We start from the raw sequence: 72,089 nt of genomic DNA, 5'->3' as shown, positions 1-72,089 counted from the left end.
ACATTACAGCATATATTTATGGAGTCCAAGAAATTCAAAAGAGCCTATTTTGAGTATAGAGCATTCCCTGATTGGTGGAGGAAGGTCATGGGAGTCAACAAGGCTAACCATTGGTTGGCATTTTTCCCATTGGCACCTGGCAGGTTTCCAGCCAGTGCCAAATGCTGAGGCTGGTTTCCACTGGTGCCTAATGCTAAGGCAGGAAGTGAAGCACAGCAAGCGCAGTCTTTGGGGCCTGAACGACTCCTAACAGGGACTAAGAGAAGGGGGTCACACCTGCTATTTCCATAGTCTCAAGCTTTGCCCAGTAAAGTGTCCTGGTTGCCTGGCCAGGACTTTCAAGAGCTCTGCTGAGGTGAGAACCAAGCCCAGAGAGTGAACTTGCCAAAGGGAAGGGATGGATGAGAAGCCATGGTCAGATATCAGGGGCAAGTCCTCTAGAAACACTTGGGTGCCCGGAAGGGAGGAGAGAGCCACTTGGTCACCTGGCCTGGAGGGGCAGAAGGCATAGGAGGAAGAAGCCAGGAAAAACTCCCAATAATATCCCATGGTGAATGGAGCAAGGTATGTAATGATTATCCTGGGCCCTCAGGACAGGGTCCCAAAGCAACTCAAATCCCCAGAGGGGAGAGCAAGTCCAAGGGGAGGGCTTGGGCCTGGATATCAATGAAGGACAGATGGCAAAGAACTAATCACTCATATACTTGGGCTAAGCAGAAGTCTGAGGGGCTGCTCTATGCAGAGGAAGGGAAAGCAAGGGGAATGAGTAGGTCTAAGGAATACCTTTTGCAAGAGGGCTTCAATGATAGGCTGTCAGGGTAGGAGTGTTTGTCAGGAGAGTGGGTCTTGTGATTGGGCCAGAAAATAGAAGGGGTTTTTAAGATTGATGTGAATGAGCTCATGGGGTCAGGCAATAGAAGGACTTGAAACATTCCAGACAGTAGAGTCCACCTTGGCAGGGGGTAATGGGGGAAGGCTCTGGCAGATGGAACACAGGGGTTTGTTCCAAGGTAAGGGTAAGGATCAAGGATGTATCTAGATGGAAGCATATATGAGGGGAGAAGGAAAGTGTGGCTCCCAACTTTGTGAGGATGTCCCTTCCCATAATGGGGACAGGGCACTGTGGAATGACCAAAATGGAGTGAGTAAAAACTAGAGAACCAAAGGCAACAACAAGGCTAGATATTTGCACAGCTGGTAAGGTTTCATGGAACAAGTCGTAGGTCCCCAGAACTCCTTGAGGACTGAATATGTAGCCCTGGTATCTAGGAGGAAGGAGACAGGCCTACCTGAAAGATGCTGAGTTACCCTGGGTTCCCGCAAAGTGATGGTAGTGGTCCCGTGGTGGAGACTTGGGCCTCATCAGTGCTCTTCTTGTTTAAGTCGACCAAAGACAGGAGTCTCACCTGAAATGTCAAGTGGTGGGTGTAGAGAGGGCATTGGGAAGAATGGAGGGCCTGGTTTCACAATGGAGTTTGGATCAGGGCCTGGGGATGCTCTGTGAACCTCAAAGAGGGGAGCAAGCACACCAGGGAACATGTTTCCAAGTTTTGGCAACAATGAAAGGAAAATGAGGAAACAGGAGACAGGGGAGTGAGAAAGGAAAAACAGAGACCAGGCGGAGATACACAGGAGAGTTTATTTGTCAGAGCTGACAAATAAAGGCCATCTCTCCATAAACTGAGAGAGGCAACACAGACTTGAGGTTCAAGAATTCTCTGGGGGAGGCTCAGGGATTACAGTCAGTGTGTTTTAATGTGAACAGTTAAGGGTGGGGTTGGTATGAAGGAGTGGTGAGCTTTTTCTGGAAAGGTCCTTAGGTGGGAAAATGGTGGCTGTCACTTAAGATGGCTGCCCAGATGCTAAGCAATGACCTTACAAAGGGTATAACAGAAAGGTGGTTTCTCAGGGAGGGAAGCTGAGATTTGTGTTGGTGAGGTGGGAGCAGTCAGATGGCAAAGTGATATTGTGGGGGAGGGGAGTTCATGTCTGGGTCTGAGGAAAGCTGTGTGGGGAAGAAGAAAATCAGGAGATGTGGTGGTGTGCAGGGGAGCAACAGTGAGGCATTTTAGGAAGAACATAAGCATGCTTATTCTCTAGCCAAAGATGATTCAAGAAGAGGAATCATGAGGAAAGGGCTTTTGACAAAGGGAAGAATCCTGGATACCCCTGAGATAGGTGCAAATCTCACCTGTTGAGTTCTATTTGGCATATTTCTTAATCACCTGGATTTTCCTCATGTTTTCCTGTGACCAGGGAGCACACCACTCTCAGTGATCTGTATAACATCTCCTCTGTCAAAGGTGTTCTCTTATTTTCTGATCCTTGTCACTTCCCACCTATTTTGTCTCTTGACTTTCTCTTACAGTGTTGTAGGGACAAATGAGGCAGGGCACCGAAGACAGCAGAAAACAGTTTTGTTTGGCTATAGCTAGGTTCGGGGGACACAGCTTTTGCTGTAATCAATTAATCCCCTGAACTCCGAGTTCAGGCAGTTTCAGAGTTTTATACCCAGCGTGTAAGTGGAAGGGCTCATAAGTTCCCAGTCTGCAGAATGTCACATAAAAGCAGCTTTTTCTTTCACTGTTCTGGGCAAGTTAACTCTTCAAGGACAACACCTGAGAAGGGGATAGCTTTTTCTCCCCTTTCTTTCCTCCCTCTGCCAGCTGTTACCATGGATTCCAAATGTAACTTGTCTTAAAAATGGAGACATCTGTGTGAAGCCCAGATCAAAGCCAAAGGCCTTCTTTGCACATTTCTACAAAGTACTATACTGGATATGTTTGCGAAAAACTAGTAAGGGGGTGTGCAGCACCTAGAGTGCTGGTATCTTCCTGGCCAGTGGCCAAGTAAAACAGGACAACAGGAAAATAGGAAGTTTGTCTACATTGGACTCTTTCACAGAGACTCTTTTGCTGACAGTCTTAAAATCAGCCATGGTGAAGAGGGATTTTCTCTGGAGAAAAGAGGGTGCCACTTCAACAGTGTTGCTCTTTCTCAGCTCCCCCAGCTCTCAGCATCCCTCAGGAAGCTCCCAATGGTCTCCATCCTTTCCTCTGTCCTCCTCAGACCTTATCTTCCACCCTCCACAGCTGAGAGCTCACTCAGGGGTGCAGTGGACTGGGGAACTACAGATCCTCAGTGGGACTCTGACCCAAGCACCAGCTGCTACCTGCATCCTCACCAGGAGCCTCTCTGCCAGGGGAAAGTTGAGGGGAGAATAAACTTTGAATTCCTCTTCCACTCCCTTTATGCTTCCCTTGTTACGGTTTAGGTATGAGGTGTCCCCCAAATGCTCATGTGTGAGGCAGTGCAAGAAGGTTTGGAGGTGAAATGACTGGGTCATGAAAGCCTTAACCCTATCAGTACATAAATCCCCAGACAGGGACTATCTGAGTGTAACTGTGGGCTGGTAGGTGTGGCTGGGGAGGTGGGTTCCTGGGGTATGCCTTTGGGGCATATATTTTGTCCCTGATGAGTGGAGCACTCTTTCTCTCTCTTTGGGGCATATATTTTGTCCTTGATGAGTGGAACTCTCTCTCTCTCTCTCTCTCTCTCTCTCTCTCTCTCTCTGCTTTCCTATGCCACATTCTTCTGCCACCATGTCCTGCCTCACCTTGGGATCTGAGGAGTGAAGGTGGCCATCTATGGACTAAGAGCTCTAAAACTGTGAGACCAAAATAAACCTTTTCCCCTTCAAATTGTTCTTGTCAGGTCCTTTGGTCACAGAAGAAATAACGCTCACTAAAACACACCTCTTCCTCCTTCTCCTGCATCTGATATGTCCTCTGTTTCCATTATTGGTTCACAACATTTTGGTCCTAAAACCTCATTTATTATTTAGTTAATTTTCTTCCCTCTCTTTCCTACTCCAAATCAACTATCTTCTCTTTGCTTTCCCCACCCCACACTCAAGAGCAGCAGTCATATATTTTTTGTGATCCAGGGAAAAATTAAAATGTGGAGCTTTGTCTTAGTCATTCTAGCTGCTATTAGAACATGCCATAGACTGGGTGTAAGGATGGTCTGAGGCCTGAGCCTAAGCAACTTCATTTTAAAAACTCTAGTTTGAAACCTGAAGTCTCCCCAGGCACACCCACAGAGCCCTCCAGTATGACCCCTCACCCTGATAAAGAGAGTGAAGCCCCTGGCAGGCTGTCCTCAACTGATAAGAGGGAAAGGCAAGAAGATCAGAGTGGAGCTCACCAGACCAGATGTTTCTGACCCCAGGGAAAATGATGTCACTGAGAAATCTGGTGGTAGCTGATACGAATTGAAAAGGGGCGTCTAAAGTTCCAAAATTTAGTATAAATGATAGAGCAAATGAACAGAGATTCAGCCAGCTGGGCTGGAGGGCTTGATGAGGACCTGACATCCCATCACTTGTCATTATTTCCTAATCCATTGTGTGATCCTCACCACTCTTAAACTCTGCCACCTCATCTGGACCTTGGTGAGCACCCCAACTCCTCCCTACAGCCCTCTCCTCAATCAGTCATCCACTCCATGCCAAGAAAAGCCTGCCTTGGTTCTGGACTTGGTCACTGCGGTCTAAGTGAGTGTACATCTTCTGGACATAAAGCCTAAGTCTTGAAACTTTTGAACTTAGCACATAGAAGAAATGTCTGCCATTAGCCTGTCATAATAAAGTGTTTGCAGTGCTAAGAATTAATCTAGAATCATTTGCTGGGAATTAATTAATGTAGAATTGTTTGCTGTAAATTGATTATGTCTATTGCAGTGACTAGCATTAAGAATTGTCATTTTCTAGATTAAGAACCAATAGAGTGAAATTGTATTCAGTAATTTTGAGTGAATAAAGTATTGAAAGGGGCAGAAGCATGTTTATTTCTCCCCTCGACTACATATATCACAATTTTGCTCCTTCATGACACTGGGCAATTTATAACCACTAGAAAATTATTTTTCACATTATTTTAAAAATTATTTTTTGGCATGGGGATTTGGCTCAAGTGGTAACGAGCTCGTCTGGCATGCTTGTGGCCTGGGTTTGATCCTCAGCACCACATAAAAACAAAGATGTTGTGTCTGCTGAAAACTAAAAAATAAATATTAAAAAAATTCTCTCTCTCTCTCTCTCTTACTCTCTCTTTAAAAAATATTTATAAAAATTATTTTTAAAAATATTTTTGGACAGTTCAAGACCAAGGTAGATTTGGTTTGTAGTTGAACCTATATTTTGATTCATCAAAGGCACTTTCAGAATGTCTACACATGGTGGAAGGATTATTCGATCTCTCTGGGGTCCCTTTTATAAATAAGGCACTGATCTCATTTCTGAGGGTTGAAAGAACATGACCTAATCACTCATCAAAGGTCCCGCATCCTAATATTATCACATGGGTGATTAGGATTCCAGTATATGAATTTATGGAAGACATACAAATTCAGATCATAGCAGGTTTGTGTTCAAGATAGTCTTTCAGGGAGTGCTGTTAAAGGTACTAATGTACAAAACTGTTTCATTTCTATGGAAGGTTATGTCTCTGAGCCTTTATTTCGCTTCCTAATGTTGCAACCCTTGGGCACAGGAATACTCATAGGATGATCGCAGGAACTCTTAGGCACTTGGGGGCCCCACTTCCTGACTTCATGCAACCCACCCACTGGTTGCCTGGTTCCTCCTTCCCTAGTTGTTCTAATGATCTTTGCGTTTGCTGGACTGAAGGGGAAGTTAATCTCCCTTTCCTCAATGGTTACTCCAACACTTGGCACATGGGTAACCACTGAGAAACTGGAACTAAGTTATGTGGAGATGCATGTGGTACTTGGAGCAAGAGTGGGCAAGAGGCTCACCCTGACTAGTTACAAAACTACTTGGTGCAGACTCTGGATGGGGTAGCTGCACCTATATTTGGCCCACACACTGTTGGGTGTATGTCCCATTCTCTGTTTGTGCCTGCAAGGCATGAGATAGTGACAGGGCTAATAACAGAAGGGGCCTTCAGTGAGACATGGTCAGTGCTGTGGTGGTGGGATGGAGGGGGAGAGGCAGAGTATAGAGTTGCCAAGGCCCCAGACAGTGGGGAGCAGGTGGAGGAGTGTTGAGGATGCAGGTGAGGTTGTGGGAGGAAGAACCCTTCATAAGCTGGGGAGGCTCCTATGATCTCTCATGCAATGTTCCTTGAACTTCACTATGAAACACTAATTAAATAAAATTACTATGAAATTCAAGGTGCTAATCATGGAACTTTAGTGTATTACTCAAGTGGCTGCATGCTCCAGAGAGCCATCCCTGGATACAGGATCCACAGACTCAGTAGACGACACTGTTTCAGAGGACAATCACAGGGGTTTCTGAAAAAGGAAATAAAGTAACCAGTGATGTCAGAGATATGAATGAGGTGGAGTGGGGGATGGGGCAGGAAAGAGGACACATGGGGGGATAATCCAAAGTTATTATAATAAGACAAAATGCTTAAGATCCTGGGTTCCATACCCAGCCATAGAAGAAGTACCCCTTGTAGTAAGGAAATTTTCAGAGTCACATGTGACTTGTTCCTTAGCAGTTGAACTAGGGGAAGATGACCAGGATGGAAATTGTGACAGTGAGAGAAGTTAGAACACTGGGCAGAGAGTCAGAATAGCAGGGGAAATGGGAAACAGAGTAGGTGATCAGGGTTTGGGGAGGGAGCAGATTGTGTTTGTTTCAGGCAGAAAAGTTTTGCCTTTTGGTTGAATAAGAAAGTCAGAAGAGAGGTCCCCGTGGTAGATTTATTTAGAACAGAAATCAAAGGACGACTTCTATGAGAGAAAGAAGTAGCATCTGCAAGGGCCATGCTGTTCCTGCTACTCCCCTTGATCGCTGCTCTCTTCCTAGGAGGTGACAGTGGTAAGAACTGGGGCAACTGACCAGTTTGTGTGTGTGTGTGTGTGTGTGTGTGTTGATGGCAGTTTCCCCTGCACACACCTGGAGAGAACGAGGGCCAAGCTGGCCCCATTCTGTGTGTCCTTACTCAAGCCCTCTGTGCTCTCATGGAGGCTGTTGGTAGAGCATGGGACCCTGGTGGCCTGCAGACGTCAGCTAAGGTAACGGTGGCTCTCCACTTTTCCAGATTCTGAGTCTTCCCATGGGGGCACCTACTTTCTCAAGTCTCTGTCTCCCAATGTCACATTTCTCCCCATTCTATCTATTCTTTTGCCACAGGGTTTGAGGAGTCTATCTCCTACCATCTCATGCAGACATCGTCCTTTCACAACCATTCCTGGGTACATGTGGGCTCAGGCTGGTTGGGGGAGCTGCAGACTCACAGATGGAACAGCAGCTCTGATGCCATCATTTACCTGTATCCCTGGTCCAGGGGCAACTTCAGTAACAAGGAGTTGATGGATGTGGAAAGGTTGTTCCAGTTATACTTCAATGAACATCAGGACTTTTATGTTTCTCAATTAATGTTTAAAGGTGAGTTCCCTTTCATTGTTGGGGAGAATAAAGGGATGAGGGTGGGGCATCTCATGGAACTTTTATTCCTCAGGGAAACAGCCTTCTGTGCTCTGAAACTTATTCTACTTTTTTCAGCATAAAACTGCAATCACACTCTGGGCACGTACAATAAACAACCAGGTAAAAACTTCTGTTTTTACCACTTAATAACTGTTCTCTTATTGGCTGCAGGACTGTGTTTTACTGACTCACCTCAGAGGCAGCCTGTGGCCACCCTTTCCCCAATCTTCAATCAGGTACCTTCAGCTTCCTCACTTGTTGGGTGACTCCTTAAAGGGTGATTTTCTCTCCCATTTAATCTCTTCAGTCATCCTGGTGTAAACTGTCAGAGTGACCATGGACACATTCTCCCAGGTTTGTTAGGGTCTCAGCTCTCTCACATTAAGGCTTTTCTCCCCCACACCATCGCTGTCACTTTCAAACAATTCCCTCCCCTCCTGATATCGCCATCTTTTCCTCCACCTCCAGCTCCTACCAGTGGCCTTTCTGTGAACCTCTGATCAGACCACATTTGGGTTCTTTCTCTTAAACTCCCTAAACTCCCTTCTGCTTGTGTTTTCTTTTGCCTCCACTCATTCCATTTGCTCCATTTTCTTTCTTTTCTCCTCTAATTCATGACTCTTCTTCCCCTGATCCCTTTGATCTGCAGGTGACAGCAGGCTGTGAACTGCACTCTGGGAAGTCCTGCCTAGGCTTCAAGCAGGTAGCTATCCAAGGACATGACTTCATGAGCTTCCAGAATGAAACATTATTACCATCTCCAAAAGTTGGAGAAAAGGCCCAGGAAGCCTGCAAACTGCTCAAGTTCAATGAAGCCTACACACAGAGGTTATATAGGCTCCTCAGTGACACCTGCCCGCGTTTCACTTTGGGTCTTCTAGAAGCAGGGAAGGCTCATCTCCAGCGACAAGGTCAGTCTTGTACCCAATCTTCAAAAATCATTCAATTTTAAAGTCAAATTCAGGATAAAAAGAGAAAAGGATAATGTGTGACCTTTCCAGAGTGGAATACATGTGTCTCTGTAGATTTATGGGGAGTCCTAAACTTCTAAATCTTTGTTACAGTCTGTGTCTGGATGTCCTTTCTGTTGTTTGCAGTGAAGCCTGAGGCCTGGCTGTCCAGTGGTCCCAGCCCTGGGCCTGGCCGTCTGCTGCTGGTGTGCCATGTGTCTGGCTTCTACCCAAAGCCCGTGTGGGTGATGTGGATGCGAGGTGAGCAGGAGCAGCTGGGCACTCAGAGAGGTGACATCCTGCCCAATGCTGATGGCACGTGGTATCTCAGAGCAACCCTGGATGTGGCAGCTGGGGAGGCGGCTGGCCTGGCCTGCAGGGTGAAGCACAGCAGCCTAGGAGGGCAGGACCTTGTCCTCTCCTCTACTGGGGAGGTAAGGGTGGGACCCAGGCTGGAGATGGGGGATATCTTCTAGCAGAGCATGAGGACCAGGTAAAAAATTGGGATTCACAAATTCCAGACTCAAAACAAGAAAAATATGTGATTCAAAGAATGGTTTAATTTAAAATAAGGGCTCTATAGATGCAGATTGAAACATCATCTGGTGTCCACTTGAATCTGCAGCACCTCAGAGTGCCCTGGGCTTGATCCTCTTTGCCGTGATAGTGGCCCTGGCTCTTCTGACAGGTCTTGGATTTTGGTTTATAAAACGCTGGTGAGTTCTTTGTATCCATCTATTCTGTTCATCCCTCCTCCCCAATGGTCTTCCCTTCTTTTTTGACTTTTTACTCACTTTTCCTTCTCCTCCTGGCCACATTTCTATTTTCTCCTCAGTTCTCACCTCCACCTTATGAAGTTCTGTTATGTTTTGTTCACTTAGGACCCACTGTGAAGCTCCCTGAAGTTCTGGACCTCTGAAGTGAGGACCCAGTCTACACCTGAACACCACAGGGTGATGACATCACTTCTACTCTCCTTGTTAAAACTTTGCAATTCATTTCTGCTCCGTGATCATTTACCAATATATGATCAATGTAATCTTGCAGGATTTGTTGTTCTGACCCGGCTTCTGTGAATGGAACAGGATGTTAGCAGTGTCAGCCTGGTTAGATAAAATGGATCATCAGATGCATTTCAGCTGTCACATCCTCCAGGGGTCCTTCCTTGATCCACAGTGGGAAGCCATCTCCCCTCCATCTGAGCTTCCCCAGATTTCAACTGTGCCCCTCACTGCCTAGCATCTGTGGCAGGTGTGTAGGTTTGTTTCTTCTTTTAAAAGTTTGAGAGCAAAGCACATACTTTTTGAGTATCTGTATCCCTGGTAAAATTTTTGGCCTGAATATAACATGTTATCAATAAAACCTGTGTTGATTATGTAAGATTTGTAGGTGTTTTTTTTGTTGTTGTTGTTTGTTTTACATTTTTAATTCTCTGCCTTCTTTATACCTTTGTTGTAGTTGAAATATTTGATGCTCTTCTTGTTTAAAGTCTTGCTTTGCCAGGAGATTTCATGCATTCCTAGTTCTGCTTTTTTTTTCTGAGTCTCTGAGGAGAAACATAGTTTTGCCTCTTACCTTTTCTGTTATTTGATTTTAGGAAAATATTAGCATAAAACTATTGTTCCAAGTGCTCTAAACCAAAAGAGCAGGGAAGGATGAAGGTCCTCCATATTCAGGGTCACTTATGGTCAAGCAGCAGATTCATTACTTTGGAGTGTTGGTAGAAATGTAGGCCCTGTGGCCTGGTCTCAGACTTACTGAATTCCAGTTTTCATTTCAACAAAATCATAAGGTGATTCGCAGATATATTAAAGGTTGAGAGGAGAGGCACCTCAGTATAGTGATACCTGAAATATGGCCCATATGCATCACTGAAGAGGGAATCAAGAATGAACAAAGTGCTGCCCTTAGGATTGAAGTAGGTCCAGGTGAGTAAGGTGCATTCTCAGCAGTTAGTTCTCTACAGCTCCTGCTGCAAACACTGTTAGTGAGCACTGAGCCATGCTCCTCGGGTAAATAGAGGGGTAGGTACCTTTGAGTTTCTTTCCACAATATTTTTGTTAACTAATGAATACATAACCTTGTTTTTTGTATTTTGTTTAAGAATTTTATTAAATATATACTTATAAGTAATTCATTGCTTGCAGTATTTCTTTGAACAAAAGCATTATTAGAAAAGTGTTTAACAATTTACTGTCCCTGATTAATGTGATCCCATATTTTCTAGGCTTTCAACCTTCCAACAATGCTGTCTACCATATCAAAAAAAAATTTGTTGTTACCTCAAGAAACCCCAAAGTTAGTGGTTTGTCTAGTGTTATCACAGAATTATAGTTGTCACTTTAAAAAGTAACTTCACCCACTGATCACCAATTTTATCTTTCTTTTTCCATGGTATTGCATTGTTCATTAGCATTGAACTCTCAGACAACAGCATTATAACCATAACAAAAGCTGATCTAAAATACTTTATTCCTCTGTTATTCACATCACAGCCTTCTTCAGTTTATGAACACTAGACAGCATGTTAGAGATGTGTTTGGGGCCATTTAAATTGACAATAACAGTAACAAAGAGCACAAACTATGAAAAATGTGGCACTCACTAGACCACATAGGATGCTCATCCTATAGTAAGAAGTAAAACCTGAAGACTTTTTTTTAACTTTCATAGGAAAGTTCTTCATTTAACTCCCATTTTGCACCACTCTGTACATATCTATGAATGACTGCAAAAGCACTGTGAATACTTAATTTGAAGTGATAAAAGTTTTCATGGGTAGACAAGTGAGAAATTCAGAAATTGACCCCAACTGACAATGAGAGTTAAGACATTCATGACAGACTTCAGTTACTTTAAAATCCATAAAGTGATGCAATAAACAGTTCTTAGGCACCTACTATACACTTATTATGCAGCAGGTGCATATTGAGTATAAAGTATTGGATGGAAAAAAGATCATCACTGTGTTCTGATCTTGAAAATTTTATTTACCCAATTTGATTCTGCAGTTTATTATTTTCATTGTTTCTTTTGTTCTTATCTTCCTGGAAGGACTTACTTGAAATTAATTCAGGGAAAGGGACTTAGCCTAAATTTGCTTAGGCAACTGAGAAGAGGGAACCCAGCAAAAGGGGAACATTTAGACAGACAAGGTGCAGGTGATATAACACCTGTAAAAAATTGTCTCATGGATTTCCTCCTGAAAAATTTATTCTTGCATTCACTTGTCCTTCCTTCAGTCATCACACATCTAGCTTTTACTATTTGTATGGCAAATATATTCACTTAGAATAGTTCCAAATGAAATTAGGTTTGATTAGATTACAAATGCAGTGTGTAGATCTTATTTAAAGCTGACCATAACTGGGGGAATTTAGGGGGGAATAGCCCAGATGCAGACAAACTCCTCCATTTACAGCCAAGCTTCATCTACAAAGCTCCCTACACGAATACATTTTACTTAAAAGTATCAAACTGAGTTTGCCTGTTATCTTAAAGTAGTGGGCAAAATATTATTTCCAACAGACAAACAGCTGTCACTGCAGGTGAGCATTCTACATCAGGCACCAGAATCTCAATTTAAAACAGAGTGAAACAGCAAATTTTCTCTTTAAACACCTGCTGACACTAGTCAACTAGGTCATGTGGAGAGCTAAACAGTTAACCAAGGCTAAGGCTGTAGATATTGAGACTTTCTTAGGAATAAACAAAAAAGATTGATTTTTGAATTTTGTGTACATGTGTGACAACATAACATGACAGTAGCAGACACCTCTGTACAATTCTACTGAAGCAATTGTGGCAGAGGCTCACTTGAGTTTCATGTCACATCCTCTGTGCCTTTGTCCCTAGACTTTTCCTGCAGTTTGACTGAGACTCCTGAGAGAAGCTGCTTAGCATTTGTCAATGCTCAGATCTACAAGTGTCAGTGTGTAACACCCCGTGGACAATCCTTGACAATTAATGGATGGGAGGTCATGAGTATGTACTTTTCTCATTTCTCCGGTAGATATTCAGAGACAAAATCAATGTGGAGAATCAGAAGCCCCCAACAAGATCAGATCTCAGTTTTTTTTGTAGCAGTGACAAGTTTGATAACATCATGTATTGGACTTCCCTCCTTTCCTGTTTTACCCTTCCTAGTGTCCCACTCATGGTTCTTGTTATCATGTCCCCGAATAAAGTTTTATGTTTAAAGCTCCCAATGCCAATATAGACTACTTTGGTTTTCTCCTTTTTTGTTTTAGGATCTCCACTGTGAAAAAAACCCAAGCTTGATCCACTATTCTTATAAAGAATATTTTCAGGGCTGGGGATGTGGCTCAAGCGGTAGCGCGCTCGCCTGGCATGTGTGCGGCCCGGGTTCAATCCTCAGCACCACATACCAACAAAGATGTTGTGTCTGCCGAGAACTAAAAAATAAATACTAAAAATTCTCTCTCTCTCTCTCCTCTCTCACTCTCTCTTAAAAAAAAAAGAATATTTTCAGCACTTAGAAGTTTCCCTCATTGCTTATTTTTTTTTTAGTTAGTAACCTCTTAAAGGCAACCAATTTTCTGATCTCTAACAACCTAGACTAGTTTTCAATTCAGTTTTTTGAACCTCACATTCTGGAATCTTAATGATAAGTACTATGATATGTCTTGCCCACTTTCAAGTGGAATACATGTTTTGCTGAATATTATTTCTGTGGCATTTTTTAATGTTGTCTCATAGCAGTACTTCAAACTTTTTTTGTATGTAGTATTATTTCACATTATTGTACAATATTCTGCTATAAATGGATATTTCAATTGTTGCCAGATTTTAGCTATTTTGAACAATACTGCTTTTCAATTTTTTGTTCATTTCTCTTTCCCCCTTTGTGATGGTACTGCAGATTTAACCTAGTTATACAATATTTCTGAGCCACATCCCCTTTTATTTTTAAATTTTATTTTGAGATAGGGTCTTTCTAAGTTGCTCAGCGTGGCCAGAAACTTGTGATCCTCCTGCCTCAGCCATCCAAATAGCTGGGATCACCTCTTTGTGCATATCTGTATGAACATAAGCATTTGTTTCTCTTGGGAATATACATGGAAATGAGATTTCTGGGCCAGAGATGATTTTTTTTTAAATTTCTCTCTTTCACATTTTATTTTTACTTATTAACACATACTAACTGCACATATTAATGGTGTTTGGTGTGGAATTTCTACATATGCATTTAGCATTCAAGGATCCAATCTCCTTTTCCTTTATTCAAGTCCTCCTTCCTTCATAACTACTGTTAACTACTATTCTATATTCAGGTTGAATCTTTTTAACTTTTATGTATGAGAGGAAATATGCACTATTTGTCTTTCAGTGAATGGACTTTTTTCGTCTCATAGAAGGTCCTCCAGAACCATCCATTTTGCTGCAAATAGAAGTACTTTCTTTATGGTCTAATAATAGTCCATTGTGTATCTATAGATTATAATTCCATCCATCTGTTGATGGTACCTAGGCCAATTTTATATCTTAGCTCTTGTGAAAATTTTTGCATTAACATGACTGTCTAGCTTTCTTTTTTGCAAGATGATTTGCTTTCCTTTTGATGAACACCCAGAAGTGAAATGGCTGAATCATGTGGTAGATCTATTTTCAGTTTGTTTGTGGAAACTCCATACTACACTGTTCTCCATGGTGACTGCACTAATTTACACTCTCACCAGCAGTGTGTGGGAGTTCCTTATTCTCACCAGCTCTGGTAGGTTATTTATTTATTTATTTATTTGATTCTGGGGATTGAACCCAGGGGAATTTCACCACTAATTTATATCTCCAGTTATTTTTTTAAATTTTATTTTGAGACAAGTCCTGATAAATTGCCCAGATTGGTGTTCAACTTGAACTTCTCCTTTCTGAGTCAGGGATTAAGGGAGTGTGCCACTGCACTCACACAGTCATTATAAGTGGGGTGAGAAAATTTCTCATTATAGTTTTGATTTACATTTCCCTCATGGCTCATTATTAGTGAGTAGTTCTTAATTTATTTATTGGCCATTTTTTTTAATTTGAGAAGTGCCTTTTTAGATCACTGACCATTTTAAAGTGGAATACTTTTTTCTCTTAGTTTTATATGTACTCTTTTTTCAAATTTTTCGTTTGTTTTATTTAGTTATACATGACAGTAGAATACATTTATGCACTTGGATATATCATACATAGATGGTATGTAACTTCTCATTTTTCTGAGTGTACATGTTGTAGAATCATATTGGTCATGTAGTCACACATATACATACAGTAATAATATCTGTTTTATACTACTATCTTTCCTATCCCCACATCCCTTTTCTTCTCCTCCCTTCACTTCTTTCTACCTAATCTAAGGTAACAGTACTCTTCTCCAGTGCCCCCTGCCTTATTGTGAATTAGCATCTGATTATTAGAGAAAACATTCTGCCTTTATTTCTTTGAGGTTGCCTAATTTAACTTTCCATGATATTCTCCAACTCCCTCCATTTACTGGCAAATACCATAATTTCATTCTTATTTATGGATGAGTAATATTCCATGTTTATAGACACCATTTTTTCTTTATCCATTTATCTATTGAAGGGCACCTAGATTGGTTCCATAGTTTAGGTATTGTGAATTGAGCTCCTATAAACATTGACATGGCTGTATCAATATAGTATGCTGATTTTAAGTCCTTTGGGTATAAACTGAGGAGTGGGATAGCTGGATCCAATGGTGGTTCCATTCCAAGTTTTCTGACAAATCTCCATACTGCTTTCCATAGGGGTTTCACTAATTTGCAGTCTCACCAGCAATATATGAGTGTACCTATTTCCCCACATCCTCTTCAACATTTATTGTTGCCTGTATTCTTTGACAATTAGCATTCTGACATGAGTGAGATGGAATCTTAGTGTAGTTTCGATTCGCTTTTCTCTAATTGCTAGAAATGCTGAACATTTTTTCATATGTTTGTTGATCAATTATATTTCTTCTTTTGTGAAGTGTCTGTTCAGTTTCTTAGCCCATTTATTGTTTGGGTTATTTGTTGTTGTTGTTTTTTTTGGTATTAAGTTTTTGACTGATTTATATATATCCTAGAAATTAATGCTTTATCAGGGGTGCATGTGGTGAAGATTTTCTCCCAATCTGTAGGCTCTCTCCTCATGTTATTGATTGTTTCTTTTGCTGAGAAAAAGCTTTTTAATTTGAATCCATCCCATTTATTGATTCTTGATTTTACTTCTTGTTCTTTAGGAATCTTGTTAAGGAAGTCTGATTCTAGGTTGACATGGTGAAGATTTAAGTCTATTTTTTTCTTCTATTACTTGCAGGTCTCTGTTCTAGTGCCTAAGTCTTTGATCCACTTCTAGTTGAGGTTTGTGCAGGGTGAAAGAGAGAAGTTTAATTTCATTTTGTTACATATAGATTTTCAGTTTTGCCAATGCCATTTGTTGAATAGGCTATCTTTTCTCCAGTGAATGTTTTTGGCACCTTTGTCTAGTATGACCTAACCATATTTATGTGGGTTTGTCTCTGTGTCTTCTATTCTGTACCATTGGTCTACAAGTCTATTTTGTTGCCATTTTTGACATTTTTTTTTTACCATTTTTTTACTATAGCTCTTAATATTAACCCTCCATGAGATACATAAGTGACAAGCATTTTCTCCCATTCTGTACATTGTCTCTTCACTTTGTTGATTGCTTTATTTGCTGTTAAAAAAGCTTTTCAATGTGATGTTATTTTATTTGTCAATTTTTGCTGTTGTTTTGTATAATTTGAGGAGTTTTAATCAGAATATCATTGTCTCTGTCAATGTCCTGGGATATTTCTCTTGTTTTTTTTTTATTCTCTTTAGTCCTTTTACATCTAAGGACACTGAACAGAGTAACCACAAGGTCTTTGCAATTCAAAGCTGGTGTCCCATCAGGAGGTCACCCTGACTGTCAGCCTGAAGCTCCTTTCACACTACTTTTTAGTTCCACAACCACACAGGCCACATGCAGGGAGGCAGCAAGGGGAGACAAACCAGAGGAAGTGTGGGAGGGGAAAGGAGGAGCCAGTGCAGGCAGGAAGTCATAACTGGCATGTGGGTTTCTCTGGGAGGGAAATTGAGGTTGCTGTTGGTGAGGTGGGAAGTCAGAGGGCACAGTGGTGTGGGCACCTCACATCTGAGTTCTGGGGACAGCTGGGTGTGGAAGGAGAAATTTAGGAGTTGTGGTGGTGTGCAGGGGAGCAACATGCTGCATGTTAGGAAGAACACAAGCATGCTGGTAGACTAAGCAGCAATGATCCAAGAAGAGAAATTGAAAAGTGGATTTAGTGATAAAGAAATTTGTCCTGGATGACCCTAGAGTTGCTGGGATGCCCTGCATGGCTGAATTTTAATTGGCATATACTTTACTCATGCTGGCTTATGAAACACAAAGTCAATAAAATTACTATAAAATTCAAGATGGTGATCATAGAGCAGTAAGTGTATTACTGGACTGGCTGCATGCCTCCCAGAGCCAGCCCTGGATACAGGATCCACAGACTAATTAGTTGATATTGGTGTGGAGGACAATCCAAAGTGATACTGAAGGAGTAAATAAAGTAACCAGTGATGTCAGCGACATGAAGATGGTGGAGTGGGGGATGGGGTAGGGAAGAGAACACATGGGGGATAATTCAAAATTATTCAATAACTAAAAATGTTGATGATCCTGAGATCAATACCTGGCACTGAAAGAAGAAGAGTGCCTAGTGGTAAGGTGACTTTTCAGTGCCACATAAAACTTGTTGTATAGAATTTGAAATAGGGGAAGATGACCAGGAAAGCATTTCATAACAATGAGAGAAGTTGGAAGACTGGGCAGAGACTCAGAAGAGCAGGGGAAACGGGATAGTGAATAGGTGGTCAGGGATTGGAGAGGAAGCAGATTTTCAGGCAGGAGAGGTCTGTCTGTTGGTTGAATACGGAAGTCAGAAGAGAGGTCTGTGGGGGTAGGTTTGTTTAGAACAGAAATCAAAGGCCAAGTTTTCTTAAGAGAATGAAATAGCATCTGCAAGGGCCATGATGTCTCTGCTACTCCCCTTGATAGCTGCTCTCTTCCCAGGAGGTGACAGTGAATATGGTAAGAATTGTGACAAGAGATGTGTGTGTGTGTGTGTGTGTGTGTGTGTGTGTGTGTGGTGATGGAAGTTTCCCCTGCACATAACTGGAGAGAACGAGGGCCAAGCTGGCCCCATTCTGTGTGTCCTTACTCAATCCCTCTGTGCTGTCATGGAGGATGTTGATAGAACCTGGGACCCTGGGGGCCAGCAGATGTCAGCTAAGGTAACGGTGGCTCACCACTTTTCCAGATTCTGAGTCTTCCCACTCTGGCAACTTTCTTTTCCTAATCTCTCCCTCCCAATGTCACATTCCCCACATTCTATCTATTCTTCATCACAGGGTTTGAGGAGCCTGTCTCCTCCCATCTTTTCCAGACGTCATCCTTTCACAACCATTCCTGGGTACATGTGGGCTCAGGCTGGTTGGGGGAGCTACAGACTCACAGCTGGAACAGCAGCTCTCCTACCTTCACTTACCTGTATCCCTGGTCCAGGGGCAACTTCAGTAACAGGAAGTTGGTAGATCTGGAAAGATCTGGTAGATCCGGGTAAACTTCATTGAAATTCAGGAATTTTACACTAATTACTTCATGTCTGAAGGTGAGTTTAGTTCCATTGCTGGGGAGAAGAAACGTAAGAGTGGGGTGGGGGGAGGGGCTCAGTAACCTTTTTGATCTGTGGTGCTGGGGATTGACCCCAGCCTTGTGCATGTGAGGCGAGCTCTCTATAAACTGAGCTATATCCTCAGTCCTCAGTGAACTTCTTATTTCTGTAGTAAATTGCCTATGCTGTTCCGAATCTTACTCCAGACTCTTCAGTACAAAACTGCAACCACACCCTGGGAAAGTGCTATACACCAGAACTCAATTCTTCAAAAACTTCAGTTTTTGCCACTTATGGACTGCTCCCTCATTGCCTGCTGGGCTGTGTGTTACTGTCTCCCCTCAGAGGCATCCTGTGGCCACCCTTTCCCCAGTCTTCAATCAGGTGTCTTCAGCTTCCTCACTTGTTGGGTGACTCCTTAAAGTGTGACTATCTCTCCCATTTCATTCTTCAGTCATCTCCATCTGAACTGCTATGGTTACCATGGATACATCCACCCTGGTTATTCAGAGTCTCAGCTCTCTCACATGAAGTCCCTCACCCCCCACACCATCGCTATCACCTTTGAACAATCCCCTCCCTTCCTCATATTATCATCTCTTCCTCCACCTCCAGCTCCTACCAGTTCCCCTTTCTGTGAAACTCGGACCAAACCACACTTGGGTACATCTCTTAAACTCCCCAAACTCCCTTCTGTCTTTTGCTTCCATCTCATTCCTTTTCTCCTCTAATTCACTACTTTTCTTCCCCAGATCCAGTTGATCTACAGATGGCAACAGGCCGTGAACTGCACTCTGGGAAGGGCTTCAAAAGCTTCCTGTGTGTAGCTATCCAAGGATCTGATTTCCTGAGCTTCCAGAATGAAACATGGTCACCATCTCCAAAGGATGGAAGAGAGGCCCAGAAAGCCTGCAGAATACTCAATTGGAACCAAGACAACACACATAGGGTACATTGGCTCCTCAGCGACAATTGTCCACATTTCACCTTGGGTCTTCTGAATGCAGGGAAGACTCATCTTCAGCGACAAGGTCAGTCTTGTATCCCCTCTCCAAGAATTTTTACATTTTAAAGTTAAATTCAGGATAAAAAAGAAGAGGATAATGAGTGACATTTCCAGAAGTTGGAATGTGTCTATGTGGTCTCATCTGGAGTTCTGAGCCTCTAAGTTCATGTCAGAATCCATGTCTGGGTGTCTTTGCTGTTCTTTGCAGTGAACCCTGAGGCCTGGCTTTCCAGGGGTCTCAATCCTGGACCTGGACATCTGCAGCTGGTGTGCCATGTGTCTGGCTTCTACCCAAAGCCCTTATTGGTGATGTGGATGCGGGGTGAACAGGAGGAGTTGGGTACTCAGCAAGGTGACTTCCTGCCCAATGCAGATGGGACGTAGTATCTCCGAGCAACTCTGGATGTGGCATCTGGGGAGGCAGCTGGCTTGGCCTGCAGGATGAAGCACAGCAGCCTAGGAGGGCAGGACCCTGTCCTCTACTGGCATGGTAAATGCTGGGATATGGGGCTAGGTAAATCTCTAGCAGAAGATTAAGGATAGCCAAAGAATCAAGAATTTTGAAATCCCAAACCCTAAATTCCAGACCCTAAATTCTTTTTAGAAAACAAATATACCAATCCAAGGAATGAAAGAATTAATAATAAGGAATTTGCAAATGCAAAAATATGTAGGATAGATGAAGGATTCATCTGTGTAAAGGGATGAGATAAAAAATAGGAAGAAAGATTGGTGAGGTAGAATCTCAAGGAAAATAGCACAGGTCAAGACAGCAAACAGGGAGTGCATGGAGTAAAACGGGAAATGGGTTGGAAACAACATCCTGGTGTCCACTTGAATCTGCAGCACCTCCTAGTGCCCTGGGCTGGATCCTCTCAGCTGTGATAGTGGCCCAGGCTCTTCTGAGAGGGCTTGGATTTTGGTTTAGGAAGCACTGGTGAGTTCTTTGTATCCATCTTTCCTGTTCGTCCCTCCTCCCCAATGGTATTCCCTTCTTTTTTGACTTTTTCCCCATTTTTTCTTTTCTTCTCAACCCCATTCCTATTTTCTCTTCAGTTGTCACTTCCACTTTATGAAGATCTGTTATTTCTCTGTTATCGTTTGGTTCACTTAGGACACACTGTGAAGCTCCATGCAGTGCTGTCCCTTTGAAGTGAGGACCCAGCTACCCAGGTGCCCAGTCTACACCTGGACACCACGTGGTGATGACATCACTTCAACTCTTCTTGTGAAACCTTTGTAATTTATCTGGTTCATGATTAGTTACCAATATATGCTCAATGTAATCTTGCAGAATTTTTTGTTCAGACCTGGCTTCTGCGAATTTATCTCTGAATGAAATAATATCCTAGCAAGCTGCATCTGGTTAGATATAATGGATCATCAGATGCATTTCAAATGTCACATCCTCCAGGGTCTTTCCTTGATTCACAGTGGGAAGCCATCTCTCTTCCATTTTTGCTTCCCTGCATTTCAACTGTAGCCCTCACACCCTAGCCTCTTTGGCCATTGTGTAACTTTTAATTTTTTAAATTTTTAGAAATTTGAGAACAAAGCACATGCTTTTAAAATATCTGTATTCATGGTGAAGTGTCTAGTCTGCATGGAACATGTTCACAATAAAAACCTGTGTTGAATTTATGTAAGGTTTGCAGGTTTTTTTTTTTAATTTTCTGCGTTCTTGACACCTATGTTGTAGTTGAGACTTTAAAAAAAATTATTTGTTTTGTTTTAAACCATTATGCATGACAGTAGAATGCATTTATATACTTTGATATATTAAACATAGATGGGATATAATTTCTCATTTTTCTGAGTGTAGATGTAGAATGTATGAAAAATGTGTCACTGGATAGGCCACAGAAAGGATGCCCATCCTGTAATAAGAAATGAAACCTGAAGACAGAGCATCATTTTTTTTTTAACTTTCATGGGGAATGCGTTCTTCATTTGACTCCCATTTTACACCACTCTGTACATATGTAGGGATGACTGCAAAAGCACTGTGAATACTTAATATGGGGTTATAAATAAATTTCTATGGGTAGACAAATTAGAAAATTCAGAAATCTTGACTAATGGGGATTGACTAATGACACCAACGGACAGTGTGAGTTAAGACATTCATAATCAAACTTCAATTACTTTACAATTAATAAATTGATTCAAGGAACAGTTCTTAGGCACCTATTGTACATTTACTTTGCAGCAGTTGCATACTGAGCATAAAGTAACAGAAGGAAAAAAGATCACTATGTTCTGAAAATTTTGCCTACCCAACTTGATTCTGCAGTTTATTATTTTGATTATTTCTCTCTCAGATTCCTGGTAGAGTAACTTACTTGAAGTGAATTTGGGGAAGGGGAGTTAGCTTTATTTTGCTTAGGCAGCTGAGAAGAGGGGGCCCAGGGCAAGGGGAACAACTAGAGGGATCAGGTACCAGTGAAGGCATGTGTAAGAAAATTTCCCATGGATTTTTCTCCTGAAAAATTTATTTATGCATTTATTTGTCCTTTCTCCATTCATCACACATCTAGCTTTTAATATTTGTTTGCCAAACATTAAACCGAAAGTGCTTCCTAAATAGAGGCAAATAATTGGAAATAAAGTTGGGATGAGAGCAGAGGACAAGTGTGACAGCTGAAATCTTTTTACTCATATTAGACATGGTTGGTTACAATCCATATAGCTTCCAATCCACTTTTCCACATTTGTATGGCAGCAATGTGATTTCAGTTGACTGACTTCACTCTCAGCCATTATGCTCAGCCCAAGGCAATCATGAGGTCCCATTCTTGACAATGTAATAGGCTAAAGAATGAACAGGTAACCTATAAGACCAATATCATATGGATCCATTTGCATTTGCTTGAAGAGGTGAGCCAGTGTGTGCACCTGTCCTAATGTGGCTGGCTCAGTGTGTATGCAGCCTGATCTTCATGTTTGATGGTAAGTGAAAGAGATGCTCTCTCTTGTTCCAGATGTGATCCTGCTGGGTATCATAAATCACTCAAGTTCCTTTTTCAGTCCCAGGGAGACAACTGTATGGATGAAATCATACTGACAAAAAGATAGAGGTAACAAACTCACAGGAGAGTTCAGATTAACTGTAACCAAACCCTGAATGACACTGTATTTCTCAGTCCTATTGGCCAATAGGTTTTCTTGAGGTTTTCAGGTCATCAAATTGGGTGTCCTCTTGTTGGAGACCGAAAGCATCCTGCTTGCTGCAAGTAGACACCAGGGAAGTTAGCCGAACTCTACTTTTGGTTGCAACATTGTTTTACTTCCATCTTCCTCCTTTATTCCTGAAATTGGCTATTCTTTAAAACTGATACCTTTTATTTTATTTCTTAAAAGTACAAGTCCTTGTCTTGTTAAACTTTTATGTTATTTTTATTTTAACTCTGGCATTTGATTCTGTCCCTCTCTGGGACACTTAATGAATTTTTGTCAAACCACTGACCAGGAACAAAAGTGGTGGTTATGCTCCTGGGGAAATGAGTGATTTTAAAAGTCTCCTTCATTCTTTTCTTCAGTTAAATGAAGGCACAATATTTTCTGTCAGTTCTTTTAGGGATGGAAGGTTCATCTTGCTGTAGCATTAATACAAAGTTTAAAAATTTACAAAATAAACAGTGTATGTGAATAATCCAGATGAAAATCCCTAAAGATAAAAGCATATGAATGATAATCAAATGCCCATGCAATTAGAGAAATGAAAACTAAAAGAAAGTATCACTTTATATTACCAACTAGGGAAACTTAAAGCCAGAGAAACACAGTGCCTGCAGGAATGGGGATTATTGGGATTCCTCATGTATTGATGGTGGTGAAGTGATTCTGAAGAGCTTGTGGTTTTGTCTTAACCAAGAATGTACATATTGACCTTGAAATCCTATTTATGAACCTAATGTCTCCACGGTTTCATGAAGGAACACATACAATGATGTTTATCACAAAAGTTAAATGGTCTTGCAGTGTTAGAAGCATAGCAGATATGTTTACCCTATGGGAACACATTAGTGAAATGTGGTATATGTATATTATGGGATGCTGTGTAGAGGGGAGATATGGCCTAGACATAAAATGACATGGGAAGGTTTTTAAGAAAATGTTGAATGAAATGCATTATGCATGAAGCATATTTTCAACTTTTTGTTACAATTCAATTTGTACACCAAAAGTAAATTATTTTATAAGAATATAGGTATAGAAGGACGATGCATTATTATATTAGAATGTGAGGGAAAGTAAAATGTTGGGATAAAGAAATAAATAGTTTGGAGCTGGAGTTGTAGCTCTGTAGTAGAGCACATGCCTCATACATGTGAGGCACTGGGTTCTATTCCTAGCACCACATATAAATAAGCAAATAAAATAAAGGTCCATCAATAACTAAAACACACACACACATACATATATATATATATATATATATATATATATATATATAATAGTTTGATCAGTTAAATAATAGAAGAAAGAGGAGAGAGATAAAAAGAAAAGATAGTGGAATGAATCTGACATAATTTTCCTATACATATATGAATAAACCACAGTGAATATCACCATCATGCACATCCACAAGACTTGGGTCCTAATCAAAATAAAATATATTCCATAATCACTTAATTATATCAAAATGGATTCTACTGTCATCTATGACCAAAAAGAACTCTAAATAATGTGAAAAGAGCATGATTAGAGTTAATGATACTCATGAGCCATAAACAATTAACTCAACAATCAGTTGATAAGATTCCAAAGACAGAGCACAATGCACCAAAAAGTTGGAAAATAATTTACTCTGTAGAAAAGATTGTGGACTGGAATAATATGAAGTAGAAGAATGTTCTGTTTTCTCAATGGTGATTTAGCATGGAAACAATGTTTTAGCATCCTTATAACTTAAAAATATGAAGATTTATTCCCACTGAAATAGATTGTTTTAGTAATGAATTTAGAAAGAACTTGTAGAGCTATCACTGATGGCTGGAGTTTGTTGAAAACCCCGCCCACAAGTCACTTCTGGAGAGTGTTAATTCTGGAGAGTGTTTCACAGAGTCTTTTCAGGTGCCATGTGAATAGGGCCAATTCACACCCTCACCTATCACATGACAGATAAAACCATGGTGATGGGTAGAACACACAGGAAGAATCTGCACTCAGAGACTCACAGTTGCAGACAGTCACCAAGTGCTTAGAGAACACCACTACAATGAAGCCCCAGCAGTGGGGAGTGGTACTCAGCAATTTGCACTATACAAATGCCAGCTGTAGGAACTCAGGTGAAGGCAGGCCAACTGTCACTTTGCCCCAGTCATGGGAGGGTGCCCTGGTGATCTGCATCAGCCAGGGTGGGGGCTACTGTACCAGAGCCCACCCAGATAGGACATTTATGACACCATTTCAGACAGTCACTGAGAGCTTAGGACATTATAATAAAATGTGTATTATATAGGGTTAGGATAGACTTTTTACATGATTTACTGCATAAAAAGTATTTGAAAATATTTAATACACATTTGTGATAAAAACAAAAACAAAATAGGAGCAAAACCAAACCATTAATGTTCTTGATTGTTGCCTTTACTGTGAAGAAGAGTTTCTGATATCATCACATTTATTCATTCTTGATTTTACTTCTTGTGCTTTAGTAGTCTTGTTGAAGAATATGGTCACTAAGCTAACATGAAGGAGAGTTGGGCCTAATTTTTCTTCTAGGACGCACAGAGTCTCTGGTCAAATGCCTAGGTCCTTGATTCACTTTGAGTTGATTTTTGTGCAGGGTGAGAGACAGGGATTAAGTTTTCTTCTACTACATAGGGATTTCCAGTTTTCCCAGAACCAGTTGTTGAAGATGATATTTTTCTCCAATGTACGTTGTTGGCACTTTTGTCTAATATGACATAACTCTATTGATATGTTTGTATCCTTGTCTTCTATTGTGTCCCATTGGTGTTCACATCTTGGTGCCAATAACATGCTGGTTTTGTTACCATAGCTCTGTAATATAATTTAAGATCTGGTAGTGATTCCTCTGGCTTTGCTTTTCTAAGAATTGCTTTGCCTATTCTGGGTCTCTTCTTTTTCCATGTGAATGTTTGCACTGCTTTTTATTTTTCTATGAAGATTGTCATTAATATTTTAATGTTAATTATATTGAATCTGTACAGTGCTTTTCAAAGTATGGCTATTTTCTCAATATTAATTGTGCCTATCCAAAAACATGTGGGTTCTTTCCATCTCCTAAGGTCTTCTTCAATTTCTTTCTTCAGTTTTCATTGTAGAGGTCTTTCACCTCTTTTTAAAGATTGATTCTTAAGTACTATTTTTGAGGCTACTGTGAGTGGATGGTTTTTCTAATTTCTGTCTCAGGTGATTCTTCATTGAAATTTCAGAACACAATTTATTCATGAGTGATAATTTTGTATCCTGATAATTTTCTAAATTCACTTGGGATTTTTATACTTTTTCTGGTAAATTTTTTGGGGGACTTCTAATTGTAGAATCATGTTATCAGCAAACCAAGATAGTTTGAGCTCTTCTTTTCCTATTCATATTCTGTTAATTTCTTTCTTTTGTTCAATTTTTCTGCCTAAGGTTTTAAGAATTATGTTGAATAGGAGTGGTAAAAGAGAGCATCCATGTCTTATTCCATATTTTAGAGGGAATTATCTTAATTTTTCTCCATTTAGAATGATGTCAGCCTTGGCTTTACCATATATAGCTTTGACAATATTGAAGTATGTTCCTACTATCCCTAGTTTTTCTAGTATTTTAAACATGCATGAATGCTGTATTTTGGCAAATGCTTTTTCTGCATCTATTGAGATAATCATGTGAGTCTTGTCTCTAAGTCCACTGATGTGGTAAATTACAGTTTTTGATTTCTGTATGCTGAACCAACCTTGCATCTCTGAGATGAACCCCACATGATCATGGTGCACTATCTTTTGAATGTGTTTTGTATGTGATTTTCCAGTATTTTATTGAGAAATTTTGCATCTATGTTCATCATGGATATTGGTCTGAAGTTTCCTTTTCTTGGTGTGTCCTTGTCCTGTTTTTTTTCTAATCAGGGTGATACTAGCTTCATAGAATGTGTTTGGATGTATTCCTTTATTTTCTAATTTGTGAGATAATTCAAAGATGATTGATATTATTTTTTCTTTAAAGGTATAGTAGAACTTGGTTGAGAATACATCTGGTCCTGGGCTTTTTTCTTTGTTGGCAAACTTTTAATAGTTTCTTCAATTACATTACTTGATATTGATCTGTTTAATTTTTTGTATCTTCATGATTCAATTTGAGTAGGTCTTACGTCTCTAGGAATTTGTCAATGCATTCAAGATGTTTTGGTGTATTAAAGTATAAATTTTCAAAACAGTTTCTGATTATCCTCTGTATTTCAGTAGTATCTGGGATGGTATTCCCATTTTTGTCATAGATTTTAATAATTTTGTGTTTTCTTTTTGTGGTTAGCTGGGCAAAATATTTATCAATTTTCTTTATTTTTCAAGAGAATTCTTTAAAAAAGAACCAACTTTTTTATTCATTGATTTTTGGGGGGCATACCAGGGATTTATCTTTGGAGCACTCAAACACTGGTCAACATTCCTCAGCATAGTTTGTATTTTATTTAGAGACAGGGTCTCACTGAGTTGCTTAGTACCTCCCAGTTGCTGAGGCTGGCTTTGAACTTGCAATTCTGCTTTCTCAGCCTCCTTATTTTCATTTTTTTTCTCTGTTTCTTCATAAGTATTTTATTGAGTATTTTTTATAGTTCTGGCTTTCAATTGTGAATTCTTTTAACTTTATTTTTGGAAAGTGTTTTTTATCTCATATGCAAATCTAAAGTTTAATTTTGCTGGATATAGTATTTTTGGTTGAAATACCTTTTCTTTAAGAGCCTTTGTATATATAATTTTTAGACCTTCTATCTTTGAGATTCAGGATTAAAACATTAGCTGAGATCCAGATTGGTTTATTTCTAAATGTTCCCAGTCATTTTTCTCTAGCTGCTTTAAAAAGTCTATCCTTATTCTTTATATTAGGTATTTTCATAATAATGTGCCTTGCAGTGAATCTGTTGTTATTTTATATATGTGGAGTTCTATATGTCTAGATTTATTTGATTTTCTATTTCATTCATAATATTTGGCAAAATTTTCTTATATTATTTCTTTGAAAACTTTTCACATTCCTTTAGTTTGTATTTCAGAGCCTTCATATGTCCTTATAAATTTTAGATTTTGCCTTTTAAAGTTATTCCATATTTCTTAAAAAAATCTGTTCATGAACTCTTAGTATGTTTTCTCTATGATCAGTTTTATTTTCAAAATTGTGTACCTTGTCTTTATTTCCTGAAAATCTGACTTACAAATGTTCTGGCATATTGATGATGTTTTCTATCAAATTTTTATTTGGTTCATTGATTCCAGATTTCTGATTGATTCTTCTTCAGAATTTCTACATCCTTATTGAAATGATCTTTCACTTTCTGTATGTTCTTTCTGATTTCAGTCCTTACATTATATTTTATCTTGTAGATCAGTTTAACTATAAACTTTCTAATTTTTCCTGACATTTCATCCACTGCCATGTTGATGACAAATGTTTGTTGGGTAATTCTTGTTTTTTTTTTTTTTGGTGGAAGATGGTTTATTTTCTTGCTTTTTCATATTGTTTCTGTGTCTACCCATATATCTGAATATATCTGAAGCAAAAATCCTCTAATATACAAACATTTAGTGAGCCTGTAGGTTTCTAGTATCTCACAGATTAGGGCGGGTCAAATAATAGCAAGAACTTATGCATGCAATTTATAGCATTAAATTAAGTATTTTGCTTCTATTATAACATCTATAATGTTAATTGATACAATAAATGGAAATTCTAGGATCAGAATTTCTATCATAAATATTCATGGATTATATCTGGCATAAAAATCAAACAATAGGTGTAATCTGTGATTTATGTATTAATTGTTGCTATAGTATTAATGGTGATGTATGATGTTTTTTAAACCAATTAATGTCAGGAGAACTTAAGAATAGAGTTAATTAAGAGTAAAGAAGTAAAAATTGAAGGGTAAGAATTGGTTTGCAATTTCAAAAGTTGAATAAATAGGTCAGAGGCAGAGGCAACATAGGATGTGTTGTTTATGAGGGGAGAGGAGAAAAAATAAAAATAAAATATTAAAGAAAGAATGAAAGAGAGAATAATAAAGTTTTATTTTTACTAAGAAAATAGAGAAAGAAAAACAAGGGAAGCATAATCATGAAACACAATATAAAGCCAAACAAAAAATACGCTAAACAACCCTTAAAAAACAGAGGAAGAGAAATTACTTTCCAAAAATGCTAGAGATGAGAAAGCAGAAATAAATATGTATTTGTTAAATGCCCATGAAGCAATCAGTACATATTTTTTAAAATAGCATAATAGTCAATGAGAGTATATGATTGCTGTCTATATGCAACTGTCTTTTCAGTTCTCAGTTTTCTTTCTCAGCAAAATGGTGTGGAGTGGGTGGCAAGCACTGTCAGCTCCACTCAAGGGTGTAGAGGATGCTGGGTTCTGTGAGATGAGTTTCTGTGGGTGAAACTCCTGCATGTGGGACTTAGGTCTAGTATGGCCCCAGGTATTTTGTTGTGTGGGGAACTGTTGAGCAACATTAAAACAATCCACCTCTAGGACCATACCACAGGAGTCTCCCCAGGGCCCTGTGGGACAGGGGAGCCAATCCTTTGCCACTATTCTTCATGGATACTGCCTTTCCTGGACTCCTGGGGTCTATCCCTGAGTGTTCTCACACCAACCCAATTGAATTCGCTACCCACTACCACTGGTTCTGCTTGTTGCCAGACTCAAAGGAGGAGAGGAAGGCTTGCTCTCCCTATCTCCCTGACCTGTATTACTTCTGGGAAAAACACTCTCCATTCTTGAAATTCTCTGGATTTACTAGCATCAGTCTATATCCCATGGCTTGAATCTGTCAGAGTCATGCATTGGACAGAGCTCTGAACTCACGGATTTGAGCTTCTTATTCTGCTGACACTGCCACTGCATGGTCATCCCAAGATGGTGCCTATCTTGGCTCCCTGTGCACAACTGGCAAACCCAGAGAGTCTTTTGTGCACCGGATTAATAAGCTAAATAGCCCTCTGGATTGACTCTAAATAGCTATCCCTCTGATACCAGTATTCTCCACACCAAGACTGTCCACAGTCATTGTCATTTAAAAATATACATATTTATTTAGTCGTTCTCATTTTTAGCATTTCTTGAAGGTAATTTTCTCTTTCTCTGTTTTTTGAGGGTTTCTTTTTTTGATGAATATATTTTTGTTTGGCTTTATATTGTATGTTTCATGACTCTGTTTTCCTTGTTTTTCTTTCTCTCTTTTTTCTTGCTAATAGTTCCAATTTTGTTCCTTTTCCTTATTTACTGTATTCAAAATTTCCATTTCTGCAAGCCTTTCTGTTCAATATTAAGTACCAGTGAAGTCCCCTTCTCACCAACCTCACAGAGAAGCAGTCTTCCCACTGCTTGATTCCCTCCCATGTCATGGATCTTTGAGAACATCACTTTCTAGTCTGCCATTTTTTCAGAATTTCTCCATTGAATCTTATATGCTGCCTCCTCCATTTTTTTGGTTTTCTGCTTCCCACAACCTAACTTGAATGTGCTGCACTCTGCCACCTGCTCCCCACACTCTGGGCCCTGGGGAAACTCTAGACTCTGCCTACCCGCCTCCACCCTGTCATTTCTGCAGTGTCTTGACATCATTAGAAGGGAAGGCTCCTTTTGCAGTAAGCCTTTGCCACTATCTCATGCCTGGCAGGCACAAAGGGAGAATCAACATGCACACAACAGTGTGTGGACAGAACATAGCTGCAGCCATCCCATCCATCTGTACCACATTGTTTTGCAACTGTACATGGTGAGCATCTTGCTCACCCTTGTTTGAGGTATCATGTACATCTCTATGTAATTTGGCTTCAATTTTCTCAGTGGTCACTCATGTAACAAGTGTTCTTTTGACCACTTCAGAAAAGAGAGATTAACTTCCCTCTTCAGCCTAGTAGAAGTAAATGTCACTTGAGTGGCTTGGATAAGTGGAGCTAGGGAACAAGTTGGCAGCTTACATGAAGTCATGGAGTGGGGCCCCCAGGTTCCTGAGAGTTCCCAAGATCATCCTGTGAGTATCCCTGTGCTCAAAGGGTGAAACATTAGCAAATTAAACAAACAATAGCAATAAAATAGCAAAAACAGAGCACAGAGAGAAATTTCAAAAGAAATAAAAATGTTTTGTATTTTAGTACCTTTAAATGTACTTTTAAAGGTTTTTTGAGCACAAATCTACTATGGTATAAATCTTTATTTCTTCCTCAAATTCACATATTGTAATCCTAGCCACCTATATGAAAGTGCTAGGAGGTTGGCCTGTGGGAGATGATTAGATTATAACGTTGCAACCCTTAGGAATGAGATTTATAAATGGCACTTCTATGATATTCTATGATAGTAGCCAAATGGGTAAGAGGAGGCTACACATTATCACTTTTCTCTGAATATTAGATAATATATTTTCTGGGCTTCTAAGCGTGAGGTGGGGAAACAAGGAAAGGACAGTTGAGTTTGGGTAGGAAAGAGAAGATAAAAGATTAACTAAATAAGTATGAGATTCTGGGGCCCAAATGTCATGGTCTGATAAGAAATACTAAGGTTGTAGGAGATGCTGGAGAAGAAAGTATAATGAAGATTGAAAGGAGTAGATTACAAAGAGAAATGAAGCAGACCTCCAAATTTATTCCCTTTATATTTCCTCTGGTAGGATTCCTGATTAGGGATGCAGGTAGCAGCTGGTGATAAAGACAGACAGAGTACCGCTGTGGATCAGCAGCTTCCCAGTTCACTCTAACCCTGAGTGTGCACTCAGCCATGGTGGGTGAAAGACAAGGTCTGGAGGAGGAGAGGAGAAAGAATGGAGACCATTTGGACCTGCTCCATTGGGGAAGCTCAGAGTTGGGAAAGCTGAGAAAAAATAAGACTGTAGAAAAAAGTCAGATAAAGTAGGTCAGGTAGTGACCAGGTTCAGTAAAAAGAGAACAAGTTTGAGAGAAGAGATGGTTATAGAGATCACTGATAGTTATGTGCTCTCTGGTCACAGAAAAACAAAAAAAAAATCCAGGTGAGTAAGATATATGCCAATTTGGACTCAGCCAGGCAGGGTCTCCCAGGTGTCTTAGAGGTATCCAGAATTCTTTTCCTTGTACCAAGACCTTCCCTCAGGGTTCCTCTCTGGGAGAACAACCTTGCACGTGACTGAGTTACTCCTTGGCTGGGTGTTTTGAGGTCTCCAAGAAGCAGAAATGCAGCAGGATTTCCCCACCCTCCTTGGGTTTGAAAATGGTGTCAATGCAGAGGCGTGTCTCTCCACTACCCCAGGGACCCAATCCCTCACCTGACCTTGCAACACTGCTTCCTTGACCTTCATTGGATTGGATTTTCCCCAGAATTTAGAGTTCCCCAATAAAAGCCCACTCCCAAGCATTCACTCTCTCTCTCTCTCTCTCTCTCTCTCTCTCTCTCTCTCTCTCTCTCTCTCCTCTCCAGGAGAACCTCGCTTCCCTCCTGGGAAGTTTGAGGCAGAGAGAAGCTATCCTGGAGCTTGGTTTAAAGGTAAAATTGTGTGTCTGTGTTTCATTTTGTAACTCCCTGAGAATTTCCCTGCATGATCAAACAATTAATCATCTGCACTGGCTGCAAAGTTCCTCTTCTTGAATTATTGTTCCTTAGCCTACAAGTATGCTTGTGCTCTTCCTAAAACTTCTAATTGCTGCTCCACTACATAATACCATAATTCCTGAATTTTTCCCTCCCCCATACAGCTTTCCCCAGAACCCAATGTCAGGTCCCCTCCTCACACAATCTCACTGTGCCATCTGACTTCCTACCTCGACAAGCAAAAACCTCAATTTCTCTGCCTAAGAAACCCACTGTCTATCATATTTTATGCCTGTACTGGGCTTCTCATTTCCCTTCCCACAATTTCTCAAGTTTTTCTCTTGCCTTTCTGAGTCTTCTGTATATGGCCTGTTTATTTTTCACCTCTCACAGCAAATTCTTGCATTGAATGGAGCCTCAGAGATATAGCCATGATCATCTTCTGCATGGGACACCAGACTTTAATTAAAAAGTTAAATTTTCAATCTGGCCCTAGTGTCCTTGTTTGTATGATGGCTGGAAAGAACTGAGTATTACCTAGTATATCTTATGGCTCTGACATTCTTTGCCAATTGCTGTGCTCCCATCTTTTCCCATTCATGTTGTGTTTCACCACGCGGCTTCTCCCTGCTTTCTCAATCTCCATGTCTTCATTATCATTCTTCACTATCTTTTATCTCAGCTCCAAGGGCCTCCTCTGCGTTCTGATATCCCTCCTTTTCATTCTATGTAGACTCAGCCCTTCCTTCCTGATCCATTTTCTAAACCTAAAACATTAATTTATTACCCAATCCTTGGAATTCTCTGCGTAAATATAGAAGACACAGTCATGGATTTTCTTTTTGCCAAGATGGCACCCTACATATCTTAAAGAGAGATACTATTAAAAAGTACCAAGAAATGTAAAATAGTATTTAAACTCTTCTTAAATACAGAACTTCATTTACAATGAATTTAAGGAAGCCCCCTTGGGAGTACAGCAATGAAGAAATGTTAAACTAGACATAGGATCTAATATCTGTGCATACAAGATATTGTTGTGCCTTGGTTCCCAGGGGTTTGAATTCTGCAGTCTCTTGATTCTAAAGATAAGAGGTCAGGACTGAGTTGACAAGGTACGAGTTAGAATGGAGCCTCCTGGGAATAGAAATGTCCAATAAATACAGAAAAATCATGCTCAGAATCTCTATCAGTCAAGGAAATGCAAATCAAAACTACACTAAGATATGTCACTTTAGTGAGAATGGCAATCATCAAGAATACAAATAATAGTAAGTGTAGGCCTGGTTGTGGGTACTGCAAATTAGCACAACCACTTTGAAATGCAGTATAAAGATTCCTCGAAAACCTAGGAGTAGAACCACCATATGATCCTGCTGTTATACACTTGGCTTATATCCAAAATGTCAATGATCAGCATACTATAGTGATGCAGCCATATCAATGTTTATGGCAGCACAATTCACAATAGCCAACCTATAGGATCAACTTTAGTGTCTGTCAACAGATTATTGGCTGAAGAAAATAAGGTATACAGACATAATAAAATATTACTCAGCCAGGAAAAAATAAAATTATGACATTTACCAGTAAATAGATGCAGACAATCATTCTACATGAAATAATCTAGCCCCAGAAAGTGAAAAGTCAAACGTTTTCTCTCATATGCTCAAGCCAGCCAAAAAATCAAAGGAAAGAAAATTTAAAAAGCAAAAAAGAAAAGAAAAGCTAAGTGGCAGGGAATTCCATCAACACACACACACACACACACACACAAACACACACACACACAATCATTGGAGTAGAGGAAGGACATTGAAAGGGAGGGATGGGGAACAAGACAAGGGAAGAAGAGTGGAAAGAATCTGACCTAACTTTCCTACATACATATGAATATACCACAGATTCACCAGAGCAGCAAATATGCTTTGTATAACTCTACAACTTAAAATTCAAATATGGTTTAAAAAGCAATAAGAGAACGTAATTGTAAAATATATTAAATTCAGATTCACTGTGGCATATTCATATGTATACATAGGAAAGTGTATATGTATATCCACAAGAAACTGATTAAAAAACAGAATCATTAACAGAAAGTTCAATAGAGTAGAGGAAAGGAAAGAGAGGAAGATAGGAATGAATAGAAAGTGGAAATACTGGGCTCTGAATTATAGAACATTATTTTTCAGGCTTTATGAGTATGCCAAAATGAATTGTAAAGTTATATATAACTAAAAAAAACTAATAATAAAGGTAAAGATGAAGATTTTTCCATACCCTTACCCCTGTGACAGAATAAAATAGAAAAATGTTCACCTAATTATATGAAGAAGGAACCTTTTCTATTGATTCATTAAATGTTGAATAATTTTGTTTTACTTTTCTCATTCTGAGTATTACAAATCAGTGGTCAAAGTTTAGCGTTTACAAATACATAATTGCATGATCCAGAGATAAAATGTGTAATAAATGAAAATAAGAAGTGACTCAAAATTTGTAATGCCTCTATGACAGCAGATGCTTTAAACAAAGTTGATCAAGAGAACCCCCCTCAAACATGATGTGAATATCCAAGCTGAAAATCTTTTTTACATCAGGCCACAAAATCAGAGGACAGAACTAAAATAATCTATCATATGAATTCTGTCAGACAAAACAAGTAGTTTATTTTCCTTAAGAAGTCACAAATAGAGTACATTATATTTGAACAGATTAAAGATATAAAAAGAAATAATACAAGGAAAGAAAGTGACATTATTATTATTTTTTAAATACCAGGCATAATTTTACAGCAAATGAAAACTTAGTAATAACTGTTATTATTGTGTGTTATGGTTTAGATATGAGGTGTCCCTCAGAAGTTCATGTATGAGACAATGCAAGTAGGTTCAGAGGTCATCTGATTAGGTTATAAGAGCATTAACCTAATCAGTGCATTAATCAATCTGCTGATAAGAATTAATTAATTGTTTACCCCATTTGATTCAAATGTATAAAATGTCAAGATCATTGTACTGTCATGTATAACTAAAAAAATAAAGAAATGATGGGGCAATAGTAGGATAAAATAAAGTATTTTGCAAATACTAAAAAAAGAATTAATTAACTGTAGAGTATGTACATTATTGGGGGCATGACTTTGGGATATATAGTTTGTCCCTGGTGAGCAAAAATCTCTCTCTGTTTCTTGGTGGCCGTGTACTGAGCTGCTTTCCTCCTCCACACCCTCTACCTTGATGTTCTTCTCCATCTTGTGCACAGAGGAATGGAGTTGGCCCTCTGTGGACTACAACATCTGAAACTGTGAACCCCAAATCTCGCCAGCATATCACACTGATGAGATGAACTGGGTTCAAAAGAGTTGGCTGCAACATTAAACTATGAAAATGGTAAAGAAATCACACAATACACAAAAGTTATTTTCATATCAAGGGCAGACTGCTTTGTAACTTTAAAGGTCAGATTCCATACTGAAAAGAGTGCTGGGATAGAGAGTATGCACCTAAAATCTCTTTATTTTTATACAGTGACTAACAAAATAATTTTGATAGAATGCTCTTCATCAAATAAGGCAAGGGATAAAGACTCAAGGTGGGGTCTTGCTTCATGATGCCTTGTGGTTAGTAGATTGAAAGACATCTCATCAAGTCACACCCATCTCAGGTGCTGTGTGTGATTACAGGCAGAGCAAGAGAAGTGGTGCACTTGCATTGTGCAGCCCAATCAGTATGCCATGCCAGACCTGTCCCCTCACGTGGCTCCAGTGAACAGTCCACACATACAGCCCATGGATAACTCATGACACCCAAATAAGTTTTCTTCTCTACCCTATAATTATATAAAGAAGGAAGCTTTTCTTTTGATTCATTAAATGTTGAATGATTTAATTTAATGTCAGAGAACCAAATATGCTGTCTATAACACTACCATTTAAAATCCAAATGTGGATTAAATGACAAGATAATGTAATCATAAAATATATTAAACTGGAATATTTGATATTTCTCCAGTTCAATACAGGGATAAAGAGCTTTGGAAATGACAAAGAAGTTGATATAGGTGAAGATTAGTATGAAACCCAATATATCTGCAACAGGAGTTCAATAAGGAGACAGAGCATGTAATGGAAAGACGAATTGTGACTGAGAATATTCTAGAACATGAATCTTTGGATTTAGGAAGGAGAAAAGCACTGAAATAATGTTAATGATTATGAAAAATTAATCTTCATTTCTCATAGTAAAGAAACAAACTCAAAGATACAGAATTTTGGCTAAAATGATCAGGTGTGACCAAGGCAGTAAAAACACCTATCCATGAGAATATCTCAAGTGGATTTTAATTTAGAAATTTGTAAGATGTCAGAAAGGACTGAAGTTGAGTCTACATACTAAACACCACATATAATGTGTTTAGAATTCAGTTGTCAGCTTCTGCTAACTACTCTGTAGAAAATTGACTGATACAGGGTGGTGTCCTGTGTAGCTTGTTTTCTATCACTATATTGAAATATGTGACACAATTAACTTTTGCAGAAGGAAGGTTTATATGGGTTCCAGTCTTAGATGTTCCAGCCCCCCAAGAGGAGGAAGAGGCAGAAGTCCTACAATCCTTTCCAAGGGCAAGCTTTCATTGACCTAAGGACTTTACCTCCTAAAGGTCCCACCTACCTCCCACTAACCCCTCCCTGGGAACCAGTTACTTAACAAAAGAGACTTTGGGGTCATTCAATATCCAAACTGCAGTGTGTCCACATGACCTCATCAACTTCCACTAGGGGTTGCCTTTTGAAGATCCTCCATTTCTCAATATCGTTACATCAGGGACCAAGATTCCAGCATTGAATATTTGGGAAAAAAAACATACCAAATCATAGCGCTGCAATGTTCTGTTTCTTGACTTGATTTCAAGAAACTAACCATTTTTTTGCATTGGACTTGAATGTACAGATTTTATATTAATTTTTATGTGTTTGTTTTATGTCTTATCTTTTTTATATTTTACAATAAAAATCACCTGAAAAGTAACAGCAACAACACCACTGGAAAAACAGAAAAGAAAGAAAAAATTCAGTTTGAGTCTTACTGTCCTTCCATTTTCTGAAAACTTATTTTCTACTTTTCTCTGAAACAAGGCTGTATGGGTCATGCTTTCTTCTATTCCTGGACTTTTAGGATGTCATACAGAGGGTCCTCGGTGTTTCCTATGCACTAGTTTAGAATGTTACATATATTGATATTGCTGAGAAGGTTTTGCTTCCCTCTACTTGTATTCAGGAAAATTTTTGACCCTCATTGTCACTTGTTCTCCTGTAATACCTACTAAATTTTTTTTGTGCCTAGAATTGTTTCATGCCTGGTGTTCAAGGTGATACTTTTTTGCTAACAATAAAAGACATGAATGACAGGACTCTTCCTTTGTATTCTTCTAGATTGAGCCTCTAAAGCAGTTTTGTCTTCTTTCAATGATGTCATAAGAAAACCACCTGGGTTACTGAAAATAATGCAAATATAAAACTCAGTATTATAGGCATAACAATCTCATCAAATTCAACTAGAGAACTGTAAAATCTGAATCACATTCAGCGGGTATTGCCATGGAAATTGACAAGCTAATTCTAAAAATAATTATGAACAAGGAAAGGACCAGTAATACCCAAGGTTTACTTGAAAAATATAATGTGAAAAGGCTACTCTAATTATTACCGAGATTTATTATAAATCTAAGTAACCAAGACAGTTTGCATTGGCACAAGTTTAGACATATAAAATGCATGAAGAAAATAAAGAATGTGGACTATCTATTATCTATCATCTATCTGTCTATCTATCATCTATCTATGTATCTATGTATCTATCTATCTTTCTATCTACATACAAATGTAAGCTGGGATACAAATTCTGTGGAAATCTCTACACTCATTTCCTGTGTCAATTGGACTATTGCGGAATTCTAACTTACATTTTCCCTATAAGAAGAAGTCTCTGTTGATTCTAAACAAATCTAAGTGGGTCGGTCTCTCTCTCTCTCTCTCTCTCTCTCTCTCTCTCTCTCTCTCTCTATCTCTATCTCTCTCTATCTCTCTCTCTCTATCTCTATCTATCTTTCCCCATATATATTTTTTAAATTACAAAAATATTGGTGCTGCAAGTTCATGGCACTGGTTAGTTGACCGTCATTTAAAAAAAAATTGATGTTAGTAGGATGGCCAAATAGAGTGACCTGTCTATATTCTTCCCTATAAAAAGAAACAAAACAAAGAATAAATAACTTTGTTCTGATGAACTAGCTAAGGAAGTAAGCCAGAGAGCAGCAGGGAAGTGGCAAAATCCCCTCAGCACAGACAAATACAAGAAAGCATTATATAAAGGAGAGGGAGACACCCTGCCTCTCCTAGTCTTTCCCACCTAGATTGGCCGCAACAGATTTCTTAGAAAAACTATAATCTAGATAGCCCCAGTGGTTCCCATTGCCATGAAAGATGATAATCAGAATACCCTTTCCACATCTTTGGTATTACTGGTCCTTTCCTTGCTACAGACTATTCCCACAGAACTCACAAACCTCAAGCAATTTGGACAGCCCACATTGTACATCCCCCGTGTCCCAAGATCTTATTTTCTATCACTGAGCAACACTTTGAAACTGTATACACTGCTAGAGCATGTGTCCTTCCTTTAAGGGCCAGGACACATAGAATTTTAAAATTTTACTTTCTCATCATTTCACCATAAGTTTATGAGTGTGAGTTCAATACAAGCAGAAAATCCAAGTCTTAGGTTTCCATACTCATGGGGCACCCTATAACCTAGGGCACAGGTATCCCTTGTACAGAGGTGCCAACACACAGCCAGCAGTCCAACAACTTCAAGTGCACCTGCATCCAGCATGAAAACAGGCCAGACACGGGTCTCATCCTTCAGTGAGTCTGTTATGCACTCAGCTGTCCTCAGTGCCTATACCAAAGCACAAGGGAAATTTAAAATAAACAGTCTAACAATGCATTTCACAGATTTAGAAAGACAAGAGCAATCTAAGCCCCAAATTGGAAGGAAAGAAATAAAAAGCTCTCCTTGCCACCTAGTTGTGAAGTATAGACATTCACAACAATCAACTGGTGTTTTCAAATTTGCCGTTAAACTCAGATCAAAACTAAAATTCTAGTGTCTGATGTAGAGCACTCACCTGCAATTACAGCTGCACGTCTGTTGTGATCCTTAACTTAACCCACTATATGAAGTAGAACAGGAAAACTCATATGGGTACTTTTAAGTGAACTATAATAATGTGGGAGCTTTATAGGTGAGACTAATGTCAATGGAGGATTTTATATGCCTCTGGGCTACTTCACCCATATTTTGTCTCATAGTTACTGTCAGCCTTAAATAAGATGTGCACAACATATTTGTAATCTAAACATGCCTAATTCATCCAATATTCTTTTGCCTAGAATTTTTGTGTCTATAGTTTTTTTCTTATAATTTACTGGTGATGAGTCCTTGCTTCCCGGAATGCTGAAGTATAACACCTGAGAAGCACACCGAGGCAAGGGAAGAGTGAAAAAGGGGAAGGCTTCATTAAAGGATGGCAGAGAAGACTTTCTCCCGAAGGAAGAAGGGTACCTGAAAGGCAGAATCCAAATTCAATGGAAAGGAAAGGTCCTCCCTTTTTTATATCTAAGGTTTTCTTTTGTACTCTCACATTCCTTTCTTTTGTTTCCCTCTATCCCGCAGTGATGAGGGATGCAGGTGGGAAGGCCCAAAAGTGGGAGATAGGTGGACTGATGAGGTGAGGAGGAGTAACCTGGGCAGGAAGGGCCTGGGGAGGTTTGATTAGCTCCTTCCTGTTTGCTGGGAACTACTTCATTAACAGTTCTCTAGGATGAGTCCTGGGCCTTGGGGACATTAACATTTCAATTTCTCCAGGTGTTGATCTGGTTTCCCTGGCTCAGATTGGACTCCATCTTCTTTAGGAACTTCATTCTCGGTATGGTCTCCATTTTCTTTATCGTACTCAATATTAGAATCAATTTACCTAACTATACTAACTACTTATCTTTAAATTTGGCTTCAGTGCCAAGAAGAAAGGTTATTCACTTGTTGATGGATAAAATATTATATATATGTCCAGTAAATCTAAATTATTGATTATATTATTGAGCTCTATAGTTTCTTTATTTAGTTTTTATTTAGATGATCTGTCCAGTAGTGAGAGAGGTGTATTAAAGACGCCCAGTATTACTGTGTTGTGGTCTATTTGATTCTTGAAATTGAGAAGGGTTTATTTGATGTACATATGTGCTTCACTCTTTGGGGCATAAACGTTTATTATTGTTATATCTTGTTGATATGCATATCTTTAATGCAGTATGAAATATGGAGGAGAAAGCTTGTCAAAGACTGACAGAGAGGTACTGGCCATATTGGTAGCAGGGCAGGGAGAATGGAGTCTAGAAGCATGCAAAGGCAGTAAAAATGTAATTGACCTACATGAGTGTAGCAAAACACACCTGTAAATCCCGCAGCTTAGAAGGCTGAGGCAGGAGAATTCAAATTTGAGAACAGCCTCATTAACAGGCTTAAGCCTGTTGGTGAGTTGTTGTTCCAAAATTAAAAATAAAAAGGGCTGGGGATGTGGCTCAGTGGTTAAGCACCCTTGAGTACATTTTCCAGTCCCCACACTCTCCTCAAAATGCCCTATACCTACTAATCCTCACCAGGAACAGTTATGGTGGGACGAAAAAAAACAGAAAAAAAATGCTCTAGTCTTATCTATTCTTGAGGTGCTTGGAAATAAGGGGCTCTTCTACTACTGATTCAAAATGTGAAACAAAGTGTTAACTCACACCAGGCTCAGGATCACACATTGAAAAAAAATACAAGAAATTAGATTTGGGCAGATACAGCTGTGGTATTGGGAGGAAAGGCTAACCAGTGGTAAGTGAAATCTTAAATATTGCTTTCGTATCCAAGACTAACTACATATTTGCTGAAATCTATTTGATCACCTCTCTACTTCAGCAATGATAGGTAACAAAGAGAATATATAGGCTTGGTAAAAAAAAACAAGGCACAAGTGTTGGTAACTCAGCCTACATTATTATGTATATACAAAAGGTTCCTAACTTACCATCATTTGCCTTACTATTTTTTAATGTTACAACAGTGTGAAAATGATACACATTAGAAAGAGCTGTATTTTGAATTTTGATTATTTCCCAGGCTACTTCCAAGTCTTCAAAACTAGGAACACACAAAAACTAAAAGTTACTTATAGCTCCGGGAACATGATAGTTCTTTGAAATCTGCTTCCAAGTCTTCTGTAGATGTTGGAAAGCCACTGTGGGCCTTCATTTCCAGGGAGGCACATGACCATAAGGGTGAACAGCTAACACTCTACAATGTGCTGTGTTGTTACATTGTAAAGTTCAGTAGGTTGGGGGTATTGAATGCACTCTTAAGAGTATTTCAACTTTGACTATTTTATTGGGTTATAAGCTCATTCTACCCCTGCCCAGGTAGTGGGACCATAAGTGGCAATAATCTTCTCTGTTGGCCAGTTACCTTCACCCCAACATTGGTGAACTCCTAAATCAAGTTTCTTCCCAATGGACCTCTTTTATCTTTCCAAACAGTCATCCATCTATTGTATTCCTCTGGCAAAACAGGTCCTAAATATATGTTTAACCATCTCTTGCTTAAAGTGGATTGTCTTGACACATGGTTCACATGATCTCCTTGGTGGGAATAGGAGTAGGACAGAACCCGTTAAGGTTATCAAAGGAAACTAAACTAAATAACAGACTAACATTTTGATTAGCATAAGTTAAACAGCATAAATTAGCAAAGCCAAACTAATAACACCAAACAAATCCTATAAAACTTATATAAGCAAGATAAAAAAATATAAATGAAATTGTTACCCAGTGTCCAGTCAGTAGTTGTTACTGTTATCAAAACAGTAGCAAAAACCAGAGAACTATGTATATATCTAGAAGCAAGGGGTGGCAATGCATTACAGTATAAGAACTAACTCAGAAGTTGAAAGACTTCATTAGTCCTGGTAGGAAGTTTATCTTTTAGTGTGTATTGATCAGCTAATCCCTCCTGTGTGGCTGAAACAGGGCCATAGTCTTCTCAAGGTTTGGCTTTGCGTAGACCACTCAACTTCCTGAGTGACTGGAGCAGGGCTGTTGTCCTTCTGACCCTCAAGCTTCTTCAGGGATCCCTCCCCTCTATGGTCAGCTTCAAGGGCATAGCAGTGTCCAGCATGTACTCCTAGGCCACAGCTGCAGGCTTGAGTCTGGTGTAGTGAATGCAGGGACCTATCTCTGTAACATTTACTACAGTTGAGGTGGATAAAATAACAGAGCAAGGGCCCTTCCAAAGAGCTTTCAAAGGCTGAATATTCCATTCTTTGACCCAGACTGAATCTCCAGGCTTGCAGGGGTGTGCATCTGTGGTTAGGTTTACTGGCAATCTTTCTCTAAACTATTGGTTGAGAATCTGTAAACTTTTCCCTAAGGCCTGAAGCTGCTGCCTCAGGGTTAATTTTCCTATATCTCTTAAGTCTCCCTGTAGCCCCGTAAAAAGAGGGGAGACCTTCCAAACATTATCTCATAATTAGAGAATTCAGTCCTCCTAGTGGGAGTGGATCTAATCCTTAACATTATAATAGGGAGAAGTTCATCCCAATATAAGCGAGTCTCCTGACACAGCTTACCCAATTGAGTCTTTAAAGTCCTGTTCATCCTTTCAACTTTACCAGAACTCTGCAGCCTATAGGCAGTATGTAATTTCCATCTGATGTTTAAATTTTTGGCCAGTAATTATATCACCTCTGCCACAAAAGCTGGCCCATTGTCTGGGCCAATAGTTATCGGGATACCAAATTTGGAAACAATTTTCCAGAGAAGCATCCTGGTTATCTCCCTAGCCTTTTCAGTGTGGGTAGGAAATGCCTCCAGCCAGTCAGAGTAGGAACACACAAAAACCAAAAGTTACTTATATCCCCGGGAGCATGATAGTTCAGTGAAGTCTACTTCCAAGTCTTCAAAAGGTGCTCCTCCTACAGTTTGGATTCCTGGTGGAAGCTTTGGCTCCTGACAAGGATTGTTTCAAGCACAAACCTCACATTGTTTTCAGATCATCCAGGTGATGTTTGTGAACTAGGAGACATAGAAATGTTGACTCAGAACTGTCTCAAGTGCTGTATGTCCAATGTGTTCTCCTGTGGAATTGTTAGATAAAGGCTGGGGCTAGAATCTCTGGGATGTCTATGTGGCCATCAGAAAATCTCCATCATCCACCTGGGAGAATTTTTTTCTTTTTCAGTCTTAAACCACTTACTTTCATGTTGGGAGTATGTTGGCTCCCATTTTCTGTTAGTCAGTTGGTCAGGCAGAAGGGCAACATTTAAACTTGGGACTGGATTTTCTTTCTGTTTCTTGCAGTCAGGTAACCTGACCTTTCTGTCAGCTCTCAGGTTACCCTGAGCAACCACAGTGTTTCCCTTTTGATGACCTTGGCAATATATAATTACAACCTTCCTGGGAGCCCACAGTGCACCCAAAAGTTTAAGAATTTCTTGCCTATAAATTTTGTGATTTTTTTTCTCCTGAGTTAATTAACTCCTTTTCCTTACATAAGGCCCTATGAACATGAAGGGTAGTTAATACATATTTTGTCTGTGTAAATATCCACACAGACTCTTGCTGTCAACTGAGGTACTTGAGTCAAAGCAATAAGTTTTGTTTTTGTGCTGAAGTTACCTGAGGCATAGATTCTGCCTCAACAGGGGAGTCCAGGGTGAACACTGCATATCCAGCAAAATGTAACCCATCTTTTATAAAACTGCTTCCATCTGTGAAGTATTCTGCATCAGGGTTCCTGAGGGCTGATCTGTCACATCTGGTCTGCTGGAGAACACTTCATATATGACACCGGCACAGTGGTGATCAGGTTGTCCAGGTCCGATGGGCAGCAAAGTTGTTGGCTTTAGAGGCCGCACGACTTCAACAAGTATAAATGGGTTTTCACATAACATTCCCTGGTACTGAACAATCTCTCATTAGTCAATCAATATTTTCCTTTGTTCTCAACAATGTCAACATTAAATGAGAAACCCTTAAAACCAATTTTTGTCCAATAGCCAGTTTATCAGCTTCCAACACCAGAAGATCTGTGGCTGCAAAGGCCCATAAACAAAGTGGCCAGCCTTGGGCTACAGAGTCCAGTGTTTGGATAGATGGCCATGTCCCCAGCACCTGAGTCCAGACTCCTACAGCCACTCCAGACTGTTCATGAATGTATACAAAGAAAAGCTTCGTGAGGTCATGGATCCCTATTACAGATGCCCTGGGAGTGTTTGTTTAATGTCCTCAAAGGCCTTTTGCTTAGTAGGTTCTCACTCTTCCCACTTTGTGGCTTCATATAGGGGTTTTGCCATAACTGAAAGTTGGGGATCAATATATGGCTGAATCCAGTAGCCCCCAAGAATTCTCTGGCCTGATGGCAGGTTGAAGGGAATGAAATTGAGCAGATTTCCTTTTGCTTTTGTGGCCCAGTTACTGTTGCTGAGTCAGATGGTAACTAAGGTATTTGACTTTTTTTTTCTGATAGGTATGGGCTTTTAAGTCAGAGTCTAGTGCTGTCTCAAAGATGGTGTACTTAAGCCCCTGGGAGAAACTGTCATTTAGCAAAACCTCTGGTGCTTTAAGATGCAGGAATATTTTTGTTATTTCCAGGTGCAGAATCTTGGCTGCTGGGATTCTCAAACTCTTAGATATAATATAAATTTTAGCAGAGATTGTTGACCTGGGACATCATTTGTATAAAAGGCACCTATGTCAGTCTCGCTGTGGCCTGTTTGCCAAGGTTGGAGGACAGTGGAGTGGTCCCGTGCAGGTCCAGGTGTGGCAGCCACATTGTGCTCACCTAGGTGTTGCTCTTTTTCTGTGTGGCTTTCTCCTCTTGTCAGGTGGGAGCCTGCTCTAATTGTGTATAATAGCTTCCTCGCTTGTGTTTTTGTTCACTATGTCTGGGTGCGTGGGGATCTTTCTGCTGGTAGCTCACAGCGTGTGGCTTGGAGGCAGGGTTTCATGTCTTTTTGGAGTGTGTGCCCTATGGCCCACTCCTGGCAGTTAACATAAACTTATTTCCAGTGTATTCTTGGGCTTGCAGCAGCTGAGCCCTCCTGAGGTACTGGGTCCTGTACATCAGATACAGCTGTGTGTTTCTTTCATCAATCTTCAATTTCCAAGCAAGTGGGAAGAAACTGAAAGAAGGGGCTGGGTCCCAAGGCTTCTGTTCTTGCACATCTCTGTTCAAGTCTTAGGTTTTGAGCATGGCTGTGGGTGCTTGTCTGCAGGGCCACTGGAGGCTTCCCTTTTTGTCTGGCCATGTTTTCTTTTTCTTTTTCTTTTTCTTTCTTTCTTTTTCTTTCTTTTATTGGTTGTTCAAAACATTACAACGCTCTTGACATATCATATTTCATACATTAGATTCAAGTGGGTTATGAACTTCCATTTTTACCCCAAATACAGATTGCAAAATCACATCAGTTACACATCCACATTTTTACATAATGCCCTATTAGTAACTGTTGTATTCTGCTACCTTTCCTATCCTCTACTATCGCCCCTCCCCTCCCCTCCCCTCCCATCTTCTCTCTCTACCCCATCTTCTGTAATTCATTTCTCTCCTTGTTTATTTTCCCAATCACCTCACAACCTCCTATATGTAATTTTGTATAACAATGAGGGTCTCCTTCCATTTCCATGCAATTTCCCTTTTCTCTCCCTTTCCCTCCCATCTCATGTCTCTGTTTAATGTTAATCTTTTCCTCTTGCTCTTCCTCCCTGCTCTGTTCTTAGTTGCTCTCATTATATCAAAGAAGACATTTGGCATTTGTTTTTTAGGGATTGGCTAGCTTCACTTAGCATAATATGCTCTAGTGCCATCCATTTCCCTGCAAATTCCATGATTTTGTCATTTTTTAGTGCTGCATAATACTCCATGGTGGTGGGTGACTTCAGATGACAGAGAGATTGTGTGGAGAGAACAGTTCACATGGGTTCTGTGGAAAACTGTGTGGGAAAGGAGAAATTGGGGAATTATGAGGGGAGCAAAAATTAGACACCTAGGAAGAACACAAGCATGCTTGTAGCCTAAGCAACAATGCTTCCAGAAGAGAAATCCCAAGGGGAGATCTGTGATAAAGGAAGAATCCTGCATTCCTCTAGGATCTCTGAGACAGCCTGCCTGGCTGAGTTATAATTGGCACATATCTTACTCAACCTGGCTGTTTTGAATCTTTTCCTTTGACCATGGAGCACACAACTATGAGTGATCCATATAACTACCTTCTCTCTCAAAGATTTTCTCTCTTTTTCTGCTCTTGGTCACTTCTCTACCTATTTTATCTCATGACTTTTTCCTACACTCCTGCTCATTCTCAGCTCACCCAGCTCTCAGCATGCTCTAGGGAACTCCTGGTTGTCTCCATCCTCTCCTCTCTCCCCCTTCAGAACTCGTCTTTCACCCACCATAACTGACTGCACACTCATGGGTGATGTGGACTAGGAAGCTGCAGATCCACAGTGTGATTTCAACTCAAGCACCAGTTGCTGCCAGCATCTCTGATCAGGATCCACTCTGCTGGAAGAAAATTGAGGAATCTTGGATTCCTGCTCCATTTCTTTTTGTTATCTACTCCTTTCATTTTCCCCTTGTTATGGTTTAGATATCAGGTGTTTACCAAGAGCTCATGTGCAAGGCAATGCAATAAGGTTTGGAGGTAGGGTGATTGGGGTACAAGAACCTTAACCCAAACCACAAAATTCCCTGATGGGGATTAACTGAGTGATAATCATAGGTTGATTTGGTGTGGCTGGATAGGTGGGTTCCTGGGCACATTTCTTTGGAGTATATATTTTTTCCCTAATGAGTGTATCTCTCTCTCTTCTTCTTGGTGACCATGTCCAGGGATGATTTCCTCTACCACACTCTTCCATGTTCTGCCTTACCCTGGTCTCTGAGGAGTGTATTTGGCTATCTATGACTATAAGGTCTGAAACCGTGAGTTCCCAAACAAACTTTTCCTCCTTAAAATTGTTCTTGTCCAGTCCTATGTTCACTGTAACAACAACAACAACAACAAAAATACCTGACTAAACACTTCTCCTTCTTCTCCAGTATCTTTATACCCTTAAGGTGTCTCTTATCAGATGATAACCTTTTGGTCTCAGAACCTCATTCCTTACGTAGTTAATTTTCTTTCCTCTCTAGCTACCCACAACCAACTGTCCTCTCCTTGCTTTCTTCACCCCACACTCAGGAGCAAGAGTTTATATATTTTGTGGGGTCTAGGGAAAAATGAAAATGTGGAGCCTTGTCTTAGCTATTCAGGCTGCTACCAGAGAATGCCACAGGCAGAGAAGTTTATAAACACTAGAAACTTATTTCTCACATTTCTGGAGGCTGGAGAGTCCAAAATCAAGGCAGATTTGTTTTCTAGTGGGACCTACATATTGGTTCATTAAAGGTACCTTCAGGATGTGTCTTTGCATGGTGGAAGGCTTATGGGCTCCCTCTGATATCCTATTCATGAGTCACTAGTAAATCTCACTTCTGAGGGTTGAAACTGCATGATCTAATCACCTCCCAAAGTTCCACCTCCTAATACCAACACCCGGATGGTTAGAGAATCCCCTTATATGAATTTGGGGAAGACATAGTGATTCACATCATAGCTGTTTTGAGTTCAAAAATCTTTTAAAGTTATTAAAATACAAACCTTTTTCATATATGTGGAAGGTTATGTCTTTGTGTTTTTATTTCATTTGGTCACAGGGATACTCATGAGATGATTAAAGGGACTCTTAGACACCTGCGGGCTCCACTTTATGACTACATGCAAGTTGCCCACTTGCTACCAGGTTCCTGCTGCCTTCTGCTGCTCAAATGGTCATTGCCCCTGCTGGACTGAATGGGGAAGTTAACTCCCTTTCCCAAAGTAGTTGCTCCAACACAGAAAAAGGGTGACCACAGAGAAATTGCAACCAAATTACCTGGAGATGCATGTGATACTTGGAACAAGAATGGGCATGACAATGGAGGAAGGATAGCATCTTCAACAAACGGTGCTGGGAAAACTGGAAATTCATATGCAACAAAATGAAACTGAATTCTTTTCTCTTGCCAAGCACAAAAGTGAACTCAAAATGGATCAAGGAGCTTGATATCAAATCAGAGACACTGCGTCTGATAGAAGAAAAAGTTGGCTACAATCTACATACTGTGGGCTCGGGCTCCAATTTCCTCAATAGGACACCCATAGCACAAGAGTTAACATCTAGAATTAACAAATGGGACTTACTCAAACTAAAAAGTTTTTTCTCAGCAAAAGAAACAATAAGAGAGGCAAATAGGGAGCCTACATCCTGGGAACAAATCTTTACTTCTCACACTTCAGATAGAGCCCTAATAACCAGAATATACAAAGAACTCAAAAAATTAAACAATAAGAAAACAAATAACCCAATCAACAAATGGGCCAAGGATCTGAACAGACACTTCTCAGAGGAGGACATACAATCAATCAACAAGTACATGAAAAAATGCTCACCATCTCTAGCAGTCAGAGAAATGCAAATCAAAACCACCCTAAGATACCATCTCACTCCAGGAAGATTGGCAGCCATTCTGAAATCAAACAACAACAAGTGCTGGTGAGGATGTAGAGAAAAGGGTACTCTTGTACATTGCTGGTGGGACTGCAAATTGGTGCGGCCAATTTGGAAAGCAGTATGGAGATTTCTTGGAAAGCTGGGAATGGAACCACCATTTGACCCAGCTATTCCCCTTCTCCGTCTATTCCCTAAAGACCTAAAAAGAGCATGCTACAGGGACACTGCTACATCGATGTTCATAGCAGCACAATTCACAATAGCAAGACTGTGGAACCAACCCAGAGGCCCTTCAATAGATGAATGGATAAAAAAATGTGGCATTTATACACAATGGAGCATTACTCTGCATTAAAAAAATGACACAATCATGGAATTTGCAGGGAAATGGATGGCATTAGAGCAGATTATGCTAAGTGAAGCTATCCAATCCCTAAAAAACAAATGCCAATGTCTTCTTTGATATAAGGAGAGTAACTAAGAACAGAGTAGGGAGGAAGAGCATGAGAAGAAGATTAACATTAAACAGGGATGAGAGGTGGGAGGGAAAGCGAGAGAGAAGGGAAATTGCATGGAAATGGAAGGAGACCCTCAGGGTTATACAAAATTACATACAAGAGGAAGTGAGGGGAAAGGGGAAAAAAACAAGAGGGAGAAATGAATTACAGTAGATGGGGTAGAGAGAGAAGATGGAAGGGGAGGGGAGGGGGGATAGTAGAGGATAGGAAAGGCAGCAGAATACAACAGACACTAGTATGGCAATATGTAAATCAGTGGATGTGTAACCGATGTGATTCTGCAATCTGTATACGGGGTAAAAATGGGAGTTCATAACCCACTTGAATCAAAGTGTGAAATATGATATGTCAAGAACTATGTAATGTTTTGAACAACCAACAATAAAAATTAACAAAAGGAATGAGTATGAGACTCACTCTGACCAGTTACAAAACAACTTGGTACAGGCTTTGAATGGAATGAATGCACCTATGGTCTGCCCATTTACTAATGGGTGCATGTCCTGCTCTCACTGTCAGGCAGATGCTGAAGACAGAAAAGGCCTGAAGTGCTAAATAGACATGGACACTGCATTTGTGGCAGTCTGGAGGTGGGTAGGCAGAGTCTAGAGTTGACAAAACCCCAGACAGCAGACATTGAGGAGCGGGTAGGTGGCAGACAGCTGCACAGGTAGGTGAGGTTATGAAAGGAAGAACCCTACATAAGCTGCAGGGGCTCCTTTAGCTCCAAACATGTTTTATTGAACTTCACTTATCAAACAGAAATTCAATAAAATGTCTATAAAATTCAAGGTGGTGATCAGGGAGCATTAAATGTGTTACTGAACTGGTTTCATGCCCCATCGAGCCAGCCCAGAATACACAATCCACAGACTCATTGGTTGATACTGGTGTAGAGAATAATCATAGAGGATCCTGAAAAGAGTAAAAGTAACCAGTGATGTCAGAGATATGAATCTGGTGGAGTGGGGGATGGGGTAGGGAAGAGAAAACCTGGGGGGATAATTCAAAATTATCCAAATAAAAGAAAATGCATAAGATTCTAGATTCAGTACCCAGCAATGAAAAAAGTGTCTCTAGTGATAAAGTGAGTTTTCAGTGCCACATAAGCATTGTTCCATAACAGTTGAAATAGGCGAAGATGAACGGAATGAAAATTTGTGACAATGAGAGAAGTTGGGAGACTGAAGAGAGAGTATGTTGGGAATGGTCACTGAATTACAGGTCCTGAACTCTCCCGTGACAGAGGCTGATGTCCCTCTGGGATACTCCTGGGGTGAAGGTCTGAGATAGCTCAGTTGCTGTGGTTTGGTGCTAATCTCAGAGCTATGAGTTCTTGACCATGAGCATCAGAAGCCAGCTGCTCAGGGGTAGAAATTTTATGGGTGCAACCTGATAACCATAAATAGGCTGCCCATACTCATGACCTTGATTCTACTTGTTTTGAGAAACTTTCCCATAATAACCCCTTTAATGAAAAAAAATATAATAAATGTGCTGAGCTTGTTAATGGTCGGTCTTCTTCCATCAGAAGTTGGCTGATCCACTGAATCCAATTATTTATTTCTATATTTTTGACTCCTTATCTTTTCTCAATTCCTTCCAACCCAGTCTAGGTAGTCCTGAATAAACTGTTGCACAGGATGTGACAAGAATTGGATTAACAAGGAAAGGGAAAATTGAGTAGGTGGTCAGGGTTTGGAGTGGAAGCAGATTTTCTTTGTTGCAGGTAGGAGAAGTTTTTCTTTTGGTTGAACAAGGAAGTCAGAACAGAGGTCTGTGGGTGTAGGTTTGCTTAGAACAGAAATCAAAGGCCAACTTCTCTGAGAGAAAAAAAATATCATTTGCAACTGCCATGCTGTTCCTGCTACTTCTGTTTCTAGCTGCCCTAGTCCCAGGCAGTGAGAGTAAAATTGGTAAGAACTGGGGAAACTTATTAGTGTGTGTGTGTGTGTGTGTGTGTGTGTGTGTGTGTGTGTTGATGGTAGATTCCCCTGCACATAACTGGAGAGAACGAAGGCCAAGCTGGCCCATTCTGTGTGTCCTTACTCAAGCCTTTTGTGCTCTCATGGAGGATGTTGATAGAGCATGGGACCCTGGGGGACAGCAGATGTCAGCTAAGATAACAGTGGCTCTCCATTTTTCCAAACTCTGAGTCTTCCTACTGGGCGCCTACTTTCCCATGTTTTTCCCTTCCAATGTTTCCTTTATCCAATTTTATCTACTTTTTTTTTTTGCCACAGGGTTTGAAGAGCCTGTCTCCTATCATGTTATCAGGATATCAACATTTCAAAACCATACCTGGGCACATCTGGCCTCAGGATGGTTGGGGGAGCTGCAGACTCACAGCTGGAACATCAGCTCTAGTACCTTCATTCACCTGTATCCCTGGTCCAGGGGCAACTTCAGTAAAAGGGAGTTGATGGATCTGGAAAGGTTTTTCTGGGTGCACATCATTGGAGTTCAGGAATTTTTCATGGATCACTTGATGTCTGAATGTGAGTTCAGTTTCCTTGTTGGGGAGAAGAAAGAGTGGAGGGGCAGGATGACTCAGTGACTCTTATTCCTCGTGAAAAGACTACTCTGTGTTCTGAATCTTACTCCAGGTTCTTTGACATAAAACTGCAACCACACACTGTGCACATGCTATAAAGGGCTTTCATATCTTCAAAAAACTTCAGTTTTTGCCATTTATGAACTGCTCTCTCATTGACTGCAGGACTATGTTTTATTATCTCTCCTTAGAAACATATTCTGGCCATGTTTTTCCCCAGACTTCAATACTACTCTCAGCTTCCTTACTCTTTGTGTGATTTTTTCTCTCATTTCATTCTGCATGAACTGTCATAGTTACCATGGATACATTCACCCTGGTTAGTTAGAGTCTCAGCTCTCTCACTTTAAGTCCTTCACCCCCACATCATCGCTATCACCTTTGAACAATTCCCTCCCTTTCTCATATTATCATCTCTTCCTCCACCTCCAGCTCCTACCAGTTCTTTTTCTGTGAACCTCAGATCAAACCACACTGGGGTCCATCCCCTAAGCTCCCCAAACTCACTTAGGCTTTTATTGTCTTTTACTTCCACTCATTCCATTTTCTCCCTTTTTTTCCCTCTAATTGATTACTCCTCTTTCTCAGATCCTGGAGATCAGGTTGATATAGTGATGGCAACAGGCTGTGAACTGCACTCTGAGAAGTCCTTCTTAGGCTTCCTGCATGTAGCTATCCAAGGACATGACTTCATGAGCTTCCAGAATAAAACATGGTCACCATCTCCAAAGGGTGGAAGAAAGGCCCAGAAAGCCTGCAATATACTCAATCTGAACCAAGCCCTTACACATACGGCACATAGGCTCCTTAGTGACACCTTCCCACGTTTCACCTTGGGTCTTTTTGATGCAGGGAAGCCTCATCTCCAGCAACAAGGTCAGTCTTGTACTCCATTTGAAAGAATTTTTTTCTATTTTAAAGTCAAATTCAGGATAAAAAGAGAAGAGGATATTGAGTGACATTTCCAGAAGGGGAAAGATATATCCATGTAGACTCATGCGGAGTTCTGAGCCTCTCAGTCTAGGTTAGAGTCTGTGTCTGGATGTCTTTTCTGTCCTTTGCAGTGAAGCCTGAGGCCTGGCTGTCCAGTGGCCCCAGCCCTGGGCCTGGCCATCTGCTGTTGGTGTGTCATGTGTCTGGCTTCTACCCAAAGCCCGTGTGGGTGATGTGGATGCGAGGGGAGGAGGAGCAGCTGGGCACTCAGAGAGGTGACATCCTGCCCAATGGTGATGAGACGTGGCATCTCCAAGCAACCCTGAATGTGGCAGCTGGGGAGGCGGCTGGCCTGGCCTGCAGGGTGAAGCACAGCAGCCTAGGAGGGCAGGACCTCGTCCTCTACTGGGGTGAGAAAGGGCTGAGGCCCAACTGGAGATGGGAGGAGGTGGTCTGCTATAGCAGAGCTTGAGGGCCAGCTAACAAATTGAGATTTTAGGGTTTCCAGATCCAAAAAGAAGACAAATATTTTAATCCAAGAAATGGAAGAATTATAAAATGAGGGACCTGTAGATGCAGAAAGATGTAGGATAGAAGGATTAGTCTCTGAAAAGGGATAAGAATAAAATAGGAGGAATGATTGGTGCAGTAGAAACTCAAATAAAATAGTTAATGCAGGAAACAGGGAGTGTGAGGGGTAAAACGGGAAATGGATTGAAAACAACATCCTGGTGTGCACTTGAATCTGCAGCACCTCGTAGTGCCCTGGGCTGGATCCTCTTGGCAGTTATAGTGGCCCTGGCTCTTCTGACAGGTCTTGGATTTTGGTTTAGGAAATGCTGGTGAGTTCTTTGTATCCATCTTTCCTATTTTTTCCTCCTCCCCAATGGTCTTCCCTTATTTTTTGACTTTTCCCTCACTTTTCCTTCTTCCCTTAGCCCCATTTCCATTTCTCCTCAAGTTCTCACCTCCACCTTATGAAGGTCTGTTATTTCTCTGTTCTCATTTCGTTTACTTAGGACACACTGTGAAGCTCCCTGCAGTGCTGTCCCTTTGAAGTGAGGACTCAGCTACCCAGGTGCCTAATCTACACCTGGACACCATGTGGTGATGACATCACTTCTTCTCATCTTGCTAAAACTTTGCAAATTATTTCTGCTCCATGATCATTAACCAATATATGTTCAATGTAATTCTGCAGGATTTGTTGTTCTGACCTGGCTTCTGTGGCTTCAACTCTGAAGTTAATATCCTGGAACAGGATGTTAGCAGGGTCAGCCTGGTTAGATATAATGGATCATCAGATGCATTTCAGATGTCACATCTTCCAGGGATCCTTCCTTGATTCAGAGTGGAAAGCCATCTCTTCTCCATCTGTGGATCCCTGTCGTGACCCCTTGCCCGCAAGGAAGACACGACTCAGGAATCTTCTCTCAGCAGTTTATTCAGGCCTTTACTCAGACATGTCTTCAAGCATTCTCTCTCCGCTCGCGACTCCCACACTTAATAAAGCACACCAAGCCCCAATGCAAAGCCGCCACGTGGACCTTTCTCATAGGGTGTTAAACAATGACGTGCCAACTCTCCCTAATAAGGAGTTGTTTGTCTGAGACCATGGCGGAAGCCGGCGCCATCTTGTAATGGCGGCCACGGTCCACTGAAACGGCTCACCACAGATCCCTACATTTGAACTGTACCCCTCACTGCCCACCTAGCAGTGTGTAGGTTGTGTGTAGTGGCAGGTGTGTAGGTTCATTTCTTCTTTTAAGTTTTTGAAAGTTTGCGAGTAAAGCACATGTTTTTTAAGTATTTGTATCCCTGGTGAAGTGTTTGGCCTACACATATAATGTTCTCAATAAAAACCTGTGTGGAATTTAAGTTTTATAGTTATTTAATTATTTTTAATTCTCTCTCCCTCTGACACCTGTGTTGTAGTTGAGACATTTGATGCTCTTCTTTTTAAAAGTCTTGCTTTGCCAGGAGACTTTATCCATTAATACTTCTACATTCTTTTCTGAGTCTCTGAGGGGAAACACAGTTTTGCCTCTTACCAATTCTGTTATTCAATTTTGGGGAATTTTAGCATAAAACTATTATTCCAAGGGCTCTAAACCAGAAGATCAGGGGAGGTTGAAGGTCCTCCATATCAGGGTCATTTATGGTCAAGCATCAGATTTATTACATTGGAGTTTGGTAGAAATATAGACTCTGTGGCCTGGTCTCAGATTGAATTCCAGTTTTCATTTCAACAAAATCATCAGAAGATTCACAGATGCATTAACGGTTGAGAGGCACATCATTGTGGTGATACCTGAAATATGGCCCAAGCGCATCACTTAGGAGGGAATCAAAAATGAGGAATCAGGGCTGGGGATGTGATTCAAGCAGTAGCGCACTTGCCTGGCATGCATGCGGTGCTGGGTTCAATCCTCAGCACCACATACAAATAAAGATGTTGTGTCTGCCAAAAACTAAAAAAAAAAAAAATTACCCCCCCACCTTTCTCTCTTAAAAAAAAAATGAGGAATCAAAGTGCTGCTCTTGAGGATTGAAGTAGGTCCAGGTAGGTAATGCTGCACATTCTCAGCAGTTATGCTCTCTACAGTTGCTCCTGCAAACACTGTTAGTGAACACTGAGCCATGCTCCTAGGGTAAATAGAGGGGTAGATTCCTTTGAGTGTCTCTTCATAATATTTTTTTATATGATGAATGCATAGCCTTGTTTTTGTGTATTTTGTTTAAAAATCTTATTTAATATATTTTTGCAAGTAATTTATTGTATGCCATATTTCTTTAAGAAGCATTATCTGAGAAATGTTTCATAATTTTCTGACCCTGAATAATGTGATCACAAATTTCCTTGGGATCTAACCTTTCTACAATGCTTTCTACCATATGTAAAAAAAAAAATCAGTTGTCATCTCAAGAAATCTCAAATTCAGTTATTGTCTTAGCTTTATCATTGAATTATAGATGATACTTTACATCGTAACTTCACCTAATAATCAGCAAATTTTATCTTTCTTTTTTTCAGTGCATTGTGTTGTTAATTAACACTTAACTCACAGCCAACAGCAGTATAACTATAACAAAGCTGATCTAAAATACCTTCTTCCTATGTAATACACATCACAGCCTTTTTCAGTTTAAGGACATTGGATGGCACTGTGGAGATGTGTTTGGGGCCATTTAAATTGACAATATCAGTGACAAAGAGCACAAAGTGTGAATACCATGACACTCCCTAGTCCACACAGGATGCTCGTCCTGCAGTGAGAAGTGAAACCTGAAGACAGAGCTTCACTTTTCTTTGAGCTGGGGATGTGGCTCAATCAGTAATGCGCTCGCCTGGCATGCGTGGGGTGCTGGGTTCAATCCTCAGCACCACATAAAAATAAAATAAAGATGTTGTGTTCACTAAAAACTGAAAAATAATTATTAAAAGTTCTCCCCCTCTTCTCTCTCTTTCTCTCAAAAAAATAGATTTCCACAGGTAGACAAATTAGAAATTCAGAAATCCTCACAAATGGGGATTGATTAATGACCCCAACTCTCAGTGAGAGTTAACATATTTACAACCAGTCTTCAGTTACTTTATATTCCTAAACTTATTTAACATCTCTTAGAAACCTACTGTATACCTACTATACATATTGAGAATACTGTAATGAAAGAAAAAATACCATCATGTATGTTCTGAGCTTGAAAATTTGACTACCCACTTTGATTCTGCAGTCTATGATTTTCATTGTTTCTTTTTTTCTTGGCTTCTGGGAAGATCTTACTTGAGGTTAGCTTGGGAATAGGGGCTTAGTCTCATTTTGCTCAGGCAGCGGAGAGGAGGGAACCCAGGGAAAGGGGAACATCTAGAGAGACCAGATGCAGGTGCCAGCACATGTAAGAAACTTCCCCATGGATTTCCTCCTGAGAAATTCATTCCTGCATTCACTTGTCCTGCCTCCATGCATCACACATTTATCCTTTATTATATGCAACATATTCACTGAGAATAGTTCCAAGATGGAATTAGGTTTGTTTAGATTACAATTCAGTGTGCATATATTATTTAATGCTGACTATAAGTGTGGAAAAATATGGGGGAAGGAGCCCAGAGGGAGATAAAGTCCTACATTTACAACAAAGTTTCATCTACCAAGCTCCCCACACCAATATGGTTTACTTAAAAATATCAACTATAGTCTTCCTGTTCTTTAAAAAAGTGGGTTAAGAAAATGGTCCTAATGGACAAATATCTGTCATTGCAGGTGAGCATTCTATAGCAGGTAGCAGAATTCCAATTTGGAACAGAGTAAAAAAGCAATTTTTCTCTTTGAACACCTGCTGATGCTTGTGAATGTTTATATTTCACCACTAGGTGGCACAGAGAGCTGAACAGTTAACCCAGGCTGTGAGGCTGTGGAGTATTGAGGCTGTCTTAGGAAAAACAAAAAGATTGATTTTTGAATTTTGTGTACATGTGTGACAACATAACATGACAGTAACAGACACCTCTGTATCGTCTTTGCTGAAGCAACTGTGACAGGCTCTCTTCAGCTGCATTGTACACCCTCTGCACCTTTGCCCCATGACTTTTCCTGCAATGTGATTGGGACTCCTGAGAAAAGCCACATAGCTTTGGTCAATGGTCAGAACTTCAAGTGTTGGGGTGTAACACCCCGTGGACAATCCTTGACAATTAATAGATGGCAGATAATGAATATGCACTTTTCTCATTTCTCAGGTAGATATTTCAGAGATACAATTACTATGGAGAAATCAGAAGCCCGCAGCAAGATCAGATCCCAGTATTTTGTAGTAGTGACCAGCCTGATAACATCATGTATTGGCTTTCCCTCCTTCCCGTCTTACCCATCTTAAAATCCCCTCCTGCTACCTGTTATCAGGTCCCCAAATAAAGTTTTATCTTTAAAGCTTCCAATGCTGATATAGACTACTTGGGTTTTGTCTTCTTTTCTGTTTTAGGATGTTCATTGAAAAAGAAATCCAAGGGCTGGGGATGTGGCTCAAGTGGTAGCGTGCTCGCCTGGCATGCATTCGGCCCGGGTTAGATCCTCAGCACCATAAACAAACAAAGATGTCATGTCCGCCAAAAACTGACTTCCAGACCACTCACATATAATCGAATCAAGCCTTTATTGAAGCTCACTGGTGGTAGCTGACCAGAACATAAAGCTGTTCCTTTGATCAGCCCGAACAATTGCAAGGGCACTCCTTATAAGCCTGAAAACCACAAAAGGGATGTTCAGGGGTCTAACCCATGCAAGCAATCCAAGTTACAGAAGCGGGACACTGTAGTCAAGTGGCAGGAAGCCTAACCAGTCACAGTTATCCCAGCCACCCCAGTTACAGAAACAGAGACCCATTACCCTAGTTACAGAAACAATACCCCATTGGGTAGTTTTGTGTTTTTAAAGGTTTCTATAGCAAAAGGAAAGAACATCTTGCCCCAGTCATGAGCCTTCTACTTGGCATGGTTGTTTTACAGGATGAAGTCATAAAACAAAATGGAGTCACATTTGCTTCTACTATCACACCACCTGGTAATGAAATACAGATCACAAGCTTCAATAGTTACTTAAAGAGAAAATTTGCTGTTAAACTGTTCCAAACTGAAATTCTGGTGCCTGATGTAAAACACTCATCTGCACTTATAGCTGTACATCTGTTGTGACCCTTAACATACTTCTTTAAGAGGAACAAGCAAACACAATTTGGTACTTTTAAATAAACTATAATGATCTGGGAAGCTTTGTAGGTGAGATTGTTCTGTGAATAGAGAATTTTATCTGCTTCTAGACTCATCCCCCATAGGTTTTCCATAGTTATGAGCAACCTTAAATAAGATCTGTAAAATTTGGTAGTCTAAACAAACCTAATTCATCCAATATTATTTTACAAAGAACTTTTTTTTGTCTCAAATACTTTTCTTATAATTTCTTTGTAAGGTTTCTGTGTTAGGAATATTCTGTCTTTACACATTTAGATCCACTGTGTTCTCTGTTTAACATAGACTTTAGGGATGATTAGCATTTTTGTCCTTTTAATGGTTGACAAAATTCACTAAACCTTCTTGGCTAGTATTTTTATTTCATCAGGAGAGTTGACATAAGTGAGAATTGATTTATTTTATTTTATTTTATAATCTGTTGTTTATTGTTTTAATAGCAAATAATTATACAGCTATTTCAATGTTCACTTTCTCATTTTCTCAGTTTTCTTAAGTTATGTACCTTAATAATTTTTTCATTTAATCTATATTGTCAAATATATTGGCACTGAGTTTTTTTTATTGCATTTCTATCTTGTAATTTGAATAAATGAGTTTGTGTTACTATTATTTATTTTATTATTAATAATAATAATTTGGTGATTTTTTTTCTTTTTTGTCTTTATCATTCCTGGTAGAAATATATTGATCTTATTAAATCTTTTCAAGGTACATCTGCTCATCATACAAAAATTATGTCAGGGCTGGGGATGTGGCTCAAGCGGTAGCGCGCTCGCCTGGCATGCGTGCGGCCCGGGTTCGATCCTCAGCACCACATACCAACAAAGATGTTGTGTCCGCCGAGAACTAAAAAATAAATATTAAAAATCCTCTCTCTCTCTCTCTCTCTCTCTCTCTCTCTCTCTCTCTCCCTCTCTCTCTCTCTCCTCTCTCACTCTCTCTTAAAAAAAATTATGTCATATTTTTTTTATCTTGTTGATTTCTAACTTCATTCCATTATGAGTTGATAGGATAAAATAAATTTTCTCTATTTTTTTTCTATTTGCTAATATTTGCTTTGTGCCCTAAAATATGTTCTATTTTAGATAATGTCCCATGTGTCACTGAGAAGAAAATTAATTTAGATTTCAATGGATAAATATTCTATGGATTTCTGTAAGATCCATTTGATTAAGAGTATTTTTAGTTTTGAAGAGTCTTAATTCATATCTGGATGACCTATGTAATGGTGAGAGAGTTGTGTTGAAATTATTCAGTATTGTTCTACTGTGATCTATATGATTCTTTGGACTGAGAAAGGTTTGTTTTATGTATATATAGATGCCCCATTTTGGGGGGCTTAAGTATTTATAACCACTGTTATTGTTGGTGGAGGTGTTCCTTAATCAATAAGAAGTGACCTACTTTGTCTCTTTTGATTAATTTTTTCTTGAAAAAAATCTATGTTGTCTGATATGAGCATACTTGCCTCTCCTTAATTTTGTTTTCCATTTATATGTTTTTTTCTATCCATTCACCTTTAGCCTGTTCATGTATTTATCTGTAAGTTTACTCACTTAGAAACACCATATGATAGGATCTTGTTTTTAATTCCAGTCTGTCAATCTGTCCTTTTTTTCTTTTCTTTTTTTTTTAAATTTTATTTTTTTAAGTACATGACAGTGGAATGCATTACAATTCTTATTACACATAAAGAGCACAATTTTTCATATCTTTGTATATAAAGTATGTTCATGCCAATTTATGTCTTTATACATGTATTCTGTTTTTTTGCATTGTAATTCTTATTATACATATATACCACAATTTTTCATATCTCTGTATATGAAGCAGGTTGACACCCAATTCATGTCTTATTACATGTGCTTTGGATCAATCTGTCTTTTGAAGGGCAGATTTAGATAATTCACATTCATTATTATTATAAAGAGATGATTTTAATGTGCTGTCATTTTGATTTATTTTTAATGATTAATTTGGATTTGCTCTTCTGTAATTGATGATTCTTTTAGTGTGATTAAGCCCTATTCTTGTCTGCTTTTTTAAAAAATTATTCTGCATGTGTTTTGTAGTACAGGCTTAGTGTTTATTAATTCTTAAGTTTCTGCTTATTATGGAAGATTTCCAAATTTTATCTTCAATTCTGAAGTATAATCCTTCTGAATATAATAATGTTTGCACCATTTTCTTTCAATATTTGATGTTTTTATTCCAAGCCTTTCTTGTTTGGGAGATCTGGGTTGAGAAATCTGTCAAAATATGAGTTAGTTTATTTCTAAATATGACTTACTAGTTTTCTCTAGTAGCTTTAAAAAATTTATCCATGTTTTATGCACAACCCATTTTTATTGTAATGTGTCTTGGAGAAGATTTTTTTGTATTGTTTATTTGGGATTTTATATAAATCTTTATTTGTGTTTCCATTTTGTTCCTGACACTTGGAAAACTTTCTAATACTCTTTCATTAAAAAGATTGTGCATTCCTTTGATTATGTCTTGGAGTCTTCTTCTAGCCCAATGATTCTTAAATTTGATCTCTTAATGTTATTTCAGATTTCTTGACTTTTCTTTCTGATCATGGTCTCTTCTTTATTTTTGAAATTATTTTCAATATCATATACTTTGTCTTCAAGGCCGGAGACTCTGTCTTCAAAGTGGTCAAGTCAATTGGTGATGTTTTTTTCTTGAATTGGATTTTCATTTGATTCTTTTTTTGGAATCTCTGTCTCTTTGTTGAAATGATCTTCCATTTTCTGTGTTTTCTCACTTAGTTCATTCCTTAAAATATTTTTTAAACCTCATTGAACATTTTATCTATGAATTTTCTGAATTCTTTCTCTGATATTTTCTCCACTGTGGCATCAATAAGGTTGATTTTTGAAGTGGCTCCTTGGATCCTTGGGGTAGTTTGTTCCTTTATTTTTCATACTGCTCATTTTTCTACCCTTCAGCTTCTTTTATGTTAGGTACTATTGGAATGAACGTCTATCTTTCTTTCTTGAAAACTTCAGGCTAGGCAAATATCCTAGGCAAATAGGTCTTAATGCTGTAACTAACAGTGTGTCCTCTGCTTGTTTTGGTCAGCTTTTCCACTGCTGTGACCAAAAGACCTGACAAGAACAATTTTAAGGAGGAAAAATGTTGATTGCTTCCTTTGCTGTACAGAAGCTTTTCAATGTGATATTATTTTATTTGTCAATTTTTGCTGTTGTTTTGTATAATTTGAGGGGGTTTAACCAGAATATCATTGTGTCTGTCAATGTCCTGGGATATTTCTCCTGTTTTTTCTATTAGTTTGAAATTCCAGGTCCTTTATCCATTTCAGAGAGAGGGGTCCAGTTTCTGTGTTCTACATGTGGATATCCACTTTTCCCAGCACTGTTAATTGAAGAGACTGGCATTTCTTCGCTATGTGTTTTAGGGGCCTTTTTGAGAATCAGAAGGGTGAAGGTAAGTGGGTTTATTTCTGGGAACTCCACTCTGTTCTGTTGGTCTGGGTGTCTGTTTTTATGCCAATACCAATCTGTTTTTGTTACTACAGCCCTATTGTGTGTCCTGAAATCAGGTATGTGATGCTTACAGCTTTCTTCTTTATGTTCAAGATTACTTTGGCTCTTTGGGGTATTTTTGCTTCCATATAAACTGTAGCACTCCTTTTTGTAGCTCTGTAAAGAATGTCCATTGATATTTTACTGGGGACTACATTGGATCTGTAGATTACTTTGAACTATTTGGACATTTTAACAACCTAAATTCTTCCAGTTAAACAGCATGGGAAGTCTTTCCTGTTTGTGTGTTTTCTTTAATTTCAAGGCTACTTGTTCCCTGGGTTGTAGGGTGCCACCTGGGCTTGGAAGGCTAAGTCTTGGAATTTCTTCTTGGCTTGGTCTCCAAGTAGCTGGGATTGTGTTGTTACATCCACCCTTGTTATCATGGGAAAATGATGGCAAACTTGAAAGTTCACCAATACACTGTGACTACTAGGCCATAGGGAAGGACAAACTCTAGCAGTGGGTCCAAATTTAAGATGACACCAACCTATAGCATAGTGACTGGAGAAGGTACAATGGGGACTCCCACTCTGTGACAATACAATCTTGTGAATTCTGGGCAACTCTCCACATTTTGTTTGCGGTCAGTGATGTCTGTGGAAATCTCCTGTACAGTCATCTGTGGTGGCAATGGGACCATTGGGGATCTCCAGCTTACTTCTTTCTCATAAAAAAAGTCTGTCTTGGTCAATCCAGGTGGGACAGAGTGTGGGAGAGACAGGGTGACTCACATTGCTACCTTTGGTTTCTGTGTACTACATGGATAGTGTTACTGTTCTGCTAATCTCTGGCTTAGTGCCTTAGTCACCCTATTCTGAATATAGTTGTATATTATTTGGGTGTGTGTTTCAGGGGGAATAGTGATAAGCTACTCTATTTTGCCATATTACTGACATCAATTTTTATATGACAACAAGACAGTAAATTATAGCATTGATATGCAGTACCAACTTTCTTGTATTATGAGTTTGTGTGTGTATGTGTGTGTGTGTGTGTGTGTGTGTGTGTGTGTGTGTGAGAGAGAGAGAGAGAGAGAGAGAGAGAGAGAGAGAGAGAGAGAGAGAGAGAGAGAGATTGTGTGTGTGTTGTCTCCCACCTGGATTGGTTCAGAGCCAAAACTGACTTTTCCTTATGGTGAAAGAGTCAAGTGGAGATCTGCAGTGGCCCTACTGTCCCAGCATACAGCTGCACAGATTTCCATAGAACCCCCAGGCCCCCAACATAGTATATCACATCTCTATCTATCTCTCTATCTCTATGGTCCGGACTCCTTATTCTCTTTGCTTATTTTGTATATTTATACATTTATTGATGAAACTAGGTGTCACTTATTTAGATTTATAATAAATCTTGATAAGCATTAGAATACCTTTTCTACTTTGTATTTTTCCAGTATATCTTGGATATTTTTTATTCCCTCCTTGCTTTTAAATATTTGTAGAATTCATTGTCAACTTTCATGGAAATACTTACCTGTTGAATTTTATTTAAATCATACATATATGTAATTGAATTTGAGGAGAATAATGTCTGTAATATCGAGGGCTTTGTTTGTTTTGTTTTTTTTTTAATTTTTAAAGAAAACTGTGTGGTTTTGCTTGTGACATCATTAAATTTTTTCTTAGAGGATATTGGTAGTAGAATACAAAGGAGTATTCCTGCCATTTACGTTGTTTATGGCTGGGAATACAGTTTTTATTTGTACACCATGCATGAAAAATTCCAGGGATTAAAGAGAGTAAGTGAAATCAAGGGTCACTGATTTTCTAGAGTACATTTGGATTAGAGCAAAATCCCAGCAATATCAATAGACATAACAGCTTAGACAAGTGCACAGGAATTGATAAAGACCCTCTGTATGTCACCCAGAAAGTCCAGGAATATGAGAGAAAGCATGACCAGGAGAGACCTATTTGAGATAAGACCAGAAATATGTGGTTAGAAAATAGTAGTGCAAGACAGACCCAAACTGAAAATTTCATTTTTTTTCTTTTTTTTCTAGTGGTGGTGGTTAAAAATATTTTATTGTGAAACATAAAAACAGATAAGGCATAAAGAAATTATATAAAATTAAAAAGACAATTTTACATTCAACATCAATGTAGCAAAGTAGACTAGTTTCTTGAAACCAAGTCAAGAAACAGAACATTGCAGTGCTGAGGTTTGGTGTGGTTTGTCCCCAGAGGCTCTTGTGCTGGAATCTTGGTCCCCAATGTAAAGGTATTGAGAGGTGGTGGATCTTCAAGGGTGAGTCCTCAAAGGCTCTAGTGTTAAATGTTTGATTCCCAGGGTGGGCTTAATGGGAGGTGGTGGAACTTCTGGGAGGTAAAGTTCTTAGGTCTTTGAAAGTTTGCCTTTGAAGGGGATTGTAGGACCTCTGCCTCTTTTGCTTTTCTGTCTTCCTCTTCTTTGGTCCCTGGATTGTGATGTAAGGAATTTTCTCTGCCATTTTCTTCCTGCATGATGTGCAGCCTTGCCATAGACCCAGAGTGATGGGGCTACCAGATGTGTGCTAGAACCTCTAAGACTCTGAGTCAAAGAAATCTTTTTCTCTCGGACAATTAATTATCTCAGGTATTTCACTATAGTGATGGAAATCTGGCTAACACAGGATACTTGCCTATATCCATCAGCTTTCTACTGAGGAGTTAGAAGTTAATACGTGAACTCTGAAGGTATCATAGGTGGTGATTAGTGTGTAGCTTTAACTTCAATCTTCTCTAACATTCTCATAAATTTCTGAATTAAAAACCAGTTGAGATATTCTCATGAGTATGTATGTGTTCTCACTACCTTGGCCATACCAGATTACTTCAGCCAAATTTCTGGTGCTCTCAGTGAGCAGGAAATGTAAACAGTCATCATGTAAATAAAACATATTCAGTGAAGCTCTCATTCTTTCCTCTGCACTTTCTCTGATATGCTATACTTATGGTTAGTTAATATGCACTTTTCTCTAGAGTTTTGCCTTTTATCTTTCTGTTCTTTTAACCTTCTGTTGAATTTAATCATTGGTATTCAGTAGATATAGATTGAATGCTATTAAGAAATGAATGTACAAACAATAGCTTTGTTTTACATTTGTCTTATATTCTTAATTTCCAGGTCTCTTGAGTTTCTTTCTTCACTCTGGAAAATTAAAATTATTTATCAGACTCATTGACTTTACCTAAAAGCTTTTACTTTTTTCTTTTTTTTTAAATTTATTTTTATTTTTGTCAGAATTTTAAATGTTTTAATGAGGTATAAAAATGATGCAAAATTAGTCATGTACACCACATTGAATTTTCATAAATTGATCATTCACAGATCAAGAAACAGAACAAGTCACCTGTCCTAATGTGGCTGGCTCAGTTTGTATGCAGCCTGATCTTCATGTTTGATGGTAAGTGAAAGAGATGCTCTCTCTTGTTCCAGAAGTTATCCTGCAGAGTATCATAAGTCACTCAAGTTCCTTTTTCAGTTCCAGAGAAAGAAGTGTATGGATGAAATCATACAAACAAGAAGAGAGAGGTAACAAACTCACAGAAGAGTCCAGATTACCAAAGCCTGAACTTCCCTCAATTTCTCAGTCCTATTGGCCAATATGTTTCCTTGAGTTTTTCAGGTCATCAAATTGGGTATCCTCTTGTTGGAGACTGAAATCATCCTGCTTGCTGAAGGTAGACACCAGGGAATTCAGCTGATCTCTACTTTTGATTGCAACATTGTTTCATTTCCATCTTCCTTCTCCTTTCTTCCTGAAATTTGCTATTGTTTAAAACTGATATCTTTTATTTTATTTTTTAAAATACAAGTTCTTGTTTTGTTAAATTTTTATATTATATGGCATATCATTTTTATTCTCTGTTTCTTCATAAGTATCTTATTGAGTATGTTTTATAGTTCTGGCTTTTAGTTGTGAATTCTTTTAACTTTTTTTGTTGTGGAAAGTTTTTACCTCATCTGCAAATCTAAAGCTTAATTTTGCTGGATATAGTATTTTTGGTTGAAATACCTTTTCTTTCAGAGCTTGGTATATATTATTTCTAGATCTCCTATCTTTGAGATTCAGGATTAAAAAAAATTAGCTGAGGTCCAGATTGATTTACTTCTAAATGTTCCCAGTCATTTTTCTCTCTGCTTTAAAAATTCTAACCTTATTCTGTATGTTAGGTATTTTCATAATAATGTGCCTTGCAGTGAGTCTGTTGTAAATTTATATATTTGGAGTTCTATATGCCTAGATGTACTTGATTTTCTATTTCATTATTAATATTTGGCAAAATTTTCTTATATTATTTCTTTGAAAACTTTTCATATTCCTTTAGTTTGTATTTCAGAGCCTTCATATGTCCTTATGAATTTTAGATTTTGCCTTTTAAAGTTATTCCATATTTCTTTAAAAAATTCTGTTCATGTTCTCTTAGTATCTTTTCTCTATTATCAGCTTTATTTTCAAAATTATGTACCTTGTCTTTGTTTCCTGAAAATCTGTCTTACAAATAATCTGGTATATTGATGATGTTTTCTATCAAATTTTTATTTGGTTACTTGACTCCAGATTTCTGATTGATTCTTCTTCAGAATTTCTACATCCTTATTGAAATGATCTTTCACTTTCTGTATGTTTTTTTCTGATTTCAGTCCTTATATAATATTTTATCTTGTAGATCAATTTAAGTATAAACTTTCTAATTTTTTTTAGACATTTTATCCAGTGCCATTTGATGAAATGTGTTGTTGAGTCATTCTTGTTTTTTTTTTTTTTTTTTGTGGGGGATGGTTTATTTTCTTGCTTTTTCATATTGTTTCTGTGTCTAACCATCTGTATGAATAGATCTGAAGCAACAAATCTTCTAATACGCAAACATTTAGTGAGCCTAAAAGTTTCTAGTATCTCACAGATTAGGGGGAGTCAAATAATAGCAACAACTTATGCATGCAATTTATAGCACTAAATTAAGTATTTTGCTCCTATTATAACATCTATAATGTTAATTGACACAACAAATGGAAATTCTAGGATTAGATATTTCTATCATAAATATTAATGGATTATGTCTGGCATAAAAATCAAACAATAGGTGTAATCTGTGATTTCTGTATTAATTGTTGCTATAGCATTGATTGTGGTGTCTGATGTTTTTTAAACCAATTAATGTTAGGAGAATTTAAGAATAGAGTTAATTAAGAGTAAAGAAGTAAAACTTGAAGCATAAGAATTGGTTTGCAATTTCAAAAGTTGAATAAATAGGTCAGAGGCAGAAGCAACATAGGATGTGTTGTTTATGAGGGGGGAGGGGAAAAAATAAAAGTAAAATATTAAAGGAAGAATAAAAAGAATATAAAGTTTTATTTTTACTAAGAAAATAGAGAAAGAAAAACAAGGGAAGCAGAATCATGAAACACACAATATAAAGCCAAACAAAAATACACTAATCAACCCTCAAAAAACAGAGGAAGAGAAATTACCTTCAAAAAATGCTAGAGATGAGAAAGGAGAAATAAATATGTGTTTATTAAATGTCCATGAATCAATCAGTACATGTTTTAAAAATAGCATATTAGTCAATGGGAGTATATGATTGCTGTCTATATGCAACTTTCTTTTCAGTTCTCAGTTTTCTTTCTCAGCAAAATGGTGTGGAGTGGGTGGCAAGCACTGTCAGCTCCACTCAAGGGTGTAGAGGCTGCTGGGTTCTGTGAGATGAGTTTCTGTGGGTGAAACTCCTGCATGTGGGACTTAGGTCTAGTATGGCCCCAGGTATTTTGTTGTGTGGGGAACTGTTGAACAACATTAAATCAATGCACCTCTAGGACCATACCCCAGGAGTCTCCCCAGGGCCCTGTGGGACAGGGGAGCCAATCCTTTGCCACTATTCTTCATGGATACTGCTTTTCCTGGACTCCTGGGGTCTATCCCTTAGTGTCCTCACACCAACCCAATTGAATTCACTACCCGCTACCACTGGTTCTGCTTGTTGCCAGGCTCAAAGGAGGAGAGGAAGGCTTGCTCTCCCTATCTCCCTGACCTGTATTACTTCTGAGAAAAACACTCTTCATTCTTGAAATTCTATGGATTTGCTAGGATCATGCTAGGAGCCACTGCAAAAGTATTACATTCATATGGAAATTGGACTCCTGCTGTTCACCTAGGCCCATTTCGGAACTCAAGTTACGGGACTCCCGGAGAGTTCCCATTGGTTGGGGAAGGATAGTAGGAGGGTGTTCCGGGGGAAGTGGAGCCCCCCCCCCTCCGGCTCCGGTAGACACACGTGTGTGGACCGGTTTGCTAGCGGGACGCACACGGCCTCTTACAAAATAAAACTTTGTTTCTGTTTGACTGCTTGTGTTTTGTGCCCAGCTGGGTTGCAAGATTGCAAGCCGGCGTGCACTGACAGCGACCACTCGGAGGCGCCCAGCAGGAAGGCGGCAGGCGGTGCACGGTGAGTGGGGCGGGAGGAGCGGAGCTAAGGCGTGCCTGAGAGCTCGGTAGAGCCCACGCGGCCCAGCAGTGCAGCCTGCGGCATTTTGGCGGCCCTGACGGGGAACGCCCAAAATTTAGAGGTGAGTAATATCACTCGCCCCTAAGGAAAGGCGACAGAATGGGTATTCTTGTTTTGATTTATTCTGCTTTTATTTCAGGCTCCCTAGCCTTACAATTTTTTCAGGCAAATTGGGAAAAATGGTTGGCTCAAGGTTTGAAGTTATTCGGCCCTGAGAAAGAAAAAAATGATATAATCATTTTCCTCCTCTCCGTTTCTGTTTCATTCTGTTTTGGCTTTCTTCTATCCTATCTTATTGGGTTACGTTACCTTTATAGTAGATTAGAATCTAGTAAAAAACAAACCGAAAGACTGTTAAGTAAATTGTTAGAGGTCCAGGCTATGGCAGAAAACATATTAGGTCAAGCAAAAGAAAAGGTCCCTCAAGCTAGTCAGACAGAAGAAAATTTGAAGAAAGCAAGCTCAGGGAAAAAACGGCCGTCAGATAGGGAGGCTGCTACTAACTCCGTTCTATCACCAGAGGGTGTAATTCAACCAACAGCTCCACCTGCAGCTGAGCGGCCCTCAGCTTCCATAGGTGATGAACGGAATCCTGAGGCAGGACCCCAAAAGTTAGCATGCCCTGTAGTTGAGCGGGGAGAAAAAAGGCAATGAGTTTACCGTGCCTTAGATTTCAAAATAATAAAGCAATTAAAGGAAGCTGTAGCAACCTACGGCCCTGCCGCTCCCTTCACAGTCAGTATGGTCGAATCTATTACCAGCTGGGACTTAACACCAGCAGATTGGGCTAACGTGTGTCACTCTGTGCTAAATGGAGGACAATATTTATTATGGAAAATTGCCAATGAGGAATTTTGCAGGGAGACAGCTAGGCGAAATGCAGCAGCAGGTTACCCTGAAAGAGATATACAAATGCTATTAGGAAAAGGACCTCATGAGGGTCAGAGGCGACAGATTGGATATGATCCTGGCGTATACACTCAGATTGCTATAGATGCAATTAGGGCATGGAAAACTTTGCAGGGACAAGGGGATTTACAAGGTCAACTATCTAAGATAATACAAGGAGTTAATGAACCCTACGCTGACTTTGTAGCTAGACTTATTGAAACAGCCTCTAAGACATTTGAAAATACAGAACAGGCAATGCCATTTATAAAACAACTGGCTTATGACCAAGCAAATCGTTGCTGCAAAGAGGTCATTAGACCATGGAAACATGAAGATTTAAACACATATATTAAATTATGTAGAGACATTAATGAACAAGGACAAGTCATGGCAGCTGAAGTAAAACAGGCTTTAGATACCAAGCCAAAAACATGCTATAATTGCAATCAAAAAGGACATTTTAAAAGAAATTGCCCCATAGGAGGAAGGTTTAACAAAGCTAGGTATCAAAGGAATAGAATCCCAGGTATTTGCCCATGATGCCATAGAGGGAGACATTGGGCTAATGAATGTCGTTCTCAAACCACCATAGAGGGTATTCCGTTATCAAAAAATGGACAAAGACCAAGTGTCTACCCACGATATCGTGGAGAAAGGTATCAGGCCCCGTTGCCAAAAAACGAATTGGAGGGCCCAATGCCCCGGGGCCCAAAGCCACAAATATACCGGGCAATGGAGGAACCCAGCAGCACCATCAAGATAGTGCCCAGGACGCATTATCCATTAGATCCCTCATCAGACAAACTAGAGGGAGCGCAGGGTTGGACATCTGTGCCTCCGCCAGATCAGTACTAACTCCAGAGATGGGAGTTCAAATCATTCCCACAGGAATAAAAGGACCTCTTTCCCAAGGAACAGTAGGCTTATTATTAGGACGCAGTTCTTCTACACTAAAAGGACTTATGATAAGTCCTGGGGTAATTGATCTCGATTATGAGGGTGAAATAAAAATTATAGCTAGTTCTCCAAGAGGTATATCCGTAATTTCATCAGGAGATAGAATAGCACAGTTATTAATAATACCCAGCCTACATGATGAATTTTCCAGTTGTAATGTAGAAAGAGGTTCCAAGGGATTAGGCTCTACAGGTGTAGATTGGGCTATGCTGTCTTTAAATTTAGATTCTCGCCCAATGCTAAAGTTAAATATTCAAGGACATGATTTTAATGGGCTGCTGGACACAGGTGCTGACCTCAGCATCATCTCGTCAGGAATGGCCAAAGCACTGGCCATTACAACAAGCCACTCAAATGCTTCAAGGCCTAGGAGTGGCAACTAACCCCCATAGAAGTGCTATGGTATTAGATTGGAGGGATCCTGAAGGATGTGAAGGAAATATACAGCCCTATGTATTGGACCATCTTGCCATAAATTTATGGGGACAAGATGTTCTAGGTCAAACAATGGTACAGCAGCAGTAGTTACCCCTGATCAAACTTTTACATTTTTAGTACCCAAACAATCAGCTCAAAAGGTAGAGCTCAATGCAGTATTACAAGCTTTTATGATGTTCAAAGATTCTGTATTTAATTTATTCTCTGATAGCCAGTATGTAGTTAATGCTATAGCATCCCTTGAAGATGCTGGTAGGATTTCTCCTTCCTCTACTGTTTTCTCTTTGTTTTCTGCTATACAAACTCTAATCTGGGACAGAAAAGATCCATTCTTTATAGGACATATCAGGGCACATACAGGGTTGCCTGGAGCCCTTAGTTTGGGTAATGAACTAGCAGATAAATCTACACATGACATACATATTTTCTCCACAATAGAAGAAGCTATAAATTTTCATGAAAGGTTCCATGTCAATGCTAATACTTTACAAAAGCATTTTAAAATAACTAAGGAACAAGCCAGACATATAATAAAACAATGTCAAAATTGTGTGACATTTTTACCACAAGTTAATCTTGGAGTCAATCCTAGAGGACTGATACCTAACTATATTTGGCAGATGGACGTTACACACTTGCCAGAATTTGGAAAATTAAAATATTTACATGTTACAGTTGATACTTCTTCTGGATTTTTAATGGGCTCCCTTCATGCCGGAGAAAAAACTAAAGATTTTATAGCTCATTGCTTACAAAATTTTGCCACTGTAGGTGTTCCTAAACAGTTAAAAACTGATAACGCTCCTGGTTATACGTCTAACTCTTTTAAACAATTTTGCTCATCATTTGGCATTACTCATATAACAGGAATCCCATACAATCCACAGGGACAAGGCATAGTTGAAAGAGCTCATCAAACTATTAAAATGTACTTATTAAAACAAAAGGAGGGAATTGGAAAGGGGTATATATCCCCCAAAGATAAACTTAAAATAACCCTTTTTACTCTAAACTTTCTAAATTTGGATTCATCAGGACTTAGTGCTGCGGAAAGACATATGTATCCGAAAAATGTACATAAGCCTAAGGTACTTTGGAAAGATATTCTAACAGGACAATGGAAAGGTCCAGACCCAGTAATAGTCTGGAGTCAGTGCTCCGTCTGTGTTTTTCCACAGGAGGAACAGCAACCAATTTGGATTCCAGAGAGATTAACTAAAACAATTTCTATAGAAAAAGAAGATGATTTGACTCAAATCCATAACAGCTGATATCCAGAGTTCCAGCTTGGCTATTCTTACATCTACAATAGTGATTTACCACGGTTCCTTTTTTCAATATCTATTTTATTATTACATTTTTCCCACATCATAAAGTTCTATTTTATTTATTTATTTATTTTTTCTCTTTCTTTTTGAGCTCATACAAACCTAGGTTAATGTCTTTCTGATCAGTTTTATTTTTTGACTGT

At 39.4% G+C, this 72,089-nt stretch overlaps 1 protein-coding gene and 2 pseudogenes across 1 annotated transcript; all 3 read left to right on the top strand.

Annotated features, from left to right (window-relative positions):
- The first annotated feature begins 6,798 nt into the window (after window positions 1-6,798).
- Window positions 6,799-9,318, top strand: LOC101963975 (T-cell surface glycoprotein CD1a-like; annotated as a pseudogene).
- An 8,143-nt stretch (window positions 9,319-17,461) lies between these two features.
- LOC101963677 (T-cell surface glycoprotein CD1a-like) lies at window positions 17,462-47,839 on the top strand (annotated as a pseudogene).
- A 3,073-nt stretch (window positions 47,840-50,912) lies between these two features.
- On the top strand, window positions 50,913-54,386 carry LOC144367801 (T-cell surface glycoprotein CD1a-like). The gene is made up of 6 exons (XM_078024948.1): window positions 50,913-50,973; window positions 51,301-51,572; window positions 52,214-52,487; window positions 52,676-52,954; window positions 53,296-53,386; window positions 53,564-54,386. Exons 1-6 carry the CDS (start codon window positions 50,913-50,915, stop codon window positions 53,604-53,606), a joined length of 1,020 nt encoding a protein of 339 aa, XP_077881074.1. The 3' UTR covers window positions 53,607-54,386.
- The last annotated feature ends 17,703 nt before the right edge of the window (window positions 54,387-72,089 follow it).

Source organism: Ictidomys tridecemlineatus, chromosome 11, assembly GCF_052094955.1.
Source record: "Ictidomys tridecemlineatus isolate mIctTri1 chromosome 11, mIctTri1.hap1, whole genome shotgun sequence".
Classification (NCBI taxonomy): domain Eukaryota; kingdom Metazoa; phylum Chordata; class Mammalia; order Rodentia; family Sciuridae; genus Ictidomys; species Ictidomys tridecemlineatus.
This window is presented reverse-complemented; position numbering and strand designations above follow the sequence as displayed.

What these genes read in the sequence shown, in the direction of transcription:
- LOC144367801 (XM_078024948.1), top strand. Translation starts at nt 50,913, where the DNA reads ATGCTGTTCCTGCTACTTCTGTTTCTAGCTGCCCTAGTCCCAGGCAGT. An exon ending in AATGTGAGTTCAGTTTCCTT is followed by an intron (nt 51,573 to 52,213) that starts GTTGGGGAGAAG and finishes CCTGGAGATCAG; the next exon opens with GTTGATATAGTGATGGCAAC. An exon ending in GCCTCATCTCCAGCAACAAG is followed by an intron (nt 52,488 to 52,675) that starts GTCAGTCTTGTA and finishes TGTCCTTTGCAG; the next exon opens with TGAAGCCTGAGGCCTGGCTG.